The sequence below is a fragment of the Rousettus aegyptiacus genome, unplaced genomic scaffold, assembly GCF_014176215.1.
Source record: "Rousettus aegyptiacus isolate mRouAeg1 unplaced genomic scaffold, mRouAeg1.p scaffold_m13_p_13, whole genome shotgun sequence".
In the NCBI taxonomy this organism is placed as follows: domain Eukaryota; kingdom Metazoa; phylum Chordata; class Mammalia; order Chiroptera; family Pteropodidae; genus Rousettus; species Rousettus aegyptiacus.
This window is the reverse complement of record NW_023416288.1, coordinates 70,068,236-70,140,324: the sequence shown is the minus strand read 5'-3', so window position 1 is coordinate 70,140,324 and position 72,089 is coordinate 70,068,236. Positions and strand designations below refer to the sequence as shown.

Below are 72,089 nucleotides of genomic sequence, written 5' to 3'. Positions count from 1 at the left end.
CCTAGAATATAAGTTAGAGGGTTCTGAAGCGTCTCACTCTGGTATTTAATTCAATAAGATACATATAGTATGTGATCAATAATCTTCCAGAGTGTTTGAATTACCATTCTTAAAATACTATCATATAGTTGAAGAACTCATCTCTTAGATTTAATAAACATAAAGTCTAGTTTCAAATTACCTAAAATTAACACAATTCCCAAGGGTGCAAAAATGGCTCTTGTGGGGATACAAAAAATCCTCGGTATTAAAATAGTTTGTGACTCAACCTTATTTGAAAAAAATTCATTCCTTGGTATTTAATTCCTTGGTCATTAGAGATAATTTTATTTACTTTTAACTTTTCTCTTTAAAAGAACAATGAAAAAATGTTAAGAGATAGTCTCAGAGAAAACTGCATTGGTGAAAAAAACAGTAAGGAACTTTTATTTTCTTTTGTCTTTATAATAATAATATGAAAATTTTCTGATTGTTAGGTATCTCAAAACCAATCTTAGGATTTCATTTAGTCAATAGCTGTTTATCAAGCAGCATTTATTATGTTCTTGGTTCCAATTATTATTTTGGGCTATACATCAGCATACTGTATACAATGAAGAATGATTCAAAAAAGAAAAATACCTGCTTTCTACCCTTGAGGAATAAACATGGATGGTTTGAAATAAGGGGAAAGAATAGAAAAAGAACTATCACTCATTATACACAAATTATGTGACATCTAATGTGATGGGCACTTGACTGACTTAATTCACTTAACACATGAGAATAGAAAAAGAACTATCACTCATTATACACAAATTATGTGACATCTAATGTGATGGGCACTTGACTGACTTAATTCACTTAACTTATGAAGTATACAAGAGTTAAGAAATCAGTGCAACTCAACTAGGTGCAGGGTGATAAGTTTACCCTAGTTTGTCCAGGAATACCATTTTAATCTGAAAGTCCTACATCCCTGGAATACTCTCAGTCCCAGGCAAACTAAGATAGTTGGTTATCTTTCGACTGTTAAAAGTCAGACTGGATTCATTGAACAAACTAACTGACAAAATAAAAAACAATCCATTCTGTTGAGCATTTTATGCTGCCTCTTTGACCCAATTTATTTACCTGTTGAATCTTTCTTCTAAAGTTTTATTCCCTAGTCAATTAATTTAAAAATATAATGTAATAAACAAACAGGAAATAGTCAACAAATGGAACAGTCAAGAAATAGGCTCCCAAACAATTACTTGTTGGTGATCACTTCTGTTGGTGGTATTGAATTTGAGATTAAGAGCGAGCAAATTTTATCTGTAATATTTCGGATGTCTAAAAGAAATGTGAAAATATCCCTCCTATAAAATATCTCTCGTGTGTGTAATGATGCTCACATCAGTGAGTGGGAGAGAGCAGGATTAGGAGAGAACCCTGTTTAAAGTAGTAAACAATGGCTGTCAACCAAGAGCTTCATATTCTAGTATCACGACACAAAGCTCTTTATCTTAAGAGCAGTCATAGTTTTATAGTTCCCATGCGGAAACAACCATAAATATAGCTGTTCCTCATTAATCAATACAAACATCTGCAACAATTATTCATGCAGAGAACAATGATTTAGCAGCTGTGCATAATAGAATAAGAGTTGTGTAAGATTTAGGAAGACAGAGATAATACACATATCATTCTGACAAAAGCACCAGGATGTATGATACATGATTGTCCCCCTTTGGGAATAAATACAAATTATTGCTAGTGGAGAAATAAAACAAAAGTGTACTGCCTTGAGCAATGTCCACATCTGTTAATATATGTTGGTGTGCATTTAGTTAATCACTTTAACAACCACAAGACAAATAGTTGTTGATGTTTTTAAGTTTTTCTGAAGTTTCTCATTTGATTCTAAACTCACATCTACTCAATGTATATTTTTAAAATAATGTGTGGTCTCTCTGCACGTAAGTGCTTTAATGGTCTCTCCTTCCCTGTTTTGGTATGATGTCATGTGTTAGAGAGTACAGTCAAGAGCTTGACTCAAGAGCAAGGCACTCAATCTTCAGTCAGTACTGTGAAAAGCATGTGAGCCTCCTTTTTCTTGGGACTCCTTTCTCTCTATTAGCTTTTTTCTTTCTCCGATTCTTTCTTACTTATTACATCGTTTCAATATTTTAAAGGTTCAACTTTTTTAATCTGTAAAAACTTCTCTAAACCCCAACTCATGCCAATTTCCTTACCATATTTGTTCATACTTTCACTGCCAAACTCCTTGAGCTGTTTTGTGTTCTTCGTCTCTTCTTCTCTACTTCTCTTTCATGACTCAGACTACTCTAAACCAATTGTTGCCCCAACCACTTCACTGTCCCTAGAAAACCTCCTTGTATTTTAATAAAAATTTTTCTGCCTTGATTTTTCATGTAAAGCATTTGGCAAAATTTGATTCCTTGAATCAGTACCAGTTTCCTTATAAATTCAAAACATACCACCCAGTGTTCTCCTAAAGAAATCTAGAGGTGAGGGTGTTCCTTAGAATTGTGTTCCCTAATGTGATCTCAGTCTCGTTTACTTCCACAGCTCCATTGCCCATCTAAACACTGACACAAGTCTTTACCCCCTGCCAGATTCCTTTCCTCTAATCTCAATTTCCAGCATTCAGGTCTCTGTCCACTACTACCTAAATTTCAAGTTTTATTTCTTCTAATACCTCATCTCTGAAAAGCTTTCAATCCCACTGAAACCTTCAGTCTTTTCATGGTCTCTCCTCCAATGCATGTCCACTTTCTCCTCTACAAAGCTGCTTAGATTCATCATTATACTTACTCTGTTGCCATACACCCTTTGTTATATTCACTTGGCTAAATCTTAACCCACCTTTTTTGTCTGAATCAGGCAGATAAACATAACTTTGGAGGGCTAAACCATGATTATAGCTATCATTTTATATTTATGACCAGTAACTTTATATAGGTCAATAAAATATACCTATCACATTCACTTTCTGCTTTTCTAGGAAAATATTTTTACAACTTTTACTCTCTAATCAAACCTCTACAAACTCATAATCCCTCTTACTAAGCTCATGAGTCTTGCTTTTTTTAATTCTCTTGGAAAATAAAAGCATTCAGAAGATAATTTCCACAGCTTCCCAAATTATACTCATTATCCTATCTGTAGTTGTAGCCTGCCTCATGTTATCTTTGATGCCATATTCAGCTTTGTTTCTCAAACTAACTGCTCCAATTTTGTATAGAGCCCATCCTCTCTTGAGCACTAAAGGACAGCAATTTTTCTCCTATCTTCCTACTTTACATTAAATTTTTCTTGCTTAGTAGCATACACAATTTTATGGTATTCTTCTTCGACTCCTACACATCTGTCTTCGGGAGTCATGTCATTTCTTTGCTCCCTTTTAAAGTAAAATTTCCCAAAAGATTTGAATGTATGAATTTTCTTCATTTCCTCTATTTCTTTCCCAAATCAGGCTTTCATGATTGGTCTTCAAATATCAAAGTGTAATGGTCAATTGCCAAACATTGCTTTGCTTAACAATACATAGCATGTGACAATGGTGCTAAATTTATGTCTTGAAATATCCACTTAACTTTAGTAACAGCTAGGTTCTGCTTGCTTATAAAACAACTGTATTTAAATTAGTAAAAGACTCCCTTTCCAAAGGCAAAAGCCCTGCGCAAGAACCTATGGCTTGGCAGGTAGGACACATGTTTGATTTCTGCCTCCACTTGCCACTTGCCCTCTGGGCAGGCATCCTTTTACTAGACTCAACATGCCCAACTATACCAGGTAGCACTGAAAACAAACTCTCTCAGTTCTCTTTCCATCTTATTGACTATTGGCACTTCACATTCCTAATCATAAATGTCAGAATAATGGCTCAAGTTTTAGATTCTTTTCCTTGTGCATTTATGTTAATTCCCTAGGTGACTAATCCAGTCTTATAACATAGATAACATCTATATGTTGATAGCTACAAAATGCACATCTCAGATTAGACCATTAATTTTCCCTGAAATCTAGAATTGAATATGCAGCTTCCTACTTGGCGTCTTGATTAATAGATCTAATACTATAACACAAAGATATTATGCTCAAAGCCAACTCGCTCCCCAAATCTGCTCCTTTTTTATCTTCCTCATCTCAACAATTGAAAATTCAGTCTTCAATTTTATCAAGCAAACCTTGCCTCCTCTTTTATTCTCATACTGTACATCTGATAGATTAGTGAATACTGTTGATTTATGTACAATAAATTCCTGAATTTAACCATTTCTCATCAGAAACACTAATCCAAGTCACCATTCTGTGTCAGATAGATTATTATAATAATCTCTTATCTTGTTTCTCTTCTTCTGCCCTTAGGCCATACAAACTGTTATCAAGATGTGAACCAAAATAATCTTCAGATTATTTTGCTGCTCTTCTCAAAATATTTTGATGATTTTCCTTCTCATTCTGAGTAAAACACAAAGACTTTACTACTGTGGTTTACAAGGCCATACACAGTCTAAATGTTTATACTGTTCTAGTCCTACTAGTTTTCTTACTATTTCTTCAACATAATAAGCACACCTTTACCACCAGGATTTTGAATTGGTTGTTCTCTCCAGAACACTCTTCTAGAGGCACCTTACATCACTCCAAATAAAATTCTGTTCAAATTGTACCTCAGTAGTCTTCCTAATAACTAAATAAACAGTTCTCCTCCCTGTTTCCATTCTGTTTTCTTTCCTCATATGTACATTCCCACAACACAAAACAGTGCTTGAGACACTATGGGTATTCAATAAAAATTTGTTAAAAGAAGAATGAAAATGCAGTTAGGGGGTGGTGATGTCTCCATAACCTTAACAACATGTCATCCTTTACAGTGTTTTTTTTTCCTTCTTCTTCTTCTTTTGGGGCCTGGCAATGGTACCAATATAAATAGATTATTGACAGTTACATTAATTATTATTCTCCAGATAAATAAATTGCCAGCATTTTGTCCACTTCATAGAGGGGAGCTCTGGCTCTACAAACATGAGCTAGAAATACAGTCCACATAGGATAACTTTTGTAATTCTGTAGCTTTATGAAGATTTTTCTTCATAATTCAATTCCAAAGCCACACACATTTCCCCACAATTGGCTTTGAAAATTACAGTCGTTTTGATTGCTGATAATTTAAATCGTGCATATGAGGTCTTTTTCTCACTAGATGTAAAATATAATGCATTTAACTTAGCCTATTTAAGCATTTTAAAAGAATTCTTATAGAATAAGTTTTTTTAAAAATAAATATAATCCAGCTGTGGTGACAAATTATTAATTAAGCGCTAATGTTTACAGCAAATTATGCACATTTTAATGCATGTATCTTTTCTTCCTCCTTCATAATGTGCTATATTTTACTAGTAAGCATGTACATCTTTCTCTGAAGAATAATATCGTTCAGGAAAATTTAGAGAGAAGAGAAAGGAGTGAGAATAATATTTATCAGATGACCTCTAACAATTATTGCTTTATAATGACTACAAAATTATTTTCTTTGAAATACCCTAAAGCAATTGAACTATCTAAAATGATTTCTCTGTTTTAATAAACTGTATTCAATAATAAAGTACAACTTTCACAACACTCAACCCTTCTTAGAGCCTATGCATGATTATGTACTTGGTCAGCATAATTTCATTTGAGGCTTAAATAATTTATTTCAAAACTTGGGATTTTGCTTTCCACTCCTGATTCTTGACAAACTTATAAAGAGAACATCATGAATGCAACTTGTAGACACTACATAACAATGTAATGTAGACATTACACAAGATAGAACAAGAGCATATAGCAACCATTTTTGTGAAATCAAAATTAGTAAATTTGTGTTGGTAAATGTCACCCAAAAATATTTTAAAGACTATACGTATGTTTATCCATATATTTCTTCTTACATGTTTTAAAAGTACAGCTGCAAACACCATGTTACATTGTGTTAATAATAAAGTATCTGCACATACAAGTATGTTTACTGGACATAAATGGTAAAACAAATTTATAAAATAAATGATTCCCTATATTGATGAATACTTATAGTACTGAGGAAAGAAAAACTTCAAATGAAACCTTTAATTTATATTACAGTTATTCACCAAATATTAATAGAACAGTGCTAGTCACAGTGAAAAAATTATGTACTAAGAAAAGAAAAATGTAAAATTTGGCATACTGATGGAATGTATATGATAACTTCTAAAATTATTTTAAGTTGATTGTTTGATTTTTTAAAAAAAAATTGTAGTAAAATACCAAAACATAAAATTTACCATCTCAATTTTTAAGTGTACAGTTCAGTAGTTTTAAGCACATTCACATTGTTTTGAAAACAATCCTCAGAATTCTTTTCATCTTGAAAAATTTGAATTCTATATCCATTAAACAAATTCTCATTCTCTCCTACCCTTCGACCCTGGCGGCCACCATTCTGCTTTCTGTTTTTATGAGTTTGACTACTTTAGGTACCTCATATAAGTGAAATCATGTAGTATTTGTCCCTTTGCAACTGGCTTTCTTCACTTAGCATAATGTCCTCAAACTTTAACCATGTCATAGCATGTTCTGAACTTTTTTAAGGCTGAATAAGATTACATCGTATGTACATACCACATTTTGCTTATCTGTTCATCTGTCAATGGACATGGGTTGATTGCATCTTTTGGCTATTGCATGTTTATGCTGCTATGAACATGAGTGTAAAACTATCTTTGAGACCTTGTCTTCCATTAATTTTTACATATACCCAGAAGTAGAACTGCTGTTTCATATGATAATTCTATTTTCAATTTTTTCAGGAACTACTATACTGTTTGTTATTACAGCCACATCATTATAAAATTACCACCAAATAGTGCACAAGGGTTCCAATTTCTCTACGACCTCATCAGTACTTGTTATTATTATTTTTAATGGTAGCCATCCTAATGGGTGTGAGTTCTTTTCACTATTTCTTTTTTATTATTAACAGGTCTGTTTAGTACAGTCTAGTTAAAGTAATTGAGTTGAGAAAAAAATGAGATGGAAAAAATAGGAGTAGAATGGCATTTTTAGAGAAATATAATTAGAAAAATTAAAAGAGCATAAAAAGGTCACTATAATCTTTACTAGGGTGCTATAATATGATGACAACATAATCTTCAAATTAGAGATATAAATTTGCTCTAGAAACATAAACATCTCAGAATTTATTGAACTTTTTGAGACCTTAAAGCTAAAGGAGGTATTTTGGTTTCCTGGGCCATTAACAACAAATGAAATGTGAGAGATTATTTAAATATTGGTAAAGCAAAGAGCTTTTTTCTTTAATTATAAAAAAAGAGATTAAGGTTCTTGGCATACTAAGATAGGACACTTTTCTTCCTGTCAAGTAGCTTACTCTCAGGTCAAGCTTTTATATATATGTATCTCTTTGCGAGCAGTAATGGTACTTGGTACTTTCAAGCTTGTAATATGTGCATTTAAATTAAAATGTATTATATATATATTTATATTGTGTATACACTCACATAACAGATGTATATTAATAAACCATCTGTGTTTTCCAGATTCCTTATGGGATCTATTACAATACATAGTCTTGTCAGTGAATATGACTTCTCAGGATTTATTTAAAAATTATTCAGATGTAGTAGCTATAAAAAACGTGACACTATTCTACATAAAACAAGTACATAAGTGCCTTAAAAATACTGTAAAAGAAATGTTATAGGAAAACCACTTAAAAATAACTCAAAATCTACCACCAGTCAAATCTATCAGATCTCTTAACTACTCTTCCTCTTGCATCAGCTCTGTCTAGTTTGTGGACCCCAGCTACAATGCTTAGCTGTGGCTGCTCATACTGTCCTTCACAATCAATCCCAGACACCCCTTCTCTCTGGTTCCCTGACACCAGAGTTATCCTGGTTACAAACTTTCATTGTTTCTCTTTGAGGAAAGTATAACATCTGTGGCTAAGTGAAGAGTGCAGTATTACCATTAAAATCACTGCTGAGGTATTTTCCAAAAGAATCACTTTGGTAAAGCTGAGAACATTTCTCAGCTCATTTTTTAAAGCATAAAATAAACTTACTGGCTTTTACCAAGAAATCTCAAAAAGCCAAAGATGGCTTTAAAAATTCATGCTATAAGATCTTCCGAAGTCTATTCCAGTAAAAATAATGATAGAAGCCATTAATTTTTCCTAAAGCAAAACAAATCCTAAATAAAATATCTAAATACTTTAGATTCAAATAAGTCTTTGGGGAGAAAACAAAACACTAATAAAACAAAATTCAGAAGAACTTAAGTATAGTTTGCAATAAACTTTTATCCCAAGCCTTATGTTTTAATAATAAGTTTTCAATTTTAGTTCATGTTGAACATACCATAATCAGACATATTTTGTCCTTAAGGGGGTTTAGATGACCCTCTTCTAGTACATGATTCCATGTTAGGTACACCTTTTCTAATGAAATCAGCTGGACTAAGTAGTGTCCATACTAGATTCAGCTTACCATTGTCTATTAATTCTGGCCACCAAACTCTTGACAGTGAACCACAAAGTCCATATGTTTAGATACAAATAAATATGTCTGTACGTTTTCTTTAAATCAAAAAAAATAATGGTTAGATTGACAATGTTTGAATTATTCTTATACGATAACTATTAAGTATATTATACTGCTCAAATATTATATCCATAAAGAAATATTAAATATGAACATTCAAAATAAATTTCCAATTTCTCTTTACTAAAATCATAGAAAACCCAGTGTGACTTATCATGTATCTTTTAGACTAATTATTCTACTCAACAAATATTTATTGAATATCCATTTTTCACCAGGTACTGAGGATAGACAGTGGATGCTCCTATAGCTTATAACAACTCTCTTCATCCTTGTCTTACCTTAATGAGGCTGATTTTGTCGTATCAAATTCCTTTTGTCCCATGCTGCTCGATTGTATCTGAGTCATATTATTATTTGCAGAACAGTTTAATCTCTATTTCAGAATTTTCTCAAAGTTAATTTGAAGTAGTCTTGATCAACTCCTGAAGAGAACAGCACTAATAACATCCCTGCTAAGTGCCTGTGTTAATGACATGTTCTTCTCCAAAAGGCTTCTTTCCATGTTTAGCCTTTGTAGTAAGTTTTCTCTTAAAACCAAGCTCACAGTGCTCTAAAAAAATCAACCCTCTGCTCCTTTGTGATATATTTCACACTGTAGAAATGGTATGGATATTATCTTGTTGGCCCCTTTATTAGAGAAGCAACTTCCTGCATGAGCACATGTTCTTCCACTGGACAGAATCTTGGCTGCTGTGATACCATTAGACATGCCTTCTTGAAGGCATTCAATAGTTTTTATACAGCCACTGAGTTCTCTCTTAACACATGCTATGATAACATATCTTGATGACAAGAATCAGCAATTATAGCCATTATGTTTCTTATTTTTTTCTGAAATACATTATCTTGACAAAACTTAATTAGTGAAAAATATCAACTGAAATTGAGCTGCAAAAGCATTCTCATTGGAGCACCATTTACTAAATACACCCTGCAAGTAGGTATAGAAAAGACCTTTGCAATAACCTGAAAGAGCAAATCAATTGACAGATCATGGAAGAATGAGGCCAAGTAGGATATATGGTTTAAAAATTTAACATAGAAACAATAGAATATGAATTTAGCTGTTTCAATAAAGCTGGATGAGATGGTTTTTATGAATGTGTATTATTTTCAAAGGATTATCAGCCTGGGTACCTCTAAACTGCTATTAGTCCTATAATAGAGGGAAAATCTAAAAGGGGAGTAAAGTGAAAATAAAAAAGTTATTTTTAGTCTGAAAACTTGCTCTGTCTCTGTCTCTCTCTCTGTCTCTTCTCTCTCTCTTTCTCTCTCTCTCTCTCTCTCTCTCTCTCTCTCTCTCTGTGTCTGTCTGTCTGTCTGTCTGTCTCTTTTAACAATGAAGTTGTCCAAGAAACAATTTGAAGTGGCTTTAGAAGACAATACTAGAAAAATGCTTAAAAGCATATGGGCCAAGATAAATATTTAATTGAAAATACCTAAAAAGATATTAACAATTTCTAGTGAAAGAAAAGGAAAAATAAAGAAACATTATTATTCTGAAAAGAAGAAAAAATAACTTTATGAGTCAGCACTTAGAGAATTAGAATTATAAGCATTGAAATCAATGGGGAAAATGATGGAGTGGTAAAGAGGTTAGCACCAGATTTTTTTTACCCAGAAACAGGGAATTTTAAAGTTTAGTTTCCCAAGACCTATTACCCTATTAAAGATGTTTAAAATTCTAATAAGAGATATCAATGTTAAAGTTTTAAAATTATCTCTTTTAGAGCTTTGAATAATGTTAATGTCACTAATGAAATACCTCTCAAAGACATATTAGAAATTAATCTTATGACTTTTACATATTAGCTAAAATTTGTACAATTCATGTTTTGTAAAGTTTATTGACATTAAACTTGGCAACAATTTTTAGATATGACACCAAAAGAATAGGAAAAAAATTAAAAATTGACAAGTGAGACCACAAAAACTAAAAAGCTTCTAAACGGCAGAGGAAAATCAACAAAATGAAAAGGGAACCTACAGAATGAAAGAAAATATTTGCAAACAACATATTTAATTGAGGTTAATATCCAAAAAATTTAAGGAACTCTATAACTCAATAGCAAATGATCAAATAACCCAATTCAAAAATGAGCAAATGAGCTGAATAGACCTTTTTTTCAAAAAAGATATAAAATATCCACAAATATATAAAAAAGAGCTCAATGTCACTAATCAGGAAAATGCAAATCAAAACCACAATGATGTATTATTTCACATCTATTTAGGAACTTATTATGAGAAAGACAAAAGCTAACAAGTGTTGGTGAGGATATACAGAAAAAAAATAACCTTGTAAATTATTGGTGGGAATGTAAGTTGTTATAGCCATTATGGAAAAAAATGTGGCTATTTCAAAAAAAAATAAAAATAGAGCTATCATATGACTCAACAATCTTACTTCTGGGTATATGTCCAAAAGAAATAAAATCAAGATATTGAAGAGATTCCTGCACCATGTTCTATGTAGCACTATTCACAATACACTAGTCAATATTCAGCCATAAAAAAAGGAAATTCTGCCATTTGCAACAATATGATTAAACTAGAGGACTTTATTCTGAGTGAGATAATCCAGACACAGAAAGGCACATACTGTGTGATCTCAACCTCATTTATATGTGGAATTTTAGAGTCAAACTCATATAACCAGACAATACAACAGGGTGGAGATTAGTCAAAGGGTACAGACTTTCAGGTATCAGATGAACAAGTTCTAGGGATCTAATGTACATCATGGAGACTATAGTTAATAATATTATATTATATACTTGAAATTTGCTAAGCTAGTAGACCTTAAATATTCTTACTAGAGACACGCAAAAAATAACTGTGAGGGATGGCCGTGCTAATTAACTTGATTGTAGGATTCATTTCCTAATGTGTATGTGTATTAAATTATCCTGCTGCATACTCTAAATTTATACAATTTTTATTTGTTAAATTTATACCTCAATAAAACTGGAAAATTCTAGTCATTTAATAAAACAAAAATCACAGTAAACCAATCCTTCAATCATTTAGCAAACATTTATCATATGTACATATCTTGTCAACACTGGACACGTGGAATCAATATTCCAAAGAAGATTAATAATAACACAATGCAATTTATATATATTATGAATGTGTGTTATTTTCAAATTGTACACCTGAAACTTACTGGATTTTGCTAACCAATATCACCATAATAAAAACCAAAAAAATAAAATAAAATAACAAGTTGATAAATATTAACTATAAAATATATTTTGTAAGAAATTTCAAAATAAAAGTAACAATTCGATAAAAGATGTTAAAACAATAAAAATTAGGGGGGACCTAATGTCCATTGAATAGTTATAGAATGTCATTTTGAAGATAAAAAAATGTTTTGCGTATGAAGTAGGTGAATGGCCACTAGGTGGTCAGGAGCCGGTGCCCTTTGTGAGGCAACTTTTTTATTACTAGAAATGGCATGCATAAATAAAAGTGATGGTACAGAAAAGAGTACAGCCTTTCCAAAAATAGAAAGAAACTTGAGGTTGCTATAGCTTAGTGTCACTAGAAGAGTCTGAGAAGAGGTTAGAAAATTAGGGTTTGTGTTGAAGTCTGATACATGTTGGTAAGAAATATGAGTGTTGTTTTAAGTATACTGGGAGCCATGATTTTAAGTGGAGAAGTGAAGTGATTCAATTCATGTTGAGGCAGATCACTTTTGCTGCTTGCTGCATAGGAGGATTGGAGAGGACACAGTGAAAGGCAAAAAGACCTGTTAAAATGATATTGCAATAGTTAAAGATAATGATGGGCTGTAGAGAGAGCAGTGATAGTTGACAGAAAGATAGATACCTTTAAGACATATTTTGGAGGTGGATTGGGCAAGATAATTGATAGAATCCATGTGAAAGTGAAGGAAAGGAGGAATATAGAGTGACTCCTGGTCACTCTATATTTGGTAATTAATGGTGTCATTTACTAGGAGAAAAACATATATGGGGAAGAAGATGTCATATAAAGGGGATATATGGTGTAAGGGTAAAGTAAGGTTTATTGGAAAAATTTACTTACAGCATGAGACCCAGCCCTCTCGCCATCCTCTGAGTATTGCATTGAGATCTAGTATAGCTCGATTCACCAAGCATCACCAAGCAACATTCTCCAACAAAGGAACCTTCTTCCTCATAAGTCTACGTATTTGCAAGTAAATGGCTACAAAGAATATTTTCTTAATCACAAAATAATTAAAATTTTCCCTAAAGTAAACAGTCTCATAATGGATGCCTCTGTGTTCAGCTGTTATCATTAGTCTAGACTTTCCAATATTCTGAACAAAGCTTTTGCTAAACTTCTAACAGGGAGCAGAAATGAGCATGCAGAGCTATCTGAATTTGGCTTTCCTTAGGGGGAGACAAAAATAAAAAGGTTGTAAGGTCCATAAGATATGTAATAGAGATAGCAAGTAGAACACAGAATATGGTAAGAGGATGACGTCTGGGTTAATAATATACAATTTGCTATATACTGCATGTAAAATCCTTGCTATTGATAGGCAACAATCATGGAAAAAAGAGAACATAGAAGACTTTGCCAGATTCCAGTAATTAGAGTGTGGCTAGAAAAGGAATATCCCAGAAAGGAAGAGGAGAGACCAATGAAAACTTCATTTATATTTTCATGTAAACTGGAAGCTGGAGGCTTCAAGGTGGAAATTGTGGTCAGCTGTATAGACTGCTATGAACATTTTTAACTATTAACACAAAATTTGATTGCTTGCCAATCAAAAAAAGCTCTCTATATAAAACAATACAGTAGCCTACTGAGAATCATAAGAGGATACCAAGATTTATTTAGGAGTTATAAAACTTAAGTTTCTAAAACATTTCTATTAAAGATAAACCTAAGATTTTATGGCCCAAATAATATGTAAAATGTTTGTATCATCCAATTGGGGAAGTTATAAAATTAAACAAACATTTCACTATATTGACCTTTTGCTTTACACCTTATTTACATCAAATTTGGCTTCATTAGCTCCTGCTCTGAGAGTGGAATCTAGAGCTACATTTCTGGTGTCAGTCATCCCTTAAGCTATCACACTACTGCTTAATACTCACTAAATTACATTAGAGTATTTTAAATAACCAAAGGCTTACATAATCTTTTCATGGGGTCTGGAACCATAGAATAAGTATTGCAGTTTCATTACATTTAGATCAGTCTGGACATAAAAGTTTGATTGAAATTCATATGTGGGTTAAATTTATGCAGATGGCTATCCATCTGTATCATGAAGAATACTGATGTATGAGGCATAGAAATAAAGCTGTAAATTGCTACAACCACATGGAAAACAGTATGGAGTTTCCTCAAAAACCTAAGAAATTACCATATGATCCAGCAATCCCTCTTACCTAAAAATCCTGAAGACATTTATCAGCAAAGATTTTGAACATAATACAAAACTTAAGTTGTTCATTTTTTTTTCTACGTTCTAATTCATAATAATATTTTAAGACTATCCATCCACCCACTTTGTGCCTTAGTGTCCATATCAGTAAAATGGAAGTGTCTAAATGGGGCTTTTTAAAGTGGACTACCTGGTAAATCCAGTGAATCAGTCCAGATTAAGATCAATGAACCCAAAAAGAAGAGGAAGAAGAAGAGGAGGAAACTCTAATTACAGGGATACTTAACACAAGCTTGCAAATATAATAGATCTACAAGGATATTTGCCCATGAGATCTGAGCCTCCCTAGAGAAAAATGGAGAAGAGTATCTTTCTTGGAAACAAATTACCTATTATAACTTTGCTTTATTTTATTAAAATATCCTGGAGCTTTAAAAAGAAATATAATCATTTCTGGTAATGATAGAGACATTACGAAATGTTTAGTCTAAGTTAATTTCAGTCTCAAAAGGCACTTTAAATGCAATCTCATTTAATTTGCTTGGACATCATTAATCAAACCACTCATGTGGACGGTCTGTTACAGATTTCTACCCAATTTTATACCTGAGCTGACTGAGGTAGGAGGAATTAAATAATGTGTGCAACTCGCAAAGTGAGTTAATGATGCAGCTGAAGGTAGAAAATAGAACCTTTGCCTTCCTTTTAGTCATTACCTCCTAACACTTCAACAACTTTTCTTTATCATTGGATGGAGAACTGCACATTTAGAAACCAAGTACATTAATGAGCAATCAGTAAGTTCCTGTTAAATGAATAGAATATAGCAAACAAAAATTATATTGTTTATCCAAGTGTTCAACCTAGAAAAATAATACCTAACATAATTCTTTATTTTCTTATCACCCCACCCCTCACTAATGACAATTAATCTTGCAGGTGGCTTCTAGTAGTCTTATCACTCCTATGTTTACATTTTGTTATTTAAATTTCTTACCTTCTACTTGTATTTGGTTTATCTAGCCTCATTCATTTATTTATTCATTAATTTAATCATTTATCTGTACTAAAACAGAGTTAGATGCTGGTTCACAAAGATAAATAAAACATTTTCCTTTCCATCACAATGATTACAGCCTCAAAGGAAGAGATATAATCAGTCAAACAAGATCATACATTACAGGTGGAACAATAAATATTTCTACAAGGCAAAATAAGGAGAATTGGAAATGATAGGTCAAGAAAAGATTCATATTCTTAATTTATGCATGTCATTATTCATACTCATATCCTTAATCTATTAGACTTGAAATGAATGATAGGAGGAGCAATGGTCAGATTCATATTTCTGTAGTCCTCTGGCTGAATCTGATAGTCTTAAATTGGGGGATGTGTTGGGGGAGAAGCTGAATAAAAATTAATGACAAATGTACAAAGTGAGAAGTAGTTACTTATGGAAAGGAAAACAATAAATGGAAATCTCAAGAAAGAAATTTTAACATATCAACTCAGCTATATTTACAGATGTCTACAAGAGTGAAGCCATTTGTCCTTGAAACATTCTCCTTTATGTAAGACCGACATCCATGTTGGCTCTGCGTGATTTAAGAAGCATTCAATCTAGAATATTTATATTATGAATCTCAACGATACTAACAATATATATTAAAGAAATACTTGGCATAATCCTAATGGTGTTTTGGGGCTTATTTTACAGGTTTATCTACGACAACAGACCCCTTTTAGGAGATATTATGCAAGAACTGTTGCCTCCTGAATGCATACAAAAGACCACAGTCACTGTGTACTTGTTCATCTAGATGATAATCAGCTGAGAAAGGTGCTGGAATACAATGGGTACCTGAAGAGCACTCAAACTGTTATGGTTCCATGTATCTTAATGCCTGTAGACCATGTGTTTGTGAATAAAGAACAATAATCGAGGAGTGAGTCATTGTGTTTCAATATCATGTACTAAAAGCCACAATATCTACTGATTCAATTTATGAAAAAATCTTTTTCCCCCTCAAACTTAAGTATATTTAGGATCACTATTATCCATGTTACATAATTCTGGGAAACTTAATATTTCAAATGCAAAATGTATTTCAATATCTAAATAGATCTATCAACAGTAAGAAAAATTGAAGCGGTCATCAAAAACCTCCCAAAAAGTAAAATTCCACAGCCACATGGTTTCATTTTTGAATTCTACCAAACTGTCAAAAAATATTTAACAACTTTTCTAGTCAAACTGTTGCAAAAATTTGAAGAAGAATCAATACTATTTAACTCATTTTATGAGGCCATTACACTGATAATAAAACCTGACAGAACAACACAAAAAAAGTAAATTACAGACAAATGTATCTGGTGAATGTCAATGCAAAAATCCTAAACAAACTACTAGAAATTGATTACAATAATGCATTAAAAAGATAATACATCACAATCGAATGGGGGTCATTCCAGAGTTGAATAATCCAACACACACAAATCTAACAATGTGACACACCACATTAACAAAACAAAGAACAAAAATCATATAATCATATTAATAGATGTAGAAAAAACATTTGACACGATACAGCATCTATTAATGATTAAAACATTTAATAAAATGGATATAGAAGAAAAGTACCTCAACATAATAAGGGCCACATATGACAAACTCAGTTAATATACTTAACGATGAAAAACTGAAGCCTTTTCCTCTAAGATAAGGAGTAAGACCAGGATGCCCACTCTCATCACTTTTATTCAATATAGTGTTAGAAGTCCTAGCAAAAACAGTAAGTAAAGAAAGAAATAAAGGCATCTAATTTGGGAATGAAGAATTTAAATTATGATTTTTTGCAGATGACATGATCTCCATATAAAAATCCCTAAAGACTTTACCAAAAAGTCCATTAGAAACAATAAACAAATGCAGTAAGGTTTCAGGATACTAAATCAACGTATACATATCCATTACATTTCTACATTCTAACAATGAAATTTCAGGGAAAAAATGAATAAAACAATTTCATTAGCAATCTTAACAAAAAGAATAAAATATCTGGGAAAAAATTTAATGAAGCATGTGAAGAACCTACACACTGAAAACTACAAGACATTATTTTAAAAAATTGAAGAAGACACAAGAAAATGGAAAGATATTCCATGTTCATGGATTGGGAGAATCAACATAGTTAAAAAGGCCATATTACCTAAAACCATATACATATTTAATACAATCCCCATTAAAATTCCAATGGCATTTTTAAAGAAATAGAACCAAAAAAATCATTGGCTTTCTATGGAATCAGAAAAGACCCCAAATAACCAAAGCAATCCTGAGAAAAAAGAACAAGGTAAGAGGTATCACACTGCCTGACTTCAAATTACACTCCAAAGTAATGATAATCAAAACAGCATGGTATTGGCAGAAAAACAGAAGCACAGACCAATGGACCAGAATGGAGAGCCCAGAAATCAACCCACAAGTATATGCATAACTAATTTTTAACAAAGGTACCAAAACATACAATGGAGAAAAGAAAGCTTCCTCAATAAATGGCGCTAAAAAAATTGGAAAGCCACATACAAAAGAATAAAATTAGACTGCTATCTGTCACAGTACATCAAAATTAACTCAAATTGGATCAAAGACCTTAGTATAAGACCTGAAACAATAAATTGCATAGAGGAAAAACATAGGTGCTAAACTCACAGATCTTGGTTTTAGAGAGGACTTTATGAATTTGACCTCAAAGACAAAGGAAGTAAAAGCAAAAATAAATGAATGGGACCACATCAAACTAAAAAGCTTCTGTACAGCAAAAGAAACTATTAACAAAACATAGGCAACCAACTGAATGAGAAAATTTGTATGCAACACCACCTCTGATAAAGAGTTAATATCCAAAACATATAAAGAACTCATACAACTCAACAATTTAAAAAATCCAATAAAAAAAATTGTCAAAGGACCTGAGCAAACACTTCTCCTAATAAGACATACAAATGGCCAACAAATATATGAAAAGATTCTCAATTTCACTAGCTATTAGGGAAATGGAAATCAAGAAGACAATGAGATACTATCTCATACCTGTTAGAATGGCTATCATAGACCAAGTAATAACAAGTGTTGGAGAGGTTATGGGGAAAAAGGAACCCTCACACACTGTTGATGGGAATGTAAATTGGTACAGACATTATAGAAAACAGTATGGACGTTCCTGAAAAAAATAAGAATTGAATTACCATGTGACATAGCAATCTCTCTTCTGGGTATCTACACAAAAAAACTGAAATCACTTATTCATAAAGATGTATGCTGTTCTATATTCATAGCAGCATTATTCACAGTGGCCAAGACGTGGAAACAACCTAAGTGCCTTTTGGTAAATGATTGGATGAAGAAGATGTGATACATTTATACAATGGAATATTACTCAGCTATAAGAAAAGATGAAATAGTACTATTTTCAACAATGTGGATGGATCTTGAGATTATCATGCTAAGCAAAATAAGTTATACAGAAAAAGTTAAGAATCATATGATTTCACTCATATATAAAATATAAAGCTGAGGCAAAAAACAAACAAGACAAACAAACAAAAACTCATAGACACAGACACCAGTTTAGTGAGTACCTGAGGGAAAGGGGAAGGGAGAGATAGATATGGGTAAAGGGAGTCAAATACATGGTGATAGAAGGAGATTTGTCTTTGGGTAGTGAACACACAATGCAATATACATATGACATGTTATTGAATTGTCTACTTGAAATCTATATAATTTTATTAACCAATGTCACCCCAATAAATTTAATAAAAAAGTAAATAAATGAGAGTTCCCTTTTCCTGTATCTTCATTTGTTAAATTTGAAGTTACAGCCTTTAAGTTTGCTCCTTTTTCTTGCTTGTCCCGCACTTATTTTTACTTAAAAGCAATACATTTGTATTTCAGAAATTTTGACAAACTTGCACTTTAACTCATTTGCAATTAGTTTGAAATGTTTTCTCACTCCAATTTTCTTTCTTTGATTATCAATTCTTCATATTTCTGCTCTCAGGTTAGCACTGAGTAGAGTGATATATCTTCTACAACAAATTCCTTATTCATTATAAGTCCTTGAGAATAAGCAGTTAGGTGTAAATATGCAAAGCTAGTCTGCCTGATTTGAATTTCTACTGTATTTTTTTCTCATTCAAATTTTAATTTTTCTGGTTCTTGGTGTTACAGTTATTTTCTATTGTATCCTGGACATTTTGGCTATTATGTTGAGAAGCTATGACTCCTGCTTAAATCTTTTATTTTGGTAGTCACCCTGTTTAAGACTTACTCTAATTTTGTGTGTTGTGGCCCCAAGGACAATTCAATTTTCAGAGTCTTTGCACTCTACTAGGTACATCTGATGGTGTTCCTAAGGCTTCTATGGTCCCTGCTGGTGCTATTTGAGGAAGATGAAGGAGTCACTTCAGGTGGGCCATCCAGTCTCTAGATAGAGGAAAGGAGTATTGTGTCCCAGGATGAGAGTTCACTGTGCTAGAAGAACATTTACCAGCTAGGTGCTTAGTGTGGAAGGAGCAGGAGAAATGAGTCTACACTATTCTGAAGTCCAGGAAGTTCTAAAAAAGTATGAAAGCTTACCATTTGCAACAACATTTCTAGAACTAGAAAGTATTATTCTAAGTAAAATAAGATGGACAGAGAAAGACAAATACCATATGATTGTACTTATATGTGGAATCTAAAGAACAAAATAAACAAAATAGAAACAGACTCAGACACAGGGAACAAATTGATGGTTGTCAGATGGGCTGGCATTGGGGAACTGGGTAAAAAAGGTGAAGGGATTAAGAAGTATAAATTGATAGTTACAAAATAGTTTTGGGAATGTAAAGTACATGATAGAGAATATAGTCAATAGTATTTTAATAACTATTCATGGTACCAGGTGGGTACTAGACTTATTGGGGGATCACCTTATAAATGATAGAAATATCTAACTACTATGCCCAACATCTGAAATTAATACAAAACGATATTGAATGTCAACTCTAATTAAAAAGAAAAAATAAAAAATAGAATAAATATTCATGTCTAGGACTTAGTCCACTTACTGGATTTACTGAATATTCAGAGGTAGAACCTGCCTTTGATTATTTTTTTAACTTGGTAAGTGACTTCAATGCACAATTCTAGTTGAGAACTAGAATAGCGGACAATGGTTTTAGTCTCATCTGTCATCCATATGGCAAATTCTCTTTATCATTTAGGGATTTGGATGAAAAATGAAAAAGTAAGAGTCATGGTATTTAGCTCCTGAGACTCTTTCAGCAGCCTCAAATTTAGAAGTCCAAAATCAGTTTCACTGAGCTGAAATCAAGGTGTTGGCAGGGCTTGTCAGTGCTAAGCTGATGGAGAAGGGAAAGTTTCAATGGTGAGACGCCCAATTGGAAGAATGCATAAGGGGCCAACATGAGAATGAAAGGGCAGGCACCAACTTTATTGCAGAGAGCATGCTTTTATTTCAGGGAGTGCAGTTCTATTGCAGGGAGCCCACTTCTGCTCCTGGTCTTCTCCCTTTCTTGTGCTCCTCTTCTGCTCCCCCAGGGACTACATGGGCTCCACACATATCAGAGTACAATAGTGGCATTCAGACACACATGTGTAATACAATAAGCTTAATTATGTTCACATATTTTAGGCACAAGGGCCCTACTACACTAATGTAACATTCTAAATCTGGGGTCCTATTCCTAGCCACAGGCCTGGATCACAGCCAGACATGAGACAGCCAGGCCTGGGACCAACAGGGCTGCATTCTCTTCTCAGGTTCTAGGGAAGAATCTTTTCCTTGCCTATTCCAGCTTCTGGAGGTTGCCAGCATTCTTTGACTTGTGCTGCATGACACCAGGCTCTTTTGTGTGTATAACCTCCCTCTGCCTCTCTCTTATAAGGACCATTGTAGTAGCATTCAGGGATCATCCAGAAAGTTTAATATTATTTCTTCATCTCAGAATTTTTAACTTAATTGCATCTGCAAAATTCCTTTTTCACGTAACGTTATATTCACGTGTTCCAAAGATTTGAACATGGACATATCTTTTGGAACCATCATTTGCCTAATGAAGTCACTTTTTGAAAACCATGTTGAACTTTTCAAGTGTAGGAATAAGAATAGGAACTAAAAAAACCAAGCTTTGTGATAAGCAGAATAATGGGCCTCAAACATTATCCACATCTCAATCTCTGGAACCTAAGAATAGAATGTTGTTATGTTATCATGGCGAGGAGGAATTAAGGTTACAGATGAAAGGATGCTAAACATCTGACTTTAATGTGGGAGAGTATCCTGGATTACTCAGGTGGGCCTAATCTAATCACAGTGTCACTGATATTTATATGATTTGGCCACAGGCAGCAATATGCAGAACAGTGTTTCCTTTGTTGTCACAAAGATTTGGGTCTGCACCAGGTTCTAGCAGGATAGCTGTACATTTTTTCTTCTGGCACTGAACTGCTTGTTAATATGCAATATAAAACTAGATAATAAATTTTGGATATAAGTGTAACTATTCTAAAATTTTCACCAACTAGTGATATTTAAATGGGTTAAATTCACCTTAATTCTAGAAGATGAATCAAGTTTATTTTACACTGGAGCATAGGTGGCTTAAGAGCTGTCCTATCATAACCGTTGCCGAGGTCCAGCTGGCATTTCTCTCCATTAGGAGATCACCACAGCTGGATGGATGGCCACTGGCAAAGGCTCAATGGAAAGCAGTTTTGCTAAAGGAAAGGGACTTTTGAGGAATTTCTAGTCCATTATCTCACAATTCAGAGGGAATAATTAATTGAGCAATATCCTTGAGAAAGCAAGAGGTGAAGATGAAGATCTATTTCGCAAGAGGAAGAGCTGACCTATGCTAGAGCTGGAACGTTTCACAGTAACAGGGGAGAGGCAAGGTTTATCCAAGTGGGCAAATGTGGTCACAGAGCTTGAGCAAATTCTCTTCTGGTTGCTTTTCATCTTTTCAATGAAGTAGAAAGGAAGTAATCAGCTGAGCTGGAGACAGGTGAATGAATTGTTGGATGATAGAGAAGGTATGAAACAGTGATGTACAAGACTGGTAATATAAACGCTCTATAGAACTATTCACCATAGACAGGCAACAGTCGAGCCCACTAGAGTAACTTTTTTATTCTACTTCATACTTGTGGTTCTTTTCTCAATTAGACCCTATCTAAATTAATGAAATTAGAAAATATTTCATTTTTCAGATGGAAAGTTCCAACAGCAGCTTTTCCCCCGTAAAAACAAAACAAAACAACAACAACAACGACAACAACAAAAAAACAAAGAAAAAATCTGTTTTATTCCTGAGGGGTACTTTATGCAATCTCATTAAAATAAAAATCTGGTTGATACTCTCTTTGAATGTAAGTCAGTTGGTATGGAAAGAGATCGGGCAAATTATCTTCTAGTTGCTTTTCTTTTCTTCATATTTTAAGAAGTGTTTCCATTGGGGATCACAGTGTGACATTCCAGCAGCACGCATCGTCACGCGGGAACCCCCACAGCCTCGCACTTTTCGGAAAGGCAGAACTGTGCATGCGGACGCGGCTAAACACTGCACGTGTGCAGCACCGCTCATTGCCTGCAGGAACCCAGGCACAAGCTCTATTCCCCACTCCCCAAACTCCCAATTTCAGAAATGTCTCGGGGGTGGCTGTGTTTTTCTGGATGCGGGTCCAATTAGCAGGGTTAGGAAAAAGACTAACCGTGGTGAAGAAGCTCGTTTGTGCGATAGAACCCATGTGGTTGGTAACTCAGGACCACGATGGTTGTTCAGCAGAAAACTTCTTCAGGTATCCTACACTTTTGTTGTCGTTAGATTCTGTTCTTATCACACTGAATGGGAGAAGCCTCAGCCTTACTTTCCTCCAATGTCCCTTTAGTTCCTTAAGCCAGTGTTTCTGGTAATTAGCAGAGAATACTCTTTTCTGCCTTTTGTGGTCTTAATTATTTTATGTGATTTCACTTTCTTTCCTGTCTTAGAATGTTGGTTATATTTCTTTCTTTCTTTCTTTTTCTTTTTTTTTTAAAGTAGTGGTTGTCCTAAAGTTTGCATTATACATTTAGAACTAATTCATGTACACTTTCAAATAACATTATACAACTTCATGCATAGTGTGTTTTATAACAAAATAATCATAAGTCCTCTTTGCCATTCCTTGTATTATTACTGTCAGCCATTTCACTTATGCATAAGAATATATAAGCATATATATGTGTATACATAAATACATACCGTACATATATATGTGTATATGTACACACATAAGATATGTACATAGAAATAATTGAATACTTTGGTATTATTTTGAACAACTATTATATGTTAGATCAATTAAGAATAAGAAAAACAAGTTTTTATTTTACCTTCACATTTTTATTCCTTCATACTCTTCCTTTTTTATGTAGATCTGAGTTCCTGACCTGTATTATTTTCCTTCTCTCTAAAGACCTTCTTTAATATTTCATTCAAGATAGGTATATTGGCAACACATTTCCTCAATTTCTGTTTATCAGAGAAAATCTTTATTTCTCCTTCACTTTTGAAGAATAATTTCATAGAGTACAGAATTCTAAGTTGGTAGTTTTTTTTTTTACTCTCAATACTTTAAAAAATTAAGTCCTCTCTCTTCTTGCCTACTAGTTTTCTGAAGAGATTATGAACAATTTGGGGGGTAGGAAAGAGGTTCAGGGATGATCATTTATGAGCCCCTCTATAGAATGCCTTCTGTGGTAGAGGGTATGGGAAATTGAAAAAAAGCATAACAAAATATGGCTCCTTTTCTCAAGACACTTATTATATTCTAGGAAGGAACCTATGACAAGCATTTAGAAGAATCAAAATACCTGTACTAACATTAAAGTTTGCAGGGGGGGCACAGAAAGGAGGGGCTGCTTCGACCTGGAGGTTGGAAAGCTTTATGAAGTCCTGTAACAGTAAAACCACACTAACAATAATGATTTTAAGAACTATTATTCTATCCTTTCTGAGCATCTTCTAAGTCCCTTACACTCTCCTCTGTTTACATATGTTATATAATTTAATCTTCAAAATGATCCATTGAAGAAGATTTTATTATTCCTTTTAACAGATGAACGGATAGTTTAGGAAGTGATGTAATAAAGAGGACGCTCAAAGCATAGCTATAAGAAGACTTTAGAGAAGGAGAGTAGTTGGCTTTGGGTGAGAAGTAATGAAAAATACTTAGGAATGTATGTTGGGGCCAGATAGCGGAATATCTAGAATGCCTTGCATTTCCAGTCTTTCTCTCTAGGTCTGTAACTTAAACACCTGCATAATTTCAAATGAATTATTTATCCCCCATGCAAACTAAGGAGTTTTTACTTTATATAATATAAAATGGGGAATCACTAAAGGTTTCAGAGCAGAGGAATGCCAAAATGTGTTATAATTTAGGAGTAAATTTGAAATAATTATTTAGAGGAAGTTGTATTTCTACTTTAGAATAGATCTCCATGATTGAATGGCAACAGATATTTTCCTTGTATGTTAAGAGATTTTGCATCCTGAATGATGTCAGCCTTAAAAATGAATAAGTAAATTCTCTATTTTTTTTTGTTCAATCATTCATTCATACTTTCATGCAGCACTTATTGTAATTAATTCTGTACAGAGCTCTGTGTTCAGATGTTTAAGCAGTTTCAATCTCAGAACCTTCCGGAGATATTATATTAAGTGTATGTGTTCATTCTAGGTGATACTATCTAACCTTTGCAGTGGCAGAACCACTTGGATCACAAGTGGGAACAGTGTGCCTTAGAAATGTCAAGGAGACTAAATATTTACAGTAAAGATGAATATTGGCAGACTCCAACTCTAACAAGGTCAATATGGAGGGAAACACTAGAGGTTATAGGTAGAAAGTGTTTATTGAGCATAATACTATGTAGGCCTTTTATTTTTCTAAGTAGGTTAACCAACTTATGTAATTATGCATAACGCTAAAAATAATAAATGAAGTAATTACATTAAAACATACTATTATAATTTTGGAGCATGTGAATAATGATTAACATATATTCCATAGGAATTAACACAATAACTGTGCACAATGGATAGTTGTACTGTTTTCACAAGAAGCGTCATATTGTATATACCATAAATTGTAATTATGCTGTTTGATACAGAGAAGAGAAACACAGTTATATAACCTCATTATCAATATCTGCATTCTTCATTTAAATTTTTTTTCTAAATTTTATAATGTGTAAATCTACAGTAACTTTTCAGAATCATAGTTGAAAACTTTATTTCTATAATCATTCTAGACAGGAATAGTATAGCTATGTTAAGACCCAAATTTGCTTTTTTAAAAAGAAGAAACCAACTTTCTGAGAACTCTGCAGCTTGTCATATCTGAAAAAAAAAAAAAAAAGAGACTATATAGTAAATACTTAATATTTAACATGTTCTTGTAACACTTTAGCAAACTATATTATTTTAAGTTTAAAGCTTTTTTTGTTACATTTTGAATAAAATGAAAAGTATGAATTAGGGAACCCTTTTAAACAAATGCATTTTTATGGCTTTTAAGCTCATTCAGTAACATCAACTGTTAACATATTCCTAGGTATATCTTTTTGTAGTTGCTTTAATGGAAAGATAAATATATTTGTAAATATTTGCTACTATTTTGGTTTAATACTAAGCAGTTTTAAGTGTAAACCATTTAATTTTTTAAAAAGAACTGAACCGGACTACAATTTTAGAGCTAAAAGTGTGTTTGGTGATTGACAAAAGAGATTCTTGATTAATTTGTTTTACAAACACATTCTTTTTTTTTTTTTTTTTATAGAGAGTGGGTCCATTTCAGTTCAGCAAATGTATATTTCAGTGTAACTCAAGGTAATTTACTAAATATCAAAAATTATGATTGCTTACTCAAGATTCGAATATGGTCGGAATCTGATTTTTAAAAATATTTTAATACCTCATTTGGAAAGGGAAAAAAACGTACAAAAGGAGAAGAATTGAATTATGGTTAAGGATAATTAAAAGTAACAAAATATTATTTTTTAGCCAAAATAAAAGTTTACTACTCACCTTTTGTTTTTATTTATCTTTATTTTATCATTAAAAAAAATTTTTATGTGATTAAAATCTCATTAAGGGATCATAGGAGTTTGGCATCTTTTCTGTTTCTTTCTTTGAAGGTGTAAAGCTATCCTTTAAGGTATTTTCATTCTGAGGTAGTCAACACACATTTAAGGACTTAAAATAAAATTTAGTTTTAGTAGTTTTATACTATTTTTAGTATATTAATATATTTATTAGTTAACCGAAATTTGCTCAGCTTAATTCCAAATTAAAGTGATTTGTAAATTATAGTTTTACTCTAAGGAACAATATTATGAATATAAATTTTATATAATATTTTATATATGTTTAAAGACATATATTAAACAGCAAGAGAGACTTTATACAAGGAGCCTACTAAAATAGGGTTTTGTAATAGGAGAGAGAGATTGGGCTTCTTTCCAAATACGAAAAGGAAAGGTGGGAATTTATAGGAAGTACCAAAACAATTTACTAATATACTATCATTAAGTATTAGTCAACTGCTAGATGACATATAAGCATATGCCCATTTGATATTTGAGAAAAATCTCTATAATAAATGTTAACTAGTTTAATTTTATGTGCTAATGCTTCCTCTCATAGAAGAGGAACTTAAAGCATTAAAATTAATGACTTAACTGGGAAATAATTATTAGATTTATGTATCAAATTGTGACAAAATAAAATAATCAAAGACCCAAATATGAACTAAAGCCAAACAAAGAAACAGAAACTGACTAGCCCACCTATTTAGAAAGAGCAGAACCCAGACTGGTAAAAGATATTTGGTCTGAAAGGAGGAATAATTACATCTATGCCTTATAGTTAGTTCTCTATCTCTCGGGGATCACTATTTGTTACCTACCATCTAGTGTCTTGAAAATCATTAGTTAGTATATTTTGTCCATTTTTTTTTATTGTTTTGGATAGTAAGGTAAATGTGTCCCCTAAAATCTACCATAGCTGTAAACAGAAGTTGTTGAGATCTGTTTTCCTTTATCTGTTTTTCAGGGGTTCTTTAATGTGGTCTTTTATTAGGTTTAGTAAATCTTCAGTTGATTCTCTCAATTTTTCAAGAAAATAATGATGATATAAAAATTATGATGGTTTTATTTCCAAGCTTTAGGTAAACTCATCCTTAAACAAATATCTTACTACTATGAGTAGAACTTCTAGACTACCGTTGAGTGATAGCTATGACTTTTTTCTATTTTATCGAATTGCTTCTAGAGTAGTGATTCTTAACCTATTTTGGTCATTGACTCTTATTTGTTTTTTGTTTATTTTTCACTTGGTTATAATTTATTTTCCATGTGAATGTATGTTAATATTTTAGATAACATATAGGTTAATGTATATATTACTTTTAAATTATAATGTCAAAAATGAATTCAAACATATCAATAGAAAGAAGCAACCATATTACCACCTCTTGAAAACCTCAAATTGGAAGGCTCTAATGATATCATTACAATTTAATGCTATTACCAAAAATATTTACTATTATTTTCTTTTACTAGTATTTGAGATTTATTGTTAGGGTTATGAATGCAAGGCACCAGAAGATTTATTAAACATACTACACTTAGAATATTTTTATTTGAAACCATATGAAATCTAATTTGTAAAATGTGAAAAATAATATAAGCTCTTAGGTTGTGGTAAGAGTCAACTTAAATAATATACATTAGATTGTTGCATAAATTTTAAATTATTGCCATGTTACTGTCATCTTATACTATGTATCTCTGTTGGTTAGGACTTTCCTTCCTCTGCACAGATCAGTATTTATTGATTTTGTATTCTCATTGTGTTTTTTAATCAACAGAAAGTTAACTTAAAGATTCTTTTCCAGTCTTGTAATTTCATTTAATCATGTAAATAAAAATGGTACATAAGAAATAGAAGAGAGAGAGAGACAGAGACAGAGAGGGATATAGGGAAAGATTTATTTGGATATTCGGGTCTTTTGTGATTCCATGTGAATTTTAGTGTTTTTTGTTTGTTTGTTTGTTTGTTTTTTAATATCTCTGTGGGAAATACCATTTGATTTTGAGAGGGATTGCACTGCATCTGTGTATTACTCTGGGTATTGCGGACATTTTGACAACATTAATTCTTCAAATTCATGAACACAGGATGTCTTTCCATTTGTTTCCTTTAATTTCTTTTATATATGTTTTACAGTTTTCAGTATATAGATTCATCACCTTGGTTAATTTCAATCCTAAGTGTTTTATTTTTTGATGCTATTGTAAATTATAGTTCATTATTAGTGCATAGATACCAAATGATTTTTGATGTTGATTTTTCTGTTTTTCAGCTTACTAAATTCAATAGTTCCAACAGATTTTGGTGGAATTTTTAGAGCTTTTTTTCCCCTCTCTTGTCTAACCTGGGCTGAGGATGGGGAGGAGGTGGCGCTACATTCTAGTGGTGGCTCCAGGAGGAGTGTGGTATTTGTGGAGTTCCTGCTGTGTGCAGGACTCCTGACAAGTCATCTCAAGTTCAGGACACACAAATTGGATGTTTGGTTTTGAGCAAACCCCTCTGCCCGTGGCCTAATAAGGGCTATTATGATGACCTCACTGCCATCAATTCCAGCAGGGATGAAGAAACCAAGTCTCAGAGGAGGCCGAGGACAAGAGCAGTTAAGTTCCCTAATAACCAGGCCTGAAATTGCCTGGAATTGAAAGGTCTGGGAGTTACTGCCCTGCCTCCTCCTGGAGAATGAGTACCTGACCAGGAACCAGGGTGCCTGTGACCTTACTGGCCATGTAGGGTTCCAGTCTCACCCCTGCCCTGACTGTCCAATATTCATGCTTTAGCTGAATATTGACTGATCAAGAATAGACCAAAAGCTAATCTTTCAACCCATTTTCTTCCCCCTGGGAGATTTACCTCTCCCTTGTTCTATCCTCAAATTCTTCTTCTGCAGACTGGAATGTGCCAGGCCCAAGGCAGGTTGAACCCCCAGAGGGAAGATCTGAAGAGGGCAGGGGTAACTTGACATGGATTCAGCGCCTCTGGACTCCTTTCTTAAAAAAGGGTTTTTACATATAAGAACATGTAATGTGTAATCACATACATCGTTTAAAAGCAGCAGGCTTTCTCTGGCACAGGGCAAGGAATCTGGGTAATCTTTTGGAAGCTGAGAGTGGCCTCTGGCAGATAGCCAGAAAGGAAAAGTTCTAACACCATAAGGAATTGAATTATTACAAAAACCTGAAAGAGACTGGAAGTGAATTCTTCCCCAAGCCTCTGCATATGAGCCCACACTGCCTGAAACATTGTTTTCAGCTAGTGAGACCCTAAGCACAGAAACTAGTTGAGCCACCAAGACTTCTGAATATAGAACTGTGAGATAATAAATGGGCATTACTTTAAGCTTCTAAGTTTGCAGTAATTTGTTATACAACAGTAGAAAACTAATACACCCCTTTTCGGAAGATAGGGAAAACAATTCTTGTTAAACATTGTAAATAATAAAATAAAAACCTTTGTTTATAATTATATCACCAGATATTTATACTGCAGTTATTAAGTAGAAAGAAATTTGGCTATCCCAAAAGAGTCAAGAACATTATAGCAGGATTCCAATAAAAGCCCATGATTTCTGTCCCAAGGGGACATAAAAAGGGTGCCAGAACAATTTTTTTGTCCTGTAGTCTTCAGATGTTGAAACCCAACTGCTTTTCTGTAAGCTGCAGGCAAAAATCTATGTTCAACCATGGTAGCCAACTAAGTTGTAATCTGTCAACTTGAGATCTAGAATATTCAGGATCATTGAAGAATACCATCTCGAAAGAGTTCAGAGATGTCTTATTATGATAAGACAGTGTTATTTTTACCTAATTATAAAATGACTTATGAATTATACTAGAAAGGCTTTTTTTCTGAAACAAGAAAGAGATTGTTAGAAAAATTTAATGGTAATATTGTGAAGCCTGCTAGGACTACATTTTGTTATGAAATAAAATAATAATGTAGAACATTATAGTATGGCCAGAACAATTTGTAAGATAATATGGAAACTGGAAAGATGCCTAAATGTGAGCAAACTAGATTATAGTAATAAATACGTAAAAAAAAATGAAAAAGGAATAAGATTTAAAGCATAATTTTAAAAGAGGAAGAAAGAGGTCACTGTACTTATAGAAAAGCTGAATATATTTAAAAAATGAAAGCATTTGAGCCTGAGTCATGGCATTGGAGAGCTTTAGATATTGGCAGCCAGGTCACAGAACCGATTAACCAAAATGTCGTTATTCACAAACTCTGTGGGAAGGAGAGATACAATTTCCTGCATGTCTTAATACTGAACATACTAATGGGGACTAGAGAAGAGAAGCAAAGTTTGGATGGAATTAAACTATAGATTTCCTGGAGCTCATATAGAGTGGTGATATTAAAGACAATGAAAAGTAAGGCAAAAGAAAGAACACACAGAGGGGTTTTATCTATCTATCTATCTATCTATCTATCTATCTATCTATCTATCTATCTATCTATCTATCATCTATTTATTTATTATTTTTTCTTTTTTTACCATTTGCTTTTATTTATCATTGCCAGTCTCAGTAAATATTTTTTTCTTCTTCTAATTTTCATTTTATTACTTTAGAAAGTACATAATGTTCTTTTAAAAGATTTTTTTTGTTTAAACAATGGAAACATCACTAATAGTGCTACCTGCTATTGTCATTATGTTCAGAGCTTAAAGTCTTTTATCCCATGTAATTCTCACAATAAACCTATAAAGCCAGAACCAATATCATGCCCATTTCTACAGATGAGAAGGTTGATGTCTATTTATCTAGAGATGAAATAACTTATCCAAAGTAGAGGCATTTAAAAAGGAGGTCGGAAAGAAAAGATAGCTAGATAGTTGGAAAAAAGAATATGTAAGCAGTAGATGGTCCTCCTAGAGCTAACAGTCCCATTTCTAAGTGTTCTTGTAAGGATTAAAAAAAACCACAAATATTTATATTTAAAGGATAGTGCATATATGTTTTCAGAAGAAAATTTGTCTCAAATATTACCTCAAATGTAGATATAACCTTCCGTTTCAAAATATTTTATGAAACCAAATTCTATTTACTCCCTGCCTTTTCATATTTTGAAAACCATGATATGAAGTAAGATATCCTAAAGTTGACAACATTCTCCCCTTAAGGATCTCTATTGTAATTTGCAATATGTAATTTTTTGAGACAAATATATACATAGAAAGCAAAGGTAATGGGAGGTGGTTGACAATATTTAATAAGCAGCTATAATGTGTTGACATGAGGCTAAGTCTTCTATAAATTCCTGTGGTCATTAAAAATGGGATAATATCTTTCACTAAATCTTCAGGCTATATCTTCAGGTTGCAATATTCTATACCTTAGGTTTCATAGATCACATTAGAAAAAGCAATCTAACTTTGTTCTCTGTTTCTACATCTGTCTGTGTGTCTATCTTTATATTTTAAATTGAATTATAGTTGACATACAAATCAGGATTTTTTTCTTTTTCTCATAGCTTTGCAATTCAAAAATTTTCCCCAATTTAAGTGTGTTGTAACTTGGCAAGTAAATAAGAAGGTGGCAGTGTTGAGGGAAAGCATATACTACTGCAGGATAGCTTGCAAATAAGTGGTCAGAAATTTTAATTATCGTACCAAAGGTTGAGTGGCTAACAGGGCCCAGTAGTAGCTGTTAATACTCACTCAGGAGCTGTTCCTGGCCCATGATGTAGTAGTAGGAGTTATAAGGTGATGGATTGTGGTCATACATACAGAAAAGGACGCCAGCCTGTAGAAGAAGTAGATAAAGCATCAGTGTTCCAGCCAAATGAGATGCCATTTAGCAGGATTTCAGTTTTGTTTTATTTTGTTTGTTTATTTCCTGGAGAAGGTGAAATAGGAAGAAGGTATGCCTATTAGGATACTTGTCCCACATCAGGCTCTTTTGCTGGAGCTTTTATATGGAGTATCTTATTTAGTCTTTGTAATCAAAGTTTTTTGAGCCTTCCTCCAGATATACTAAGTTGAGTAGAGGAAAGTACCCTTTAAATATTATTTAGAAAATGAGAATTTCTTAAATCCATGAAGTTTATTCAGGCAGAATTGGCTTAAACCCTGGGTGTACTTGAGTCTGTAAGATATTCGCCTTCAGCACTGCAGCTGAGGGGAGTCAGTGTGGCAGGTGGGGCACTGGGCCCCTCCAATATCTGGGCAGGGTAAGGCTACAGGGGTCATGCTAGTCGCTGACTGCTTCATCACTTCAGCCAGATGGCGGGCTTCTTTATCTGAAGGAAATGTCATGAGACCTCGGGTAGGAGGTCTGAGGTCATCTTGGAAACTATTTTACTTTCAAAGTATAATTTTTGATACTAGGAAAAAAAATGAAACCCTTGATAGACTAGCAATGAGGATTAAATTACAATATATATTAGTAACTCATCACAAGATAGTACTTATTAGGTTATTCCTTATTAGACTCTTTCATTTGACCTTCTGTCCTCATAAGTCCAAGAATAGAAGTCCTCAATTGTAGATGCCCATCGGAATCACCTGCAATTTTTTAAAAAATGCCTATGACATAATTAGACCCCAATCCAATTCTGGCATAGGACCCTGTCATCTATATAATATTGAAAGATTACCATAAGAAATTTAATAGTAAGTCAGAGTTAAACACGCCTTACATAGAACAATACCAAGGGCTCAATAAATGAAGTGATTGTTGATTGATTATGTAGTAGTAGAATGAAGAGGCATGATGAGGAATTTTGCACACATGGGTAGCACATGACTAGAGAGAACTGTGCAGCACATTGTGTCTTGAATAATGAGTCTGAAGGAAGAATCTGATATTTTTTAAAACCTTTAACACTTATTATTAACACTGTTGTAGAGTAGCTGCCAGGATTTCAGAATGAAAGTTTTTTTTGTAGGCTTGGGAGCCAATAATCAATGGTGGAAATTAAGTGTTTTATAACAATAAGGGAAATGAATTTCAAAAGAATTAGTTTAGTTTAGTTTTTTTTTTTTTTTTTTTTAGATCCAGGAGCCGTTGCACTGATTTGCACAGTGTGTGCCATTCCTTATAACATTTTATGACCATGCTTCAAGAGAATAATCTAAAAGTGATATAAAACCATATCAGACTTAACATTGAAATCAAATACAACCTTGTTTTTCTTACATAAATATGATGGTACAATATTATTTCTTGCAAAGTCATAAATGGTCCACTCTACATAAAATGTAGAACATGATTTTGACATTATCTCATTAAGTTTACATAATCAAACGAAGCCTTGCTAGGGTTAGCTTGAGGAAGACGTGGTTCCAGGGTAGGAAATTTGGAGGTTTCTGGAACATCCTGTGATTGACTTCCTTAGTTCCATGCTCTGGCATTTTGACTAGGTACCTTAATAGCTGTGTCTTAATAAATGTTTGCCGATAGCGAGTTCAGTGGAAAGAAAGGATTCTGAAAGAGTAACAGCAAGCTGGCTAGCCGTGGAGATAAAGGAATCACCTGGGCCATGCAGCAGACTTACAAGATGTCAGCACTTGTGCTGCCGTTGCTGCTGGGCAGCTGCCTGGAGGGCCAAGAATGAACCCGGCAGGATCTGAGCCGGTACAAAGCTTTAGGCTCTGGGAAGTCACTTTCTCAATGTTATCCTATTTCAGTTCATCTACACAACATTGGTTTTAGTGTTCCCACTTTACTAGGGAGGAAATTAAACATTTCACCCTTTAACTTAAACAAAGCCACATTGCCAGGAAGACACACAGCCAGAATCTGGATCAGTCTTGTACAGCTCCAAAGCTCAGCACATTTCACGACCACAGTTTACTGAGTCCTGTTCAGAGAGTGTTTCAGAGAGATGCTACTGTGAATTTTAGATGAGGCTCCCGTTAGAGCAGCAGAGAGAGGATCTCACCAGGAAACTGGGCTTCTTGAGTTAATGCCATGCAAGTGCAAGGCAGCGTTGAATGAGAAAGAAGCAGCCCGCAGATACCTTAGCACTGTCCTCAGCATTTTACAATATACTGCTTACGGAAGAAAGTAGACCCATGGCCTGTTTTTACACAAATGTCAACCAAGAATGGTGTACTACAGATTTAAAAGTTAAAAAAAAAAAAAAGAGAGAGAGAGAGAGACTATGTGACAAAGAATGTATGTCTACAAATCCTAAAATATTTATTATCTGTACCTTTATAGAGAATGTTTACCAACCCCTGGACTGCCTAATCCCTCTGTGCTTTTCGATGAGACGAGAAAAGAACAATTTGCTGTAGAAAATCTAGTGAATTTGTGATTCTCAAGTCTAGGTGACAGCTGAAGTCATCTATTCTAAACAATGAGCTGATCCTCAGGTTGTATTTGATAGTTCATTCATTCATTTTTAATTCTCTTTATTTCAAAAGGATTGGTGGTTGCAAATATGTGCATATATAACACAAACATACATGAACAAAGGAGAAAATAAGGGAAAAACAATAAGGTAAAATTTGGAAGCCAAGAAAAATATCATGATATATTAGTAATTATACTTCCTGACCTGCCAAATTGGTGTAATAAGGTTTATTTCCAGGTTCTAGGAAATTAACCCATTCTTCTGGGTTCTGCTGTAATTATATTTTACATAATTAAAAGAAAACTATCCTCATTGACATTATCATGAAATACTGGTTTTTGTTTCTCCCTTTCAAATTTTCTAGTTGCATGTGACCAAGATTTGCTAAAATAGACCACATTTTGTTATATGAAATATGAAATGATCACTGAGACTATGAAGGAAATAAAGAAAAAATCTCAAAAATTATGGCATCAGCGGAATAAAAATGCATTTTTTTTTTTTTTGGAGAGGGATTTTACATGGGTTCTATTCCTCTTTTAAACATGTGAGCAGACGTAGAATAGAATTCATCGATTTTACTATCAAATTCTTACCTTGCAATAGAAAATTGTTCCAAATTAATTCTCTTAGTAAAGTTTGTAATAGTGAATTCAGTAATGCTAAAAATATTATGTAAAAACAAATGATAAAAACAGTATCTAAACCCATTGTGATTTTCAGTAAATCATATCCATCAATTAATTTCTTTTGAATGTAAGAGAACTGTAATTATTTTCCTCCCTATGGGTATTTTGCCAGTGTTTTATGGAAAAAAGAAAAAGTGCACTAAAATTTAAGAAAAAGACATAATAGGAAACTACAGACAAAAAAATAACAATCAAGTTACATTTAAGGATGAGATACATAATATGAATTACAACAAGTGAGAACAAAAGTTGACCACATATAGCTGTCACCACTGAGGTGAGGTGAAATCCAGTGTCGCCCCAGCGATGTGGGAGAGGAGGAGGTGGATTGCAGAGTACAGTGGGCAGTGGCGTGTGTGTTGTTCCCTGGTTCTTCCTTGACAATGCAGTAAAAATTACAGGTCGGTGAGGTTGGAAAAGTAAGATTTATTGAAAGTACATTTTAGAAGGAAACAGGCCACTCTAAGGAAGGCTGCAGCCCTGTGGAATTCAGGAGGTGAAGAGCTAAGTACACCCCAAAGGGAGGGGCCAGTTTCCAGCCAGTAAAGATGTAACAATGCAGAGATGAGAAGATCTGTTTATATTTGGGCTGTGATGGGAGGGACTTGAGGATCCATATGTGAGGTCACCTTGACTAACAGTTGGCTGCTGTATAATACTTTGCCTACCGCACATGTGCTTACCCCAAATTCAGTCTGTTATAATTAGATTCATGAATTTTCAGGAATAGTCATGAGATTATAATGACGATATAATGAAGCTGAAGTTATGGGCGGTACTTTCTGTGCATGCATTTGTAGCTGGTTTAGCCGGCAGCTTTTATGGCCTTTGTGCTCTAAGCTTTGGAATAATTTATAACACTAAAAAGGAGGTATTTCTTGGAGGTGCTTAAGGACAGTCTTCAAGGGAAGTTTCTATGGTTACAGAGCTGGGCCTTGGCTCCTGTCACTCATGCCTGACTAACTACCTAACATAGCTGTATTATAAAATGAAACAAGTTAGGAATAAACAAAGGAATATCATTATTCATGGTGAGTCACTGCCAAAGGAATGTTACTGTATTTGTGAATAGTTGTCAGTCAGGTGTCAACATCATGTATAGGCTTCGATGTGCTATTTGATAAGTAAGTGATATATCTCTACAAATAAGATACAGCAAAAGAAGTAACAAGACACTTCATGGAGAAAAGCAAATAATTGCTTTCAAACTTGAATGAAAACTAACGTTCACATGGATTAGTGGTTATTTGCGTTTTCAGCCTAGTGGCTGGAAAGACCCTGGTAATGAAATAACAAAGTCTATATGGGAAGAGTGTCTCAAAACTAATCTCATTCTGTTTCCTTAGCATTTTAGTCTCTTGGTCACCTTTGCCAATATCAAAAGTTGTGTACTTTAGGACTGGGATCCTTATAAATTTAAATCGTAGCAGGCATTCCATTTGATCTATGTCCTTTCGGACACTTGACTATTTTCATCCGTTTTATTGCTTATTTTTTTTAGAGAGATAATAATTTACCCTAAAGTCAGTTTATAGAAATAATGAAAAAATGCCCTCCAATCTTGTCATAGAAAAGTTAAAAAGTTGCACCTAATGATACAAAATGGTTATGAGGTTCACTTTCCTTATAAGTAGTCACTGTTCTGCCACAATAGGGATTTTTATTAATTCAGGTGAACAAAGGTTATCTTAAACTTTTCCCACCAGTTTTCTTTAGTGTCATAAAAGGAACCTATCACTTTGAAGAAAGCTAAGGCAGACATATCTTTTCCTCAAGATCATTCTATTTCTGTATCCGAAATATATAGCCAGTTTTTTATTAAAAAATGTAATCTGGTTATGCCCCTTTATATCCATCAAGAATTAATGATGGCAGGGTTATCAGTAAGGCAATAATGGGGTATGGGAGGGGGCAAGAGCTAAGAAAGTTTAATTTTTTTAAATCAGAGATTTAAATCTGAAAGATTCCCATGATCTACAGAAGCCACTCTTCACTTAGTCTGTTTTGATTACTACAGATTTTTAGTATTTCTGATACGAAATTAGAAAACAGAATGTAAAGCATGTCACTTTGGAAATGAAGCTCTGGGCTGTATTCAGAAGAAAATCTGTGCAATAATAATACTCTTGAGTTACTTTTTTAATGATGCTGTCAATATATAAAGTATAGTTTGTAGCTTACATTTAAATTTACTCTGCAGAGATTTCACCATCTTCTGTTAACATAATATATCTTGCGACCCCAGTTAATTATTTTTATTTGTTTGATGAACTCCAGCAAGGTGAGTTGGGCTTTGAAAAACACAGTCAAAAGAATTATTTATCCAGCTAAGAAAAATAATCAACACATCATATTTATTAAATTATTTGCTAAGGTCTAGCAAACATTTAGGAGAACTACTAAATGTCAGGAATTGGGCCAGGAGTTTTCACATATTTTGCCTAATTTTGTTTATAATACCTTTCAGGGAAAGATATTGTGTTAATTCCTGTGAAGAAACCCAAACTCAGAGAGATGACTTCATGTGGCATTGTCTGAATTCAATGACAAATCTTCATGTCCATTTTTTAAACAATAATCCACAATAAATTGAAAAATATATTACTGCATTTTCTGCAAGCCCCATGTCCTCAGAGGAAAGGTAAGTGATTAATTTCTCAGAGGGAGAAGAGAGCTTTTTTCTTGTTTGTCTTTGAAAGACAGAATAAGACAATAAGGAAAAATTTTGTTACATGACCTAATAAATATTTTATTGGAGAAAATCTTTTTAGGTTGCAGAGTGTGTATCAAGTCAAACAGCCAAACGAGGCTCCTGAGAGCAGGAGGCAAGGGAATCCAGTAAAATGTGACAAGGTAAAATGGTGTTGCTGGTTATATTACAAAATTAGCATCATTTGTAAAGCTGTGATCATTACCCTGACATGGCCAGACCAGGATGTCCTCACTCATGGGAAATAATTAGCAGTTGCAGATGAGACATTTGTATCTGGTTTACCCTAAGATGCACCAGAGGCTATGCAGAACTCCCAATGAAATCAGATAAAAAGTGATTCTCATTAAATAACCCTTGTGATATTATCTGATGATATATCACAGCAATTATACAGAAGTAATTAATTGAAGATGTAGCTACATACATGTCTCTAAGAATATAAGAAAGTAAGGATTTTCCAGAGCTACCGAATGATGTACAAATCACACATGTTAAGTTTCTGCAGGTATCCCAGTTCAAGGGTCTTCCCATTGCTTCCTGGGCATCAACCCTAGTCTGTTCAGCAGGGTCCTCCTACCTGAACTCTCTTTGCTGAAAAATGTTTGTAGCTCTAATGGATTTGTTCAATTCACTGCTGGAAAGAAACTGAAAAGCTGATGAAAACTGTATCATTTTCAATTTTTTAAATGGCTTTTAGATCCATGATAATAAATTTTGAATCCATAGTTCATAAGTTTTGGTTTAAGCGCATAATTCTTATTTTGTTTACTGTCTCAAGAGTCTTAGCATAAAATGCTACTTTCATCATTCTAGACCCTTAAGAAAAATTACCTGTCAGCTTGAATTAAAGGTAGTTTCCTTTTTTAAATATTTTAAGAAAAGCCTCTCGTTCAAAAGTACTAAACAAACCATAAACCTTTTGTTCACATATTTTTTAAAAAAATGTACACGGGAGGATAAAAAACAGGAAATGGAGAGTATATATTTCCACTTATTTATTACTCTACATATCGCTATATAAAGAATTTTACTTGTTATAAATAGTGCTATAGATAAAGATGATGGAAAATACTTATAAGAGGGTATACATATGGTGTGGTGAAATGTGCAATGCATAGGCGTTGGATGATTCTAGACTAATTTTTTGTTACTCTTTGGTTATGGGCCTCAAGACATGTCATTTAATCAGTGTCTTAATTTCCTCATAACGTGGTAATAATAATGACACTTTTACCCCATTATTTGCTAATTGAATGATACCCCATTTATTTCTAAAAAAGAGTATATGGGAATTTCAATGATACTAGTAAGTAGAAACTTCGATTATTTGCTAATCAGTACCAGTGCTAGTTAACATGACAATATTGAATAATAAGAAGGACTTTAACTTTAGTAGCTAATAAGCACAGTATAAGTTAATGGTATCTCTGATCTTGCTTTAAGGGAAGCGAGGGTGAGTTGAAGCTTATCTGCTCTATGCTGGCTGGCCTCACATAGGGTTCTGCGTTCTCCCCTGGAAAGCTTGCTTTTGGAGATACTTTAATCAAATCGAAGAATGTTCAAGGGTAGGCAATAAGCACATTTCTGGCTCACTATCTAGAAATTATGAATAGAGGAAAGCACTTGAAAGAGCTGAGAATGTTTTACTTGGAGAAAGAAAGGATTAAGAACTTGATTACTCTTTTTGATTATTTCAAGGACTCACAGATGTGGGAAGGTTTGGAATGTTTTGTGAAGATCTGGAGGATAGGACTAGGATGAAAGGGGGGAATTATGTGGAGAGAAAATTTAACTTATCACAAAATAATTTCAATAATTAAAGCAAATCTCAAAATGGATCTAGCTACTTCTTGAGAGAGTGGGTTCCTCAAACCTGTATGTGTTTAGTGGGAGGCTAGAGACACTTTGATGAACTTTTATAAAGGATTAGCCTAGTTACTTCTTGAAAAAGTCCCTTTATGCATTTATATATGAAATTTTATTTTTAATAGCAAAATTATATTAACATTCAGTAATTTATTCATAAGTGTCTGGATTTATTTCTAGAAAGCCACAGATGAAAATCTAATGCCTTTGCATCATTACAGTGTTCTAGATCATCACATTTCCCCAGATATACCTAAGAACCTTAAGGTACTAATCCTTAAAATATTTTTTGTATTATTGGTAAAATAATTTATTTTTTGATTTGCCATTTTTAATGAGGTGTTTAACAACGTTTCTCACCTTTGTTGTCATCCTAAAGAAAATTTTTAAAGACTAAATGTTGGAGGTCTCTTACAGATTTCTAGTCTGATAATTTATTTGATGTTTGTAACCTTTTTACCGAGAGTTCTTAATCCCTCTGCCTGTAACCAGTGCTTGCCTACTTTATACTTGAACATCTCAATAAGGCAAAACAGAAAAACTCAAAAAGAAAATAATAATAATAAGGAAACTAGTTTCTAACACTTCCCTGGCATTTTTGGATAGGTCTTAGTTTTAGCACGTCCTTCATTTTGAGCTGAATTTTCTCTTCTAGTTGCTTGGTCTAATTCTATTCATTGATACCACTTATAGCAAATATAACCTCTTTTTATATAAATGGCTCTTTGTACCTTTAAACATAGTGACCCTACTGCCTCACTACCTGTCACATCTGCTATTCCTGCTGAGTTTTCACCCATTTTTGCAACCTCCTTTTTAACAATCTGGCTTTACACACCCACTTTATGTTGCTCAGAACTGGACACAACCCTACCACAATTGTGGTCTGGCTTTTGAGAGCAGAACAGGGATGTATCCTCCCTTGTTCCATTGCCTGCAATTCTATTAATGCAGCCAAGCTTTAAATGAATTTTTGTAGCAGCCAGAACTTACAGTTTACTCATTCACTTTTGCATTCATCAAATATTTATTGAATATCTACTGAGTACAGGTCTCTGTTGTAGGCAAACAGACATTGAACAGTGAGATGATACATTCAAGTGCAGCACATTTAATAAAATCCCCTTATTCTTTTTCATAAGATCTCTTAAACCATAATTTCCACTTGGGAATTATGAAATGTTTTTTAACCACGTGTAGGACTTCACATTTTTCTGTATTAAATTTCCATCATGTGAGATTTTAATCTTTTTTAAATATCCACTCCAAAAATTTTGTATGTTATGTCAGCATTTGAGGAAACCTTCTGCCTGACTCCACTTCATTTCAGGTGCTGTTGTGTTAGGCATTCATCCATCAACCTTCCCTTGAGGAAAATCCTGAAACTACAGTTGAATCAGGAGTAGTAAATTCATTTGGCATGCTAATGAACACTCAGAGGTACTAACTGATGTTGCCCTATGGTAGTAATTCCTGTTCTAGCTACAAAATATAATAAAACTGGAAATAAAATAAATGAAAAATGTTGCCTTAAAAGGATAAGATAAAATTTTTAAAAATATATGAAAGGATTCAATTAACACTTATTTTAGCTAGAGAAACTTCTCTGTGCTTAAAATTGTATTAAATGTTGTCCTATGGCAATAATTAAAAACAGATATAGTCCCTATCCTCTTGAATTTTATAGTCCATGAGGAAGATAGACATGAATCAAATAATCTCAATAATTATGCAAACATATTATTTGAGAGGAAGTGGGAATTGTCTCAAAAATAATAACTGGAGTCTGGGTGAGGACATAGTTAAATGAGACTGACTTGATTGACTATTTACCGGATCTGGTCATTGGGGACATAAGGCTGTATTATCTTATTCTCTCTACTTGTACATATCTATAATACATGCTATAATAAAAATTGGTAAACATGAAAATATTTAACACTGACAAGTGAAAGAAGAGGTATCCAGTTTGATGACAGCTCATGATAGAGGGATTTGATATAGCCAGGGAGATCGCAAATGGCTTCTGACAGAAAGTGACATGTTAGAAGGATAAATGGGAGTCACACGACTTGGAGAATCAAGAGCAAAAGATTCAAAAGCCCTATTGTAGAAGAACCAATGCCAGGTCTGAGATGAAGAAAGCCAATTTAGTTGGAGGATTTGGGATGTCAGGGGAACAGAGTAGTAGATACAGTTGGAGTATGAGGCAAGGGCCAGATGAGGAATAATCTTTGTCTTTATAGCAATAGGAAGCCACTAAAGGACCTTATGAATGGAAGCAACAAAATCATATTTGCCTTTTAAAAGGCTACTCTGGCTGCTCTGTCTGCTCTTCGAAGACTGATTGCCTGGGGTACTAGCATGGTACAGGTTGCTAGATAGATGCTGCTCAGTTTCCCCAGAAAACGTCTTTGTTAAATGAATACCCTAAAGCTTTAACTTCTTTTAGTTTTGACAAATAGCCTGACCTGTTGATTTCACCACTTTCATATCCTACAATTCTATCTTTTCTTCAGCTCTTCTACTACCTTCCTAGTGCAAGTCTCTTTCATCTCCTGTCTGGAATAGAAAACAGCCTAAACTCTCCAGCTGCATCTACTACTCAGAAGCATTATTTTCCCAGAATACTTAGCCTGCAGCTCATCCTTTTAAAAATGTATATTCTATGAAGGGTTCTGGGTATAGAACATTCTGGCTATTGTATTTTAACTTGAATTGAGCTCCACGGTTCCTAAATGCAGGCGATAACATTATCAGATAAACTATAGAGCATCCATTAAATTTGAAATTCAGATAAACAATGAATACATTTTTAGCATAAATATACTTTGAAAATGGGATGTACTTATACTAAAATATAGACTATGTAGTATTTGGGATATATTGCTATTAAAAATTATGTTCTGTGTACTAGAAATATAACTAGCTATTCTGGGTTTTTGTTTTGTTTTGTTTTGTTTTGTTTTGTTTTGTTTTGGTATAAAACTAGCAATCCTGGGGAGTAGAAAGCAAGTAAATGTCTGCTAATCCACACCTTGAGTTTGACTGCACCATCTATTTCATTAATGATGTAAAAACAAAGACATAAACATATTTTAAAATATATAGTAAGTTAAAACGTAATATTACGCTTACTATATATACCATGATCACTATTTTGAATATAAAGAAATATACGGTTTTAATAAGTAGACAATCAATTTTCTACTTGCTCACATTAACAGAGATTGAGAAAATTATTTAAAGAATATTGGTTTGGAGGGAAGCCTGCCCAGAATCTCACATCTGTAGGTCCACCTCCCTTCAGTAAACACCTCACTTGGACCATGTCTTGTCCGGATTCCTTTCTTTGGTCTTTTTTCTCTCTATTATGGTGAGCAGAGACTTAAACAATCTATAATAAACAGATGACCTAACAGTAGTTCTCCAGGTGGAAACAGGTCTCTTTATGAAAATTCCAGGAAGAGTTCGCTGTAAACTTACATAAAACTAATATCTACTGCTCACCTCCTTCTTTCTTTTTCCTGATACTACTCCATTTATGTTTCTAAAATTATCTGGCAACTTATCACATTCAAAAGGGGATGGAAGTTGTGCACTAAAAAAAGCAATTCAAAGGATATTTGATGTTTCATTTAAATATAAAAAATATAAAATATTTATGAATAAAACATTTTGTTTAACTTGAACATAAAATTTTATGAATGTAGGATATTTTTTAAAAAATGTCACTTAAGTCTGTCAAAAATGAAACACAAGCATGTCAGTACAATTTGGTAATAATTCTGAGAGAGAAATTCTGTAATGTTTTCATACAAACAGTGCTCTAATTATTCTGATTTTATAAATAAATTACATAGACATTTCAACTACTTCATTATACATTATATTAAAACTGCTGAATATCAAGTTCTGCTTTGAAATTTTGCTCTATTAGAATATTATAAATATTTAGTATACAGGCATGTTACCCTGAACAAGCCTGATCCCATCTGGTCTTGGAAGCTAAGCAGGGTTGGGCCTGGTTAGTACTTGGATGGGAGACCACCTAGGAATACCAGGTGCTGTAGGTGTAAAAAGATAAAAAACTTAAAAAAAAAAGAGATTGTAAGCTGACAAGTTCCTTGCAATCTGTGAGGTCAACCAAGGGTTACCGTGCCTAATGTGTATGTATGTATGTGTATATATATATATATATATATATAGTAAATATTTAAAGTTATTAATGTAATATATTTATTGATGAAATATATTTTAAGTGAAAATGCATAATTTATTTTTAAATGTGAAGACACTATTAATTTTTTTTCACTGTTGTAAAAATCATTGTGAAAAACTCTGACCCACATTTTGGAATTTAATTTTTTTATGTATATCGAAGTGTCATTGTACCTTTAAGCACTATGGTTTTTGTATGTGACACCTAAAACCTTGGGGAAAATATAATTATACAAATGAAAATTAGTGGGTGAATCAAAATAATGTTTTTATTAATGCAGTATATTTAAGTTTATAAAATGTTGCCTTTACGGAATCCAAAAAAGGATTTCTTTTAGAACTGTTGTATGTATCGTATCTATCATGAATGTCAGAGATGAGGGACTGAAGATGGATGTATTGAAATGTGCAAATGACTATAATAAATAAGTGTAATGAAGATTCAGCAGAATTTCTGCTGAATAACTAAGTGGGCCATTAAGAAGCAAATACTTGGCAAACTGCAACTAGAAAATGAATTATGAGGAAAGTTTGAATATTAAAAACAAAACACTTTAAATCTTTAAACAAAGATCTGCATTCCTAATAGGTGGGCTCTTTTCACTTATAAAGAGTTACGGTTTTCCTGCAAGTTCTGGAAATGTTGGTGATAAGAAGTGAGAAATAATGAAAAATAAAATTGAAAAATGAAAGTGATACTAATGAGGATTACATTTGATACAGTATAATGCAGACTAGATGGAAGGGGCAATTTTCTATGTAGACTGGGCATGGCTGGACTCCCGATATCTCCAAATGAAATTTTGGCTGTTATTCCCTTAGAAGAGCCTAACTGAGCAGAACTTGGCCCTAGGTCAGTCAGCTGAAAGCCAGTTCACCCAATGTGACCAGTTCATTTGTTTCTTTTAAATACATATATTAGTGTCAGTTGACCAGTTTTCTGTTTGTCTTCATAAAATCTTTTTAAGTAATATTTAATATCCTCCTCACTCCTGGCTGTGAGGAGATTGAAGGGCAGAGAAATATATTTGTAGATATAGAGAATTTTTACCAATGTCATCTTCATGAATGTATTAAATATGTTTTATTCTTTGTTAATATAGTCATCATGTTTCTAAATCTAAAAAAAATTCAGACTAACTAGAATTTATCTTTTGGAAAATAGATTGTTATGAAAATATTTTAGGAACTAATATGTTCATAAACATTAATTGATAACTATCATGAATGTTTTAGAATATCAAAAATTTCATATGGTTCATTCTAATTTTATTTTTATGTCCCTCAAATCCTGCCCATTATCTCCATCTCTCTAAACCACAGTTCCCCCTCTTCTTTCCCTTCAGTCTTCTGTTTCTTAAAAGGTTGTCATGAAGATAAAATGAGAAGATATAATTAGAATTCTATATATGGATATAGAACTATATTGACATATTATAATTATGTACATTAGAATTATAATTAGAACAACAGGTGAATTTTGTGAATTACATATTGACCAACTTCAGTGGAATTCCATACTGGTTGAAGGAAGCTTTCTTATGTTGTCTAAAGGATATATAAAGAATTTTGGAACCAGGCTTGTAATAATAGAATAAATTAAATTACATAACTATTAGCTTGGAACTAGCATTTTATAACCCTTTTTGGGTCATTCATATATTGGCTAGATATTCATCAGGATTCGTGATTTAAATGTGAGATTTAGATTTTTTTATTACTATTATGCTTGTAATCTTGCAATAGAATTGCAAATTCACTCTGCATTGAAAAAAAAATTTTATACATTAAAGTCTTCCATAGCATTTGCGTACATGTATATGACCAATATTTCCTTAGTGTGATTGGATAAAGCAAGCTACGAGTGGTGAAAATGCATATTAAGGTAAAGAATGTATAGTAAGGTTCATATTTGTGTATATAATTTATATGTTTACCAATAATGTTATTCAGTAAGCAAATACTGAACTTTGAAGAAGGAAAATGTGGCCTTTTTTTATAGATTATTTTCTTTGAGAGATTTAAGAAAATGTACATTTTCATTTGAAAGGCAAGAGTTCTCATTAATCATTTTACTAAAAACTAATTACCTCAAAACTGATAGGACATTAGTCTAAATGAATGAATACACTGAATTATAAAAATATTTAAGGAAAGACAGTATTATCCATTTTAAATTCATATAATTACTCAGATTTAAGTATTAAAAGTTTTATTAAATATCCTTATTTATTACTAGATAGAAGTGATTCATGAAGTAGTATATTTAACCATTAACCTATACAACCAGGCTTCAATTTCCACTGCAGGTAAATTTTTGAATTTACAATACCCACAATATCCCATTGGCACTTGTTTTGTAAGGAAGGGAATTTATTTCCTATTTCTATACTAATTTTTTAGTTACTCTTTTTGACAAGGGTGGTAAGTGTAAACCTTAGTTCATTCCCTTTGTAAATTTACCACAAATATCAAACATCTAAAATTAGAAAGAAATGATCAATATTTATAGTGTTATAAACATTCTTCTTAGTCATTAATGTGTCATCTATATAATGTCCCCAAATTTATTCTGGAGAATAATAACCTATTAAAAAATGGAGTATGGCAAATGGAATTTATTAATATTCAGAAAGGTTATCTTTAATTAAACAGGATATAAATATGATTTATTCAAAGCAATATATGTTGGCATGAAAAAGGTTTTCTGCCAAAACGTATTCTTGCAGCCACGTGAATATTTGAAACAGTCATTGCTGCTAGGGAAATAAACCATCGGGTTGAGCTTAAAATTGATTTTTTCAATATCTACCGGTCCTCTAATTTATTCAAGCCACCCTTCAAAAAAAAAAAATACCCAAATACAGTGTATTGGCATCTGTACCACTTACATGGAGAAATCCCCTGGTGTCTTCTCTAATATTTTTTGATTTCTGGATAACATGGAGTAGAGATTACATTTCATCTAGATCAGCCAGTATTTACCTCCTTCTCTTAGATGTCACTTTGAGCACTTGCCTCTAGCTTTTATTTCTCATTGACCAGCATCATCTCATGCAGGACATCCCTCTTTCAAGGACTGTGAGGAGTAGAAGATTTTACTTTACTTGCAAGCTAACAAGGTAATAGCGCAGTTTCAAGAATGCCAGTAGAAAACATGAGACTCTTGGGTCAGAGACAAATGATAGTTTATTATTCACAGTAATATCACTGACCAGAGTATTACCATTTCTTTTGCCCTTGCCCTAAACTCTAGTTACTATCATAATGACACGATGAATGAGGTGCATTCCAGGAGAGGAAGAAACCGCAATCTTTCTCAATGGGCATTAAGAAAACATGCACAGCATTGCTCCAGAGGGCAACATTATCTTTATTATACTAGACAGCAAATAAAACTTCTCAGTTGCTACAGAGGGAGACATTATTTCATATTCCAAGGCTGTGCATTATACAAATATCCTTGAAAAGTTATCTAGAACAAAAGTTTGCTAGTGCCTCTGTCCCCATGGATAATTGTACCCCTGTGAATGATTATTTTTCACAGTATAGTCCCCCAAAGTTGCCATGTTTGGCAGCCTTTTATTGAAGTTTGGTGATAAAAGAGGACCAGAAAACATTTTTAAAAATCAGTCTTTCCCATTGTTATTGGCAATTTTCTTTACCCAGCACAGGATATTTCTCATGTCATGTCCCTTAGAATATTCTTCTCCTTTTACTGTTTTTGCAGGGGCTACTTCTTGCAGGAGCTTGTTTTTTATCTGCTAAGCTCCTTGACTATTCTCCAAAATTCGAAATTTCTCCTCTGAATTATGTAGTTTTCTCTTTGTTTTAATGTCTTTTTCACACCATGGCTTGGACCATGATGGAGCAGTAGCACTAGCTTACCATACTCAAAGAGGTCCACTGAGGCATTTTCAAAAAAGAAAGAAAAGAACAACACCCCTCAAATTACTACTGAAATGACCTCAAAAGTGATGACCCCTCTTTTTATTGACAAATCCTTTTAGGCAACTCAGAACAAAGGATTCTCCTAAACATTAGCCCTCAGGGAGTGCTATAGACTTTTCCATGTATTTTTTTTTTCATTCTCCTGATTGAAAGAAAAAAAAAATTTACACTATAAACCATTGGTATAAAGTGGACCTCTGATGTAAAATGTGTAACCTAGGAGCTAGAGATGAGCTATCTTATGAATAATGTGAATCATATAGTTAATTTAGGTCCTTATGTGCTGCCCACTTGGGAAGTCATTCTCTTTAACTATGTGGGTTCAAGAAATATTGGATTTTTTTCTTTGACAAACAATTTAGATAGAATTTATTTGGAAAAAATCCCTCGGTTTTTTCCAAAATATAAATTAGTAAAGTTACGTTTCCCAAATCCTAAGGCATTTATATTCAAATAAATAGATTGATTAAAAAAATAAGTGATTTTCAATATGCGTATCATATAAGTGACACAGTTGAAATTAAGATTAAGGAACTCTGGCTTCTGATTCACTTTTCTCATCTTCAGAAAAAGTGTGTTCCTTCCAAAGGCAGACAAGAAAATATAAAATTATGAAGGAGATTTTTTTATAACAGCAAAGAAAGTGGAGGAATAAGGGGAAGTGTAACTAAGTTGCAAACTAAATTTAAAACAAACACAGTCAAAATTAAATTTAAAAAGCTCAGGATAAGTGTCTTTTAACTTCACAAACAGGTTATGTGATCCAAATCAGTTAACTGATGGGTAAAAAAAATCCTCTGCATTTACACATGCTCCCAAGCCTAGCAAACTGTTCATTCATTATCCACTTAATCCCTAGGCTATCATTTCTTAACAGCATTTAGATTGCCATTTAGACTATCATTTCTTAGCATTCAAATGTAAATAGTCAGGAATATGTAAACAATAAATTGAGAATAATAAATTCACTAGTCATGAATTGAGATTAATTAAATTACTTAGTTTTGCTTGTGTCATCTTGACAAAACCACAGGGAGTAACGCAGATAAAAAACATCAAGAGGATAGCTATGATTTGAAACAGATAATAAATATGATCATTTGTTACCAAAGAAAGTTGTCTGCAGCAGTTAAGAACTTCAGTGTCTCTTGAGTCATGAGCTGCTACAATATATCATCTCTCGGTTTTAGTGGGGAGAGAAAAGTATAGTCTCCTCATGTGAGCAGTCTTAAGTGGGATGGCATAGTAAATGCCTTGCACAGTTCCTGATATTTAGTAAGAAGAATTGGGGTTCATTACCATTGCTTATATAATTTTAAATAGTTAACTATGTAAGGCTTTGTATTAGAACTATGGAAAATGTAAAGGAAAAATTATTATTGTCTCTATAAACCTTGTATAACTTTTCCAGGCTATTTTTAGCCATTTTAATGAACAGTTTTTCTAAATTGGCTGTACTATGTGTTTGGTGCTAATTAATGGAAGATCTCTACTCAATTAGTATTTTTTAATTACTTTGCAACAGCTATAGGTGACATTTAGATTTTGGTTTGTATATACTTAAGAAATTTTTATGTAAGAAATCCTGAAACATTTGGAACAGAAAAATCGAATGTTAATTTCCCGGGAATGTTGTGAGTTTTAGAAGGCAGTGTGTAAAGTGCTGCCAGCTGGACGAAGTGTGTGACTTGAAATAAGCATCTCCTTTCATAGTGTACCTGACTTTTTTTTTTCTTGTTCCCATCTAACTTTGCTACTTGAATTTCTTTGCATACCCTTATCCTGTCCTACTCAAACATTTATCACCCAACCTGATTCCCTTTTGCTTCTTTCACTGGTCTGGATCCAGCTGTCCACTGCATTCACTTGACTTTCAGTAGTCGCAAGTGGTGTTTATTTGCTTGACTTTTTTTGAAATTCAGATTCGCTCCATATACATATTTAGTGAATCTTGGACATTGAAATTTGTTTCCATCCACCAACTTTCATACAGTCTTTCCATAGAACTCTCTATACGGTATTTAATAAAATCGTTGATTTGATTTCATGAGTTTTCAAGTTCTTGATTCTTGCCTTTTTTCTGCTGCTACTTTTGGAGTTTGATAGCTGCATTTATTTGTGTTATTGATATATTTCCATAGTGAGAAGACAGAACAGGATATCTAATCCTGATCAGTATATGTTCACTGATATCACATTTAATCTCTTCCTTGATGATCATTTATTCTGTACCTGAATTTGGGTAGTGAAAATGTGGTAAATGGAGTACAAAAGAGCTAATTTCTGTGCACAAGAAAATATCATCCTCTCTGGGGAATTAAAAAGTCAGTCCATCAAATACGTAGGTGTTTTACTTATATATCATACATCCATAGAGTTACCAATGTGTTAATGCTTTACAGTCAAGCTGAAAAATGACCTTTTTATTAGCCACGTAGAAGTATTAAGCTAGCAGATATTTCATTTGATGTGGTGATTTTCCACACCAAATTTTATTAAAAATATGTGTGTGATTTTCAAGCCTGACCATAAGCAATTATAAAGGCTTTGCCTGAGAACCTCACAAGACGATTGCCCTCCACACACCATATTTGGTGCACAGTCACTGCAGTCTTTAAAGGGAGTTGCAGTCAAGGACTCAGGCCCTGCTGGCTGGTCATGCTCTTTCATATTTCCATTACTAGCTCAAGTGCCTTTGTTTCTAGGTTTCAGTATCCGAGACTTTGGGCAGTGATCCTCTTTAAGCACCTGCTGAGATCTCCTTATGGGACATGGGGAACCTTAAAGACCCTTTCTGCATTCTAACTCAGGTCCCAGCACTTTCCCACTCTTAGCCTTTTCTTGATCCCCCAGTCCATAAAATGGCCTAAGATTTCTGTGCAGCGCTCCCTCCATGGAGAGGTGACCCCCCGCATCTGCACTGATCCCCTGACCCTTGACCAGTGTGCCTCTTCTATGAGGAAAATGGAACAGGCTGAATCAGTGTTTCTTCAGATTTTAGACTCTTGCTTACTCACCTCAATAAGTTATTAAAGGTTTAGCTCTTTCACTTATGGTTTGTTGCTTTTATTGGTTACTCCTACATCTGATTGCTCAGCTCTCTCTGTCACAGCCCAGCTGAGCTCCTAATGGACACACATATAGACAATAGAAATAACTCAAGATGTACATAAAAATGTACATTTTAAATTTATCTATTTTTCTAAGTGATGTAGTTTTCATAATTAGTTTTGTATTTAAAAAAAAATTAGGCCTAGGTAAAATAGCTTATACTTTGTTCATATTCTTTTGTAAGCCAATTATATTTCCTAAAAGTAATTTATAATAACTTTTATTTACATTAACATGAAAAGAAGTTAGAAAAAGGAGATATCCTTTGTTCAATAAGCTAATCTGGTGATGTCAGAATAGAACAAATTAGAATTCACTGTTGATAATTTGCATTCTTAGATTGCTAGTAGAAATGTTAGTCTCATAGTAAAAAAAAAATTATGTGTACAAAAGGTTAGTTTCACAAATTTCACTAAAGTTTAATAGAATCTTAACAAACTATATGCCTTAATGTCTTAGCATGTTTAGAAATTCATATTATATTATAATTTGAAGGCCAATTCTTATAGGGGTCCCAAACTGATTAAACAAGTTTTCACACATTTTCCTACTAAACATTTAAGATATAACGTGGAAGAACAAACACAGTTGTTAAATATAAATTCTTACTATACAGACTGTGTAAAATATTAGCATATATTTAAAACTTGATGTTTTCAATCATTTTAGTGTTGTTAGACATTCACCTAGAATCCCAATGCTTATAAACTTGTAACTTTGATTTAATGGAGGCAGGAACTAACACGGAGATAATTGACTGTTCCTTGAGTTTTAGACTTTTTCTTTTCTCCATGGTCTTGAAAATAAATGGAAGAAAAATTTCATATTTTCTGTCCATTTGAAAGAACACCAAATCCCTAAAAGGTAAATATCTGCTCAGAAGTAGCAATATATGTATGAATATGTATCCTATATTTAAATTAATGACCTATTTATTAAGAATTGAGCTATTAAAGGGAGAAGTGTAACAGTTTAACATATCCTTAATACTTATCATGTATGAGGCTATCCACATGGAAGCTGACTCTACTTTCCATGGCTGCCTTAATTCTGCTCTTACTGTCCCCCCACCCTTTACCCATACAGCTAATTAGTTGATCTCTTAATACAAACCTGAATCTGTTATTTATGTCAAGCTGGAAATCTTTTAAAGCCTTAGCCCCAAGTTGTTTAGCAGAGCAAACTAATCCTGGCCTACCCCCTTGCCACAGCTCACTAGCAGCCTCACTATTCATGAGGTAGTAAGGAGACACCATCAGGAATATGTCACATTTTTAACCCTTGCACTTTCTGTCTTCACCTCTTGGAACATCTTTGTTTTTTTTTTTTCATCTGGCTGAATTCAGTTTAGGCTTAATCTCCAGGAGACCTTTCCTGAAACTCAACTGGACTAAACTCTCCTGCTTTAGTCTTGCACAGGACTCTGAGCATTTCTCTAGTTGGCTGAGCAACAGAGTTATTGATAGTCTTGGCCTCAGGCAGGTCTGGCTTTGATCCTAAAATCTACCCTTTATGATCTAAGCAACCTTAACCTCTCTAAGCATCGCATTCCTCATTTGTTAACTGGAAATACTTACAATAATAATAGTACTTACTACATAGAGGATAGAATGAGTTAATGCTTGTAAAGCACCTTTGCATAGTGCCTTTCACGTCTTAAGCATGTAATAAATCTTAATCATCATCATCATCATTGTTATTATTATTACAGTATTTTCTGCATTGTTTTGACATTATCTCTCCTATGTCTGTTCCCAGTATATTGCCTTTTCCTAAAGGCAAAAATTCTCTCTTGCTCATCACTGATCCCCCAGGCTATACACTAGTTCTGATTCATATTAGGAAGTAAGTAAACAATACAAGTTTACCAGATTTATCATTTTAAAATAATAGGAAAATATTATTCATGTATTATTAAATTAACATACCTGTTCATTCTAGTTTAGAATGGCAAAGTATTGAAATCTCTCCTCTTAGGAAAGACAGGAGGGCAGTTTCTTCTGTTTTCCAGAGTAATTTTTGATGAGTAGTCTTGGGCTTCTGTCAGCCACCTGCAAATCTGGAAGAGAAGTAGGATATGATGCTTTTACCCATCAATTATATGCCTTCAATCAACTTTTGAACATTTAATTCTAAACAAAAGGCAAAATAAATGATTTTAAAAATATTCTCACATTCATGTACCTCAAGGTTTATGCATTTTTCATTTATCCTAAATCAACTTTGCTCATAGAGTAAATCAATTTTCTTGGATATGACTTTTGCATCTTCTCTTTAATAATATCATGTTTTTGTAGCTAAGATGAAACTGGTGTGGTGTTAGTAAGACTTGTCAGTTCTATATACATAAATCCAGGGTTCAGATTTAAAACCTGAGTTAAGTATACTAGATATGGATAAAGATTTACAATAAAATTCCATTATCGTGGACTCTAGGAGAATAAAATATTATTGGATATTTTTAATGATACTTCTACTTTTCATGCCATTTTTGCACTACTTAATATTACCTTTGTCTTCCATCTTCTTTGGAATGAGCATTCAGCATATAATACTGGAGTGCCCAACTTTATGATGCATACCTACAGCATTTCATTTTTTGTAAAGCGATGAGTGATTAATTTTAAAGCATTTGCCATTCTTCCCTAATGTAATATTGAATGCATAGGTTTATTATGTTAAAGTTATTAGAAGAGATACTTATCAGAAAAATAGAGAAATTTATCATTCTGTTATCCCTATTCTAGCCTTTCTCTATCTTTGCTCATGCACATGTCTTGACATTTCATTTTAGTCCCATGGGTAAATTCCTCTCTGTCCTTTCCTCTGCTCAAGACTTTCAGTGAGTTTAAAAAGAGCCATGGCCACAGAGGAAGTACTCTTTTAGAGAATTTTACCATACCAAATAATTTGAGCGAATGTTACATATTTTAAAAGAGTATGCAACATGGCAGGACATAAGAACGAGTGGAAATGAAAAAGAGTATCCCACGAGATTCTCAGTGAGATGGCGAGACAAAATGAGGCATTTGTTCCTTATCTAAATAATCTATTGTTCTTCTGTGCTATTAAAGTTAATCAGGAAATGTTACAGCATTACCTTTAGAGTTAGGCTGCTGTGACTTCCATACCCTCCTGGTCATGGAGTATCACCTTGGCAAGTTAATCCAGACATTTTATCATCTACCTACTCATGAGCTGGTTGTGAGTAATGTTACAGATATTGTGACTCTGAGGAATCCTTAAACGTTAGATGTAAATTTTAAGATTTTTGGGAAAGATCTTATTTTAACTCATGTTATCTCATTTATGTGAATTCGGGGATTCAGGTAACAGTCACTTTCAATTAATTACTTACACAAAATATTTTTCTAAACCGAGGGCAACAAACCAGCAGTATATTTGGTTATATCGAAACTCATCCAGTTCCCATGTATAGGAATAATTTGAGCAAGCCAGGCAGATCTATTCACTTAAAAGTCACTGGGAAACACACATTTTATTGAAACTCCTAAGAGCCTAATTAAAAAAATAATTTGAATAATTTTTTTCATTAATAGCTATCTAATGATTAATGTGTTAGGGCAATATATATAATCTGTACTGCTTATACTAAAATCTTTTTTAAAATCTACACTTCAAAATGTCCACTTTATTGTAGATTGACATTTTATTGACAAAATCATTAACAAAAAACTGAAGGTGTGAATTGCATTTAAAAACTATCAACAAGTTCTGGATTCAATCCTGTGTCTCTGTTTCAAGCAAAATTCCTTTCTATATTTGTAAAAAGTGCAACAGTTGGTTTCTTCATCTGCCACTGAACTAGAACAAACTTCTAATGAGTGTTCAGGTTGTTAAATCGTTTTTAAAACTATGATAATTATCTCTAGATCTTATTTTGTATTTTTTTCTGCAAGTGATTTTTATACAAATATGCTTTCAGTATTTACTTTGATGGAAACTAAAATGCTGTCACAGTGTTCCCAAGATACTGTCAATGTGACTGTATAGTAAATAACATAATGTCAATGTATGACTAAGGAACTGACATGATGTCAAGAATGCACTCAGTGTGGTCGTATCATAAATTCAATGAAAAATGCATATTTATGGAGACCTGCTTAGGATGTGAAAGGAGGCTAATCCAGATGTTATATTACTGAGAGAAAAGAAATCAAGACAGAGTATCTTTGTTAAAAATGTAAATTCTACTGAGTAAAGGAAATTTCAAATCACAACAGTCAAGGTGCCTTCGGAATAAAATGCTACTAAATTATATTGACCACTCTGAAGACTAACCATACTTTGACTGCCAAAGCCTGATGTACTGGGCCCTAAGAGGGTCGGTGGATAGGAATTTCAGCCTCTTTTATCCTTGAGTTACTGATAGTGCTAGGTAATTTAGACCTTTAGGGAGGAAACAATGTACTTAGGCTATTGTAATTCCAATGCTTGCCCTCTGTGAAGATTCTCTTCCTTATACTATTTTCTGTTTCAGAATGAGAAAAATGGAATTGACATCTTGGAACTACAAAGTCCTATTTTAGGTGAATAAGAGAGAGGTGTACCTACATGTACATAACTTCTGCTTCACTTTCTTTCAGTAGAAAATGAGTCATTTAAGCATTCAAAATACTAGTGCTACTTAGCAGAATACAAACGAAACTGTGTCTGCTGTATCTTTTCTTCTTAACTGCATCCTATCTTAAATTTTTCTTAAGCCGTGACTGTTAGAATTCTTTTCCTTCTTCCCCAGTCCCATTTTATCTCAATTTCTCAATTATGTGAGTGACTTTGTATTGTTCTGATTTCTGCACCCCCCTTTTTTTCATATTAAGAGAATAGAAGAAAATGAGTTATTTCTAAATGGAATCATCATATGTTTATTTATTAAACAACTATTTTTAGTGCCTAGACATTATTTATACAAGTATGAATGGGTCCAAATTCTGTCCTTAACGAATGTCCTCAATTGTCTGGTAAGAGATTCAGGAATGTAAACTATAAGTTACAAGGTGGTATGTACTATAGTAGACCTGGGTATTATGAGAGCAGAGATGGAGTAGATGCTAATGGGGCTCAGAGATTGTCTTCTTTTTTATCATTCATTAGTTAAAGTACTTTTAGTTGGAAAGAAAGAGATGTTTTACTCCAGATAGTTTGAGGAACTTCTGTGACATACAGGAACAATGCATCTATGTCTCTTAGAGCTGGGAGCTGGAGAACCATCATGCCTCTGGCTTATCTTTCTCTTCTCTGCATGAGACTACATGGTCTCTCATATCTCCACTTATCTCTCTCTCTGTCTACCCATTCCACCTGTTTTACTGATTTCTCCTCCTCTGAAAGGCTTTTTAAGGAATCGTTCCTTATTCTACATTTTTATAATTCAGCACCAACTTCTAGCACCTCCTATGTACACTCTTTGTATTTCTCATGTAAAATTCCTCGTGTACAGAGATAAAATGATTTAGATTTTAAAAAAAGACTTATTGACATATAAAATTACACATATTTTATGCCTACAATTTGATGAGTTTGGATATATGCAAACACCCATGAAACCATCACCAAAATCAAGGTAATAGATATATCCTTTACCTCCAAAAGTTTTCTGTTCTCTCTCTCTCTCTCTCTGTCTGTCTCTCTCTCTCTCTCTCTCTCTCTCTCTCTCTCTCTCTCTCTCTCTCTCGCCCTTCTTCCTCTCTCCCTCCCCCTACACACACACTTTGTGGTAAGACCACTTAATATGAGATCTAGCCTCTTAATAAAATTTTAAGTGCACAATACAGTATTGTTAACTATAGGTGCTACTGCTGCTTTCTTTCGATTTGTGTTAGTATAATACATTTTTTTATTCTTTTATTCTTTCATTCATCTCATACCATTTTACTTCAAGTGAGTTTCTTGTAGATAGCCCATATAGTCATATTTTTAAATTCATTCTTAAAATCTCTGTCTTTTAATTCATGTGTTTAGACCATTTACAGTGTTATAAATATTCATATGTTTGAAGTTGGGTTGATTTTTTTGTTTCCGATTTGTTCCCTCTGCTTTTTTTTTTAATTTTTATTTTTCAGTTAGAGTTGACGTTCAATATTATTTTATATTAGTTTCAGGTATACCTCATAGTGGTTAGACATGCATACCACATAGTAAAGCCAAGCCCATGACCTCTCACAGGAGCACTATCGGCCCTACTATTAACATCTGGACTGGTAATGTGATTTCATTTCAACTCAGTCTCCCTACTACTATTAGGTCTATCAGCCAATATATTAACTATATACCAATAATGACAAGATATTGTACGAGAAAGCACTTTCCAAGGACATCACACGCCCATCGTCCAAAAAGGCCTGCAATATGGAATAATCCTATTCATTCTCTCTGAAGTCTTTTTCTTCATTGGCTTTTTCTGAGCCTTCTACCATTCAAGTCTCACCCCAACCCCAGAACTGGGAGGATGCTGACCACCCACAGGCATCCACCCCCTAAACCTCTTAGAAGTTCCACTCTTAAACACATCCTTTCTCTTAGCCTCAGGCCTATCCATCACTTGCGCCCACCACAGCCAAATAGAAGGAAATCGCAAGAATATGTTACAAGCCCTACTCATTACAATTCACCTAGGTGGTTATTTTACCCTACTCCAAGCCCATATGAATGTGGCTTCAACCCAATGGGATCTGCCCACCTTCCCTTTTCAATAAAATTTTTTCTGGTAGCAATCACATTTCTCCTCTTTGACCTAGAAATTGCTCTACTCCTCCCACTCCCATGGGCCTCCTAAACAAATAATCTAAATATTATAATCATTATATCACTCACATTGATCTCCTTACTAGCCATTAGCCAAGCCTACAAATGATCTCACAAAGGATTAGAATGAGCTGAATAAATGATAATTAGTTTAACAGAAAACAAATGATTTTGACTCATTATGATAATACTCATAATTATCAAGTGGCCCTAATCTATATAAATATAATACCAGCATTTATAGTGTCCCTACTGGGTCTACTAATATACCATTCCCACCTTATGTCATCACTCCTATGTCTGGAAGGCATGATACTATCCCTATTCGTGACCATAGCAGTAACAGTCCTTAAATCCCGCTTAATCTTAGCTAGCATGATCCCCATTATTCTGCTAGTCTTTGCAGCCTGTGAAGCTGCTCTAGGATTATCCCTACTATTCATGGTCTCAAATACATACGATGTAGACCATGTACAAAACTTGAATCTCCTACAGTGTTAAAAATCATCATTCCAACAGCCATACTCATTCCCCTAGTTTGATTGTAGAAAAACATCATGATCTGAATTAACACCATAGCATAAAGCATAATTAGTTACCCTAATTAGTCTACCACTACTAAACCAGTTCAACGATAATAGTCTAAATCTCTCCCTAACATACTTCTCAGACTCCCTCTCAACTGCATTACTAATACTAACCATATGACTATTTCCACTAATAATTATTGCTAGCCAGTTCCACCTAATCAAAGAATCCTACACACGAAAAAAATTATATATCACAATACTAATTCTACTACAAATTTTTCTAATTATAACATTCACAGCCACAGAACTAAATCTTCTTCTATATTCTATTTGAAGCAACCTTAGTACCAACCTTAATTATCATTATACGATGAGGAGGCCAAACAGAATGACTGAACACAGGACTATACTTCCTATTTTATACCCTAGTGGGATCACTCCCACTCCTAATCACACTAATTTATTTACAAAATATTACAGGGTCACTAAACATCTTACTCACCCAACATTGATCCAACCCACTAGCAAACTTCTGAAGCAATACTTTCCTATGATTGGCAGGCATAATGGCCTTTATAGTAAAAATACCACTATACAGCCTACACTTATGATTACCAAAAGCACACATAGGGGCTCCAATCACCGGCTCAATAGTCCTTGCAGCCATATTACTCAAACTAGGAGGTTACGGTATACTAAGAATTACCACCATACTAAACTCATCAACCAGCTTCATAGCATATCCATTCCTAATACTATTCCTTTGAGGCATAATCATAACAAGCTCAATCTGTTTATGCCAAACGGACCTTAAATCACTAATTGCATATTCATCAGTAAGCCATATAGCTTAGTAATCGTAGCCGTCCTCATCCAATTCCCATGAAGCTATATAGGAGCAACAGCCCTGATAATCGCACAGGGCCTTACCTCCTCCATACTATTCTACCTTGCCAACTCCAACTACAAACGAATCTACAGCTGAACCATAATTCTGGCCCAGGGCCTCCAAACTATACTCCCTCTTATAGCCATCTGATGACTACCGGCTAGCCTAACAAATCTAGCCCCGCCTCCCTCAATTAACCTGATTGGAGAACTATTCGCAGTAATATCAACATTCTCATGATCTTCACTATCAATTATCCTAATGGAAATTAATATCATCATCACTGCCCTCTACTCCCTTTATATGCTTATCATGACACAACGAGGCAAACAAACCCATCACATCAATAACCTCCCACCATCCTACAACCGAGAAAATACCCTCATAGCAATATATATCCTACCCCTACTCCTCCTATCAATCAACCCCGAAATTATCTTGGGCACCCTGTACTGTAAATATAGTTTAAATAAAACACTAGATCGTGAATCTAGTAACAGAGATTAAAAAACTCTTATTTACCAAAAAAGTATGCAAGAACGGCTTATTCATGCCCCCATGTATAAAAGGACGGCTTTTCCCCACTTTTAAAGGATGGTAGTTATCTGTTGGTCTTAGGAACCAAAAAATTGGTGCAACTCCATAAAAGTAATAAACCTATTCACCTCCTCCATACTGCTATCCCTATTAATTTTAATAATACCAATCATAGTATCAAACTCTAACCTCTATGCCAAATAAACTGATACACAACTAGACAGCCTAAACAACATTTAACAAATATCCACCGACGCCCGATACAAGCATGCTACTTTAATGAATTAACTTTCCTTAGACAGCTACCCCTCTAGATCCGCCAGCCATTTTACAACGCCACATGTTAATGTAGCTTAACAAGTAAAGCGAGGCACTGAAAATGCCTAGATGAGTATCTCATGCTCCATAAACACAAAGGTTTGGTCCCAGCCTTTCTATTAACTCTTAGTAGGATTACACATGCAAGTGTCCGCACTCCAGTGAAAATGCCCTCCAAATCACCAGTGATCATAAAGGAGCGGGTATCAAGCACACTACACAGTAGCTCATGACACCTTGCCTAGCCACACCCCCACGGGATACAGCAGTGATAAAAATTTAGCCATGAACGAAAGTTCGACTAAGTCATACTAACAAAGGGTTGGTAAATTTCGTGCCAGCCACCGCGGTCATACGATTAACCCAAGTTAATAGATCTACGGCGTAAAACGTATCAAAGAGCCCCATTCCCAATAAAGTTAAATCTAAACTGTGCCGTAGAAAGCTCCAGCTTAGACAAAAATAAACCACGAAAGTGACTTTAAATGGATCCGACATACGATAGCTAAGACACAAACTGGGATTAGATACCCCACTATGCTTAGCCCTAAACTCAAGTAGTAATCACAACAATACTACTCGCCAGAGTACTACTAGCAACAGCCTAAAACTCAAAGGACTTGGCGGTGCTTTATATCCCTCTAGAGGAGCCTGTTCTGTAATCGATAAACCCCGATAAACCTCACCAACTCTTGCTAATACAGCCTATATACCGCCATCTTCAGCAAACCCTAAAAAGGAATTACAGTAAGCAAAATTATGCAACATAAAAACGTTAGGTCAAGGTGTAGCCTATGAGTTGGGAAGAAATGGGCTACATTTTCTAACATAGAACATAAACGAAACTTTTCGTGAAACCGAAAACGGAAGGAGGATTTAGTAGTAAATTAAGAATAGAGAGCTTAATTGAATAAGGCCATGAAGCACGCACACACCGCCCGTCACCCTCCTCAAGCACCAAGATACAACTAGCTAACCCTATTAACAAGTGTACACACATGTGAGAGGAGATAAGTCGTAACAAGGTAAGCGTACTGGAAAGTGCGCTTGGACAAATCAAAGTGTAGCTTATACAAAAGAACCTGGCTTACACCCAGGAGATTTCATAAAAAATGGCCACTTTGAACAAATGCTAGTCTGCACCACGTAAAACTCAACTAACACCACCAAATAAAACAAAACATTTACCCTAATTAAAGTATAGGAGATAGAAATGTTAATCGGCGCTGTAGAGAAAGTACCACAAGGGAAAGATGAAAGATCAATTAAAAGTAAAAAACAGAAAAGCTTACCCCTCGTACCTTTTGCATAATGATTTAACCAGAACAACTCGGCAAAGAGAACTTAAGCCAAATAAACTAAAACCAGACAAGCTGCCCAAGAGCAGCCAAAGAGCAAACTCGTCTATGCAGCAAAATAGTGAGAAGACTTTTAGGTAGTGGTGAAAAGCTTACTGAGCCTGGTGATAGCTGGCTGTCCAGAATAGAATTTTAGTTCGACTTTAAGCCATGCCTAAAAAACTTATAACTCAAATGCTGACTTAAAACATAATCTAAAAGGGTACAGCCTTTTACAAACAGGATATTACCTTAACTAGAAAGTAAGTTCGAAAACCCCCCATATTTGGCCTAAAAGCAGCCACCAATTAAGAAAGCATTCAAGCTCAACGATCCCGTGATTTTAATCCAAATAATCACCTGCGAACCCCTAGTTTGATATTGGACCATTCTAATATAGAATAGAAGAAATACTGTTAATATTAGTAACAAGAACAAGTTTCTCCCTGCACAAGCTTGTATCAGAACAGATAAACCACTGATAATTAACAGCAAGATAAATACAACGTCACAACTAAAACATTTATCAATCCAGCTATTAACCCAACACAGGAGTGCATACAAGGAAAGATTGAAAGAAGTAAAAGGAACTCGGCAAACACAAACTCCGCCTGTTTACCAAAAACATCACCTCCAGTATAACAATTATTGGAGGCACTCCCTGCCTGGTGACATCTGTTAAACGGCCGCGGTATCCTGACCGTGCAAAGGTAGCATAATCATTTGTTCTCTAAATAAGGACTTGAATGAACAGTCACACAAGGGTTTCACTGTCTCTTACTTCCAATCAGTGAAATTGACCTTCCCATGAAGAGGCGGGAATTTATAAATAAGACGAGAAGACCCTATGGAGCTTTAATTAATTAGTACATAAATAAAGAATGTTACATTTCTAAGAAAAATAAATCAACTTTTTAATGGATTAACAATTTAGGTTGGGGTCACCTCAGAATACAAAATAATTTCCAAGTGATTATAATCTAGACTAACGAGTCAAAATTTATTCATTTAGTGATCCAAAAAATTTGATCAACGGAACAAGTTACCCTAGGGATAACAATACAATCCTATTTGAGAGTCCATATTGATAATAAGGTTTATGACCTCGATGTTGGATCAGGACATCCCAACAGTGCAGCTGCTATTAATGGTTCATTTGTTTAACGATTAAAGTCCTACCTGACCTGAGTTCAGACCGGAGTAATCCAAGTCAGTTTCTACCTATTTTGTGTTTCTCCCAGTACAAAAGGACAAGAGAAACAAGGCCAACTTAACATAAGCACCTTCAAACCAATAGATGATATAATCTTAATCTAGTAGTTAACAACACAAATTAACCCGAGAACAGGGTTTATGTTAGGATGGCAGAGCCTGGTAATTGCATAAAATTTAAACTTTTATAATCAGAGGTTCAACTCCTCTTCCTAACAACATGTTTATAATTAATCTCCTAACATTAATTGTCCCCATCCTACTAGCCATAGCCTTCCTCACGCTCATAGAACAAAAAGTACTAGGCTATATACAACTCCACAAAGGACCTAATGTGGTAGGTCCATACGGACTCCTTCAACCCATAGCCGACGCTGTAAAATTATTCATCAAAGAACCCCTACGCCCACTTACATCCTTCCCATTCATATTTATTATTGCTCCCATCTCAGCCCTAACCTTAGCTTTAACAATATGAATTACCCTACCCATACCACACTCCTTAATTAACATAAACCTAGCCATACTATTTATACTAGCCATGTCCAGTCTAGCCGTTTACTCAATCTTATGATCCGGCTGGGCCTCAAACTCGAAATATGCATTAATCGGGGCTTTACGAGCAGTGTAGCACAAACAATTTCCTATGAAGTTACACTAGCAATTATCCTTTTGTCAGTCTTACTCCTAAGTGGGTCATTCTCATTATCAACACTAATTATCACCCAAGAATACACTTGACTCATTATATCCTCATGACCACTAGCCATAATATGATTTATTTCTACACTGGCAGAGATGAACCGAGCCCCATTCAACCTAACCAAAGGAGAATCAGAACTAGTCTCAGGTTTTAATGTAGAATACACTGGAGGACCATTCGCCCTCTTCTTCATACTGAATATACCAATATCATCATATAAATACTCCCACAGCAATTCTGTTTATAGGAGCATTCTACAGCTCTCTAATACCAGAACTGTACTCAATCAATCTAATCATCAAGACCGTTTTATTAACTGTATCCTTCCGATGAGTCTGAGTATCCTACCCACGATTCCGATATGATCAATTAATGCACCTACAATGTCTAGTACTCAGCTGGCACTATACAGAGTTACAATACTATTGACTATATTCCCTATGCTGTACTTCACATCCCTGTGACTATTTTGTAACTACCAATTTGTACTTCTTAATTCCTTCACCTTTTTCAACCAGCCCCCCAAACCTCTTCCATCTGACAATCACCAGTTTGTTCTCTGTATCTATGAGTCTCTCTTCATTTTGTTTATTCATTTATTTTGTTCTTTAGATTCCATATATAAGTGAAATCATATGATATTTGTCTTTCTCTGACTTATTTCACTTAGTATAATACACTCTAGATATAACCATGTTGTTGCAAATGGAAATATTTCATTTTTTTATCAGTAGTATTCCATTGTATGTATATACCATTACTTTTTTATTCAATTTCCTATTGATGGGCATTTAGATTGCTTTCATATCTTGACTATTGTAAATAGTGCTACCGTGAATATGAGGATGCATGTATGTTTTCAAATTAGTGTTTTGGTTTTCTTCACATAAATACCCAGAGTGCAATTACTGGATCATAAGGCAATTCTATTTTTAATATTTTGAGAAACCTCGAAACTGTTTTCCATAATGGCTGTACCAGTTTGCAAGTCCAACAACAGTATATGAAGGTTCTCTTTTTTCCACAGCTTTGCCAACAATAGTTGTTTGCTTATTGATGACAGTCATTCTGATAGGTGTGAGGTGATATCTCATTTAATTTGATCATCAGGTCATTTCCCTGATGATTAGTGACCTTGAGCACCTTATATATGTTTATTGTCCATCTGTATGTCCTCTTTAGAGAAATATCGATTTAGGTCTCCTTCCCATTTTTAAATTAGATTATTTGTGTTCTTGATATTAAGTTGTATGAGTTCTCTATAAATTTTGGAAATTAACCCCTTATCAGATATATCATTGGCAAATATCTTCTCCTATTTGGTAGATTCTTTCCATTTTATTAATGGTTTCCATTGCTGTGCAAAAGCTTTTTGTTGGATATAATCCCATTTGTTTATTTTTTCTTTTGTTTCCCTTGCCCAAGAAGATATAGAAGAAAAATATTACTAAAAACAGTGCCAGAGAATTTACTGTCTATATTTTCTTCAAGAAATTTTATGGATTCTGGTCTTACATTTAAGTCTCTGACATTTAATCCATTTTGAGTTCATTCTTGTATGTGGGGTAAGAAGTTAGTTTGGTTTCATTTTTTTGGTGTGTGGGTATATATGTTCTGTATTTTTCAACATGATTTATTGAATGGAAGATCATTACTCCATTGTATATTTTTGTCTCTCTTTTCACAAATTAAATGACTATACAGGCATGAATTTATTTCTGGGATTTTTATAATGTTCCATCAATCTATATGTCTGTTTTTATGCCAGTACCATACTGTTTTGACTACCATAGCTTTATAGTATAGTTTGATATCAGAAATGTGATACCTCCAACTTTGTTTTTCAAGATTACAGTGGCTATTCAGGGTCTTTAATAGTTCCATATAAATTTTAGGATTATTTGTTCTAGTTCTGAGAAAAATGCCATTGATATTTTGATAGGGATTACATAGAATTTAAAGATTTGCTTTGGATAGTGTGGACATTTTAACAATACTAATTCTTTCTATCTATGAACATGGTATGTGCTTCCATTTATTTGTATCTCCTTCAATTTATTTTCTCAATGACATAATTTTCCAAGTACAGGCCTTTTACCTCCTTAGTTATATTTATTCTTGGGTATTTTTTTTGATACAGTTGTAAATGGGATTGTTTTCTTAATTCTCTTTCTGATAATTCATTATTGGTGTATTTCTGAATATTAATTTTGTATCCTGAAACTTTACTAAATTTATTTATAGTTCTAACAGTTGGTTTGGGTTTTTTTTTTTCTTTGATGTAATCTTTAGGGTTCTCTCTATATAGTATCATGTCATTTGCTAATAATGACAGTTTTACCTCTTTCCAATTTGGATGCAATGCATTTCTCTCTCTTTTTTTTTTTTTTTTTTTTTTGCCTGATTGCTGTGGCTAGGACATCCAATACTATGTTGAATAAAAGTGGTGAAAGTGAACATCCTTACCTTATTTCTGATCTTAAGGAAAATGCTTATACTATTTCCCTGCTGGCTATGATGTTAGCTATGGGTTTGTCATATATGGCTTTTATGTTTCCTCTATTCTCACTTCACTGAGAGTTGTTATCATAAATGATGCTGAATTTTGTCAGATGCTTTAATTAAATCTATTGCTGTGATAATATGATTTATACCTTTCAAATTGCTTAATATGGTATATCACATTCATTTATTTGCAGATATTGAATCACCTTTGCATCCCAGGAATAAATCCCACTTGATCATATATATGATCTTTTTAATGTCTTGCTGAATTTGGTTTGCTAATATTTTGTTGAGGATTTTTGCGCCTATGTTCATCAAGAGTATCAGCCTATAATTTTTTTTGTAATGTTTTTGTCTGGTTTTGAAATCACAGTAATGATGGCCTCATAAAATAAGCTTGGGAGCATTAACTTCTCCTGAATTTTTTGAAATAGTTTGAAAAAATAGGTTTAATTCTTTATCAAATGTTTGGTAAAATACCTGTGAAGCCATCAGGTATAGGCCTTTTGTTTGTTGGGAGTTTTTTGAGTACACTTTGATTTGGTTTCTAGTAATCAGTTCAAATTTTCTGTTTCCACTTGACTTAGTCTTGGAAGATTGTCTATTTCTAGGAATTTATTCATTTTTTCCCTGATTATCCAATTGTTGGCCTACAATTGCTCATAGTATTTTCTTATAATTTTTTGTATTTCCTTGGAGTCAGTTTTCGCTTCCCCTCTTTCATTTCTGATTTTACTTTTGGGGCCTCTTTCTTTTTGTCTTAATGAGTCTGGTTAAATGTTTATCAAATTTGTTTTTCTTTTCAAAGAACCAGCCCTTGTTTTCATTGATCTTTTGTTTTGTTTTTTTAGACTCTATCTTATTTATTTCCTTTCTGATTTCTATTATTTCCTTCCTTCTACTCGCTTTGGGCTTTGTTTATTGTTCTTTTTCTGTTTCTCTTAGGTATAAGTCTGGATTCTTTATTTGAGATTTTTCTTGTTTTTTGAGATATACCTTTATTGCTATGAATTTCCCTGTTAAGATTGCTTTCTTTGTATCCTCTAGATTTTGAGTCATTGCATGTTCTCATTTTCATTTGTCTCAGGTATCTTTTGATTTCTTCTTTAATATCCTTGTTAACCTATTCATTATTTAGTAGCATGTAATTTAACCTTTATTCGTTTGTATATTTTTCAGTTTTTTACTTGTAATTGATTTCTAGTTTCATACCATTGTGGTCAAAGATACTTGATATCATTTCAATCTTCTTAAATTCGTTGAGACATTTTTGTGGCGTAAAATGTGATCTGTCTTGAAAAACATTCCACATGCACTTGAGAAGAATGTATATTTTGCTGCTTTGGGGTAAATGCTCTTAAAATATCAATTAAATCCATCTGGTCTAATGTATCATTTAAGGCCACTATTTCCTTGTTGATTTTCTGTCTAGGAGATCTGTCCATTGGAATCAATGGGGTGTTACATTCCCTACAATGACTGTATTATTGTCTATCTCTCCCTTTATGTTGGCCAATATTTGCTTTATATATTTAGTTGTTCCTATGTTGGGTATATAAATATTTACTATGATTATGTCCTCTTGTTGGGTTGGTCCCTTTATCATTATATAATGTCCTTATTTGTCTCTTATTATAACCTCTATTTTAATGTCTATTTTATCTGATATACCTATTGCTACCCCAACTTTTTCTTCATATCCATTTGCATTAAATATCTTTTCCATTCCTTTACTTTCCATCTGTGTGTGTCTTTTGATCTGAAGTGGGTCTCTTGTAGACAGTATATGTATAGGTCTTGTTTTCTTATCCATTTAGCCACCTCATGTCATTTAATTAGAACATTTAACCTATTTACATTTAAAATGATTATTGATAGGCACATAGTTATTGTCATTTAGTATTCATATTTATATTTTTCCTTTGTCTTAACAAAATCCCTTTAATATTTCTTGGAATACTGACATGATGGTGATGAATTCCTTTTTTTTTTTCTTGGAAAGTCTTTATCTCTCCTTCAATTTTAATTGATAGTCTTGCTTAGTACAGTAGTTGTGGTTATAGGTCCTTGCTTTTGACCACTTTGAATATTCATGGCAATCTCTTTTAGCCTAAAAAGTTTCTGTTGAGAAATTAACTGACAGTCTTATTAGAGTTTCCTTGTAAATAAATAGCTGCCTTTCTTTTGCTGTTTTTAGGATTCTCCCTTTGTCTTTAACCTTTGGCATTTTAATTATGATGTGTCTTGGTGTGGACCTGTTGGGTTGCTCTTATTTGGGACTCTGTATACTTCCTGGTCTTGTATGTCTTTTTCCTTCTCCAGGTTATGGAATTTTTCAGTCAACATTTTTTCAAATAGGTTCTCAACTCCTTGTTCTCTCTCTTCTCATTTTAATACCCCTATGATGTAAATGTTGTAATGCTTGATGTTGTCCCAGAGATCCCTTAAAGTTTTCTCATATTTTGTATTTCTTTGTTTTTGTTATTGCTGTTCTGATCGGATGTTTTTTGTTATGTTGTCTTCAAAATCTTTTTTTCGAGCCTCTGCTCCATCCAATCTACTGTTGATTCCTTCTAGTGCATTTTGCATTTCAATTATTGTATTCTTCATTTCTGACTGGTTCCTTTTTATGCTTTCTATGTTCTTTTTTATGTTTACTATCTCTGTTGCAGTTCTCACTGAGATCATCTATTTTTCCTCTAAGTTCGTTGAGCATTCTTACATTCAAGGTTTTGAACTCTGCATCTGGTAGGTTGCTTTCTTCCATTCATTTTTTTTTTTTTTTCTGGAGTATTCTCCTGTTCTTTTATTTGGAACATATTTTTTGTTTGTTTGTTTTCTCATTTTGGCTGCCTCTCTGTGTTCATTTCTGTGTCTTAGGTACATTTACCAAGTCTCCCAGTCTTGGTCTGTGTGACCTAGTGATACCATCTGCCTTTGTAGTTAAGCTTCAATTGCTGTTGGAATGTCAGTGGGTGAGACTGAATCACAACCTGATTGGCTGCGAGTATTGTCAATGCCTATAGGCTATGAGCTGCTCTATGGAGGTTGACCTCATGGAGCTGGATTTACTCCAGTGGGCTCATGTACCTGTTGAGATCACCCTTTGTGTGTTCCACCTATGGGGCTAATCAGGTGGTGCTCTATTTTGGTCTCATAGCAGCCTCCAGGAATGCTGTTTCTGGGAGGGGCTTTCCTGTAAGCCAAGGTCGGCATCTGCTTGTGACTTGCCTGGGGCTACCCAGTAGAAGCTTCAAATCTATGGTTGGTCTCTATTTGTGCTGAAACTGAAGGAATGTGGAAGAGGCCATGCTGGGAGCTGAGATTGGCTGCCACCAGTATCATGCCAGGGGCGACTTAGAAATAGGCCCAGGGAATCCTAAGGCCTGAGCCTGCCTGCTGGCTGCTCATAAGGCTCAGAATCTGAAAAAGCCTTGGGAAGTATCCATGTTGGGTGAGGCAAGGTTCCAGGAAGTCATCAGATTGGGGTCAGTGGTGTTAACCAGCTTCATGCAGACTCAGATTTGGTGCTCATACCAAGCCACTCACAAAAGTCTTAGATCACAGAGGTTTATTTAAGAAATACTGCAGCTCGCACTGGGGCTGGTTGCCTGTCACTAGAAGTATCTCTAGAGACATGTGCGCTAAAGCCTGTTGATTGCTGCTAAAGGATCCTCCTGGTGAGGACTAGGGGTTAGGCTGTTTGTCCAGACACAAAAATGCCTTTACTGATGCTCAAGTTGGCTGGGGTGGGGTCTCAGGGAGTCATCAGGGTGAAGTGAGCAGAGTTCTACAGGCCAATGCATATTCAGATTTGGCCATGTCAGGGAGGGCTCAACACATGGACAAATGGTGCCCACCTACAGACTGCACATGAGAACTCAACACAAGGATAATGGCAGCTATCTCTCCAGCCGTCTCCCTGAAGCTACACGGCTCAGTCTTTTTCTGTAAATCTCTTGTACTTTCCAATTTGCTGTCCCTCTGCTGAAGCCCAGGGTGAGTGTATATAAGCCATTGAGTCTGTGTGCAGTCCCTTTAAGGGGATGTCTGGGTTTCCAGCAACTTCTGTTTCACTTGGATAGTCAGAATCTCCACTGATTTTTACAGCTAGATTTTGTGGGGACTCATCTTCCCGGAACTAAGGCCCTGGTCTGGGATGCCGTGCTGCGGGCTTGGGGCCCCTCGCTTCTCTGGGGGTATCCTCTGCAAGAGAGATATCCTGCCCCAATGCTCAGGGGCCACACACAGGTGCCAGGCCAGCTGTTTCACATGTCCATCCCTCCTGTCAGTCTCACTATGGTTCTTTTTATATCCATAGTTATAGGAGTTATGTTCAGCTAGTCTTCGGATTGTTCTCCAGATTGATTGTTCTATAATTTAGTTGCAATTTTAATGTGGTCATGGGAGGAGGTGTTTACCTACTCTGCTATCTAGACCAGAACCCCCTGTTCCTTCTATTTTTCATTCTCTTTTTTTCATCTTTTGAGTTATTTGAACATGCCTTATTGTATCATTTTAATTTAAGTACATTCATTTTGACTTTATTATAACTTAAAATTTTTTCTCTTGGCATAAAAAATTTCACATTTTACTGTACATGGTCTATTTAGAATCAATATTTTACAGCCTTAATTAGAGTGGAAGAAAATCTTACCACTATATGGGTCTCTTTTGAATGCTATTTTATTTTTAGCTTATGTATTACACATTTATACATTGAAAACCACATTATACAATTTTATAATCTTTGCCTTCAACCATTTAATATATTTATAAAACTCAAGAAGAGAAAAATATTCTATTATATTTATCCATAGTTTTACCAATTCTGTTATACTTTCTTGATTTCTTATGTTTCAAGTTTCTTTCTGGTATCTTTTACCTTCTGTCTGAAAACTCCCTTAAGGCATTATTTTAGGGAAGGCCTACTAGCTGTGGATCCTTTGAGGAATAGATGATAAACCAGGCTTTGAATATTTTTAAAAAAACCAAACAACTAGATGGTAAATATATGAAGAAATTGCCTACTAATATATTTGGCACATAGTTGTTGCTCACAAGATTGTTCTGAATTGGAAACAGCAAATTTTATACATTACTTTTAAATTGAACCTATTAATTACCTCAATTTACATAACAAAATGTTGACACAGTTGATGATTAAACTATTAGGAAGAATAATAACAAAAGAAACATAAGCAAACAACAAAAATATCTACAGCATAATTTGCTGTAGTACTCTTAATCTTTTAAACACTATAACACCTTGCATATTTTTTCTCTCAATATAATCCTAAAGTAAAAGTTGCCAAATTTAAAAAAAAAAAAGTTTCTCAATATTACATTGATACTACCTCTATTGTAGTATATTTATCAGAGTATTAAATACTGCAGTGCAGTCTCTAGAAATTTTTCAATTTAAGTTATTTACATATTTAATTTGGCATATATGAGGCCTAATTTTCTTATTCCTGATGTAGGGGCTATACTAAAGCTGTGGAAAGCAGTTTGCTTGAGGTAATATAAATATAAAAGGATAAGGTAGAGCTCCTTTGCCCTATTGGGAAAGCTCCCCAGCAGAATGTTGTTTCACATGTGACTGGAAGGGAAGCACTAATCAACTATATGTGTCCTAAGGGGTAAAACAGCCTGGGTGGAATTTTAGGAGACAGATTATATAAATTCTTTGTTGTGAAATCCACTTTTAAATCCGATAAGCTGCATGATTAGGTATCCAAGGTAAATATGGCATAATTTTTTTTTAAATTTTCTTAAAAAAATTAACAGTTACCAATTTCTTGTCTCAGAGGAGTATTCTGAAAAACACACTTCTAAAGTAAGAAATAAAAATATAACTATATTAAATTTGTTCTTAATCATTAAAAATACTTTTACTAAAGTTATTTAACATCATCAGCATTTGTTTCATTATTAGCATAATTGGTAAATAATAATAATAATTAATACTAATTTTCTCATAGGGTTGTGTGATGAAATCATCACAACCCTATGTGAATAGATGTGAAGTCAAAAATTATACCTGACACATAGCAATCCACATGTTTATAATTATTTGCCCTTTTGTATAATGTTGTTGTTTCTTTATGTAATGAATTGGTGATGGTTTTGAGTATAGTTGAGGTGATGTTATGATTTTATATATTTTTTGAAACATGGATTCACACAAGGAGGCTCAA

General features: G+C 33.8%; 1 pseudogene; it reads left to right on the top strand.

The window, feature by feature from the left end:
• The first annotated feature begins 43,767 nt into the window (after positions 1-43,767).
• LOC118610997 lies at positions 43,768-43,886 on the top strand (annotated as a pseudogene).
• The last annotated feature ends 28,203 nt before the right edge of the window (positions 43,887-72,089 follow it).